The sequence below is a fragment of the Episyrphus balteatus genome, chromosome 1, assembly GCF_945859705.1.
Source record: "Episyrphus balteatus chromosome 1, idEpiBalt1.1, whole genome shotgun sequence".
In the NCBI taxonomy this organism is placed as follows: domain Eukaryota; kingdom Metazoa; phylum Arthropoda; class Insecta; order Diptera; family Syrphidae; genus Episyrphus; species Episyrphus balteatus.
The window spans coordinates 54969289-55025189 of NC_079134.1; the positions used below are offsets into that span (position 1 = coordinate 54969289).

The window sequence follows — 55901 nt, forward strand, 5'->3', positions numbered from 1 at the left end:
TGTGAAATTGGATATTAGATTTTCTTTGAGCCAAGTTAATACCTCTTTGACCTAGTTTTCGCTTGCAGTGGTAAGGGAGACGGAAGAAGAGACTAAGATTAGGTCCTTCTGAGTAAACCCCACCACCCACTTCATCATTAGTTTTTGAACCGTCTATGTAGAAATTAATTGATACACCTCTCAGAAACTCGTCATTTTCCCATGCAGTTCTGTTTAGAATGGTTAATTCGTAGTTGTTGCCAAAGACCAATTGTGAGGTGATGTAGTCAGATTCACAACTACGCTGGAGCTGGAGTAATCGTACTGTTTCATTTTTTCCTGATCCATTTCCCTGATTGCTAAGCTAAACAACAAGTTTAAAGTCTTGGTTTCACATGAATAACCAAGTTGAATGTAAATGTATGACAAGTTCAATGTAAACTGCCTCTAAATGCATTAAATAAACAGTTATATTTTTCTCATTTCTCTGAAAAAAAAAAATCATGTGTACATATGTATGTACGTAGATATGTATATGAACAAAAAAAAGTCAACAAGAAGAAAAAAAATATTTCTTTGAGATAAGATTTGTTTTTCATGCGTGTCGCGCCACTGTTATCATTAGAAATGACCAGCGTTCACGTACATATTTAAACTCATGTGCGTAATGCAATATTAAAAGTTATAATATAATATCAGTTTTATATAAACTCACACACATGAGATTTCATTCTAATTTTTTTGTTATAATATTCGTACATAAGTATAAGTTAGGGTTATTTAGTTTTCAAGGTCTTGTTTGCTTTTTTCGGTTGTTCGAGAACCAAGACAATTAAAGTTTATTCTAACTTAGGGTAGATAAAACCTGAATTGAAGTTCAGAAGGAGAATAGTTGTGGAGATAATGATAACAAATTAAACGACCAAAGTGCAGATATCATGAAGATGCCCTGATGTTCAGCAGTTTAATAAACATTACCATGACGACGAACTGCACGAAATATGTAAGCGCAGTAGCAGCGTGCGTCGTGGTCATGGCGATGAAGACGAACTTAAGTATAATAGAGTGGTTAGGTATCAGAACTGAGAACGCATTTGAAGTTGAAGGACTTTTATTAAACTTATATTATAAACTGCTTTCCTTTTTTTTTTGTTATTATGTTATAAAATAAATAGATCACCCTGAATGAATTATGAATATAAAAATTTGTTTACGTTTTTAACACGATATCTGGGCTTTATCGCACCGACACACAGTGCGTTGACCAGTGGACAAAAAAAAACATCAAGTCCATTATAACGATGACAACGGCGTAAACATGGTATCATGATATATTTTTAGCGAATGCTATCCTGTATTAGGATTGATAGACACCAAGTTGAGTCCTGGGGTCGAACTAAGGCATATCAGCCATTCCATTTGCATTTTTAGGACATTTTCACTCTTATTATCCAGTGTATCTCGTTGAAGAATCAATATTTTTTCTTGAAACTTGGTAGGTCATTATAAAGTTGAAGTTCTAGAAGTTTCAAGAAAAACTAATTTAAAATAGCTGAATTATTAACAGACAAAGACGGTAACGGAGAAGATTTGTTCGCATCTTCTCCGTTACCGCTTTATTTGTGAATAATTTGGCTACGTTTAATTCGTTTTTCGTGAAACTTCTAGAACATCAACTTTATCATAAGCCCTTAAGACCTACCAAGTTTCAATAAAAAAGATTGCTTTTTCAACGAGATAAACTGGAAACAAGGTCAATATGTCTTCTCCGTTACTTTGGAATGGCCGATATGTTCGTTAACGTTTCGTCGCTATGTGTCTCTATCTTTTTCTACAAATTAAATAGAGAAAGAAATAGTCAAAACGTTAACGTATGATCGTAATCGTATGCCGTGATTCGACCTGCTCTAGAGTTTTGGATAGAGTTAAAATTCGAACAAGTATATTCAAACTTTTAAAAAGAAATTGAATTGAGTAGGTAAAAAAATATTCATTAAGGCAACTCTTTCCAATAAAAATAAACGAATTAATTGGGTCGCTGAATCCAGATTCGAAGTTAATTTTGCCCTATCACGTCAGGTTTCCGAGAATCCTCAAAAAAATGTCAAAACCAAAAAAAACAAAAGTTCTTATCTGGGGGTGCGAGTATGTTAGTCGTATGTTTTTTGGGTCGCTAAAACCGAATCCAAAGTCTATTTTGCCGTATCACGTCAGATTTTTGAAATATTCTCAAAAAATGTCTAAACCAAAAAAAAAGTTCTTATCTGACATTTTTTGAGGATATATCAAAAACCTGACGAGATACGGCAAAATAGACTTCGAATTCGGTTTTAGCGACCCAAAAAAACATGCGATTAACATATTCACACCCTTAGATAAGAACTTTTGTTTTTTTTTGGTTTTGATATTTTTTTGAGGATATCTGAGAAACCTGCCGTTATAAGGCAAAATTTCGTGACATTTTTTGAGGTTATCTCGATGAGGCAAAACAGAACAGACTTCGGATTCGGTTTCAGAGACCCAAAAACTATATGAACAAAACATAGTCGCAACCCCAGGTCAGAACTTTTAAGCTATTGCATAGATTTTAACGCAGGCCTGGGATGGGGAGCTAACCAAGAAAAAACGTAACGAAAAGTTATTACATTTATGATGGTATGTGTGTATGCATATGATACGATTGGATTGTACGAAGCTTGCATGGATGTGTGAATGGTTTTGGTTCAGACAGAGAGGGTTATATAAATTGTGTTAGAAAACAAAGAGAAGAGTAAGGAAGAAGACCGTAAATGCTGTGTCTGCACGATAAATCAGGAGCAAAAAAAATTATCTGTATTTTCTTTTCTTTTGTTTTGTCTTCCCATTCTTCTGTTTCTTGTTCAACTTTTTGTGATTTGTGAACGAGTAAAGCGTTTCATTGCGCTTGTGATATTAAATCAGAAGAGAAAAAGTATTCTTGTGTTTTCATATTTTTTTATCTGTAGAAGTTTATGGCATGAGATTGTGTGTATGCATGTTTTCAAATGTGACCTTGTTCTTGTATATGAATTGATAGGTACTCGTAGATACAAAACATAATCATTGGTTTTGTGTAGTGTAGGTAAACAAATTATAATTGCATAAGTTGATAAAAAATGCAATGCAATAGCTTAACCGCGGCAGTCCTCGAGTGGCACAAGTCTTTTTTTTTTTTTTTGTGTGGCTGTGTTATAATACCAACAAAATTACTGTCACCCTAATAGTTCAAGCATACGTGATACCAAAAATATAATTTATCAAAGTTTGAACGATAAACTCACTTAAACCAATTTTTTGGTTTCAGGGAATGATAAACTGTTGTAAAGCTAAACTTTTTTTTTGGTTCGATATCATTTAAAAAACTAGCACTTTTTCTCAGAATCGGTCGAAACAAAAAATCCACCAAGAAAAAGTTGTCGTAAATCCACGGTCGAAAGCGAAAACAATAATAAAAAACTTCAAATTTGCCTCCCAAATCGATTGATAACTAGGCCACAGTTTTTAACGGGCTGAAATTCCGTGTGTAGCCTAACAATACTATTTCCCAGTGAAGTACGTAGGATTTTTTTTAACGATTTTGTGGTCTTTTTTTCACCGAATTCTGTTTTTGGAATAAATGATTTTTTTTAAATAACCAATAAATCAAAAACAATCCTACGTACTTCACTGGGGAATAGTATTGTTTAGCTACACACGAAATTTCAGCCCGTTCGGTTAAAAACTGTAGGAGTAAGTTGGTCGTTAGTATTGTTAATCATCAAAAAAAGTTTCAGCCCGATCGGTTAAAAACTGTTGGAGTTAGTTGGTCGCCTGGTGAAAAACAGCAGTTTACAATCATCCTGAACTAGGCCGCCATTTAATCATTGAAAAATTTCACATTAGCCTATTCTGTTACGTGTTAGGTGATACCTATTGATATACTTATGGCGTTTTCGATCGGCTCTCCGGAAGCGTCCGGAATCAATTATAAGCCTTCTGAAAATGTTTTATTCGCCCGAGTTTGACAGGCAGAACGATTCTCAGAATAAAAATTCTCTTCTTGATTTCAAAACAGAATTCAAATCAGAATTCACTCAAATGTCAAAATAAAAACACTCAATCAGTGTTTTTTATTTATTGTTTTCTGAAATTTAAATTATTGCGTTTGCGTTTCTGATTTGGATTAAAAAAGCAACATATTACGAAAAAACATATACATAGTAGGTATATTTTGGATTAAACATCAAAAAAGAATTTCATTCAAAATTAGTTTTGAGACTTTCACGTTCTGCATTTCACTTTTTGCGTATTCACTTGCCGAAAGTGAAATTAGGTGTTCTGCATTTTTTCACTCATTTAGGTTTTCTGATCGAATTCAATTCACTATGTTTCTGTTCGTGAATTTGGGGCATTTTTCAATGAATCTGCAATTAAAAAAGCAGCAATAATTTTACTTTAGAAACAAAATAAAAATAGAAGATCCTTCAGTTTTGATAGTTCGAAACAATTTCGAAATTTTTGAAATCGATCGAAATGAAGAATATATTGATATTTCATTTCTCGTGAAATTGAAAAGTAAATTGAATTCACTTTTTGTCGAATTGCAGAACATGGGCGTATATATCGCGAAAATAGTGATAAGTACCTATAGCTCAAAAACTATAGGCGTAATAAATCTGTAAACAGTTTTGGATTCAGCACATGACAAAGTTCGAACAAAATAAAGTGTTTTTTTAAGGATGACTCAACTCCTTGCTTTTTGTGTAAAATGTTTGCGACACAAGAACTTCGAAAAAACACTAGGTACTCTGAATGTGAAAGGAGGAGACAGTAGTACGAAGCAGTTAAAAGCTACTATACCACTTTCAGTACCGCAGCACAGCGCTTCCCTCTCGATCAAATTTGAATAAAAAATAATAGAAACATTTTTCGTTCTCTTAATTTTTGAGAAATGATCCAGTCCCCTCCAAATTATTTCAGTGTTAACAGTTAAGTCAAGTTTGTTGTAAGCTACGCATTAGCAATAAAATAAGGTAGAAACTACACTGTGATAATTTATGTTTGTCTTTTTAATTTATTAGTCTCTTGTTTTTAATGTTCATTTATTAAATAGTTTAAATATTTTTCTTCACTTTTTCTTTTTTAAAACTAAATAAAAACAAAACAATATAAAATACAAAAAAAAAAAACAACATATCAATAAAAAAAAAAAACCCTGAAGAAGTTGTGAATAGCGACGAAACGTTGGGTAAAAGATGGAATAATAGCCCGGGAGCCAGCGTTACTCATTTTTGAAAGATTTGATAATGGATGAATTTATTTTTTTCGGGCAGTTTTTACATTAGAAAAACATAAAATCGATGCCTGCAGGCGCACCCGTGGTGCATTAATTTACAGTTAATTTTCAAAGTTGTAAAAGAACCGAGGTCACATGTCTAACATGATAAGACTTGAAACCGGTCTAGAACGTTAGTTGGCACTGCCTTGAGAAAGAAAAACCATGCCTGCCACCTGGACAGTGGGGCGAAGTTATCCTGCCGCTGACCTAAAGTTGTAAAAAAAAACCGTCAAATTGTTATATGTGATAAGGGCTGAAGTATGTTTAGAAAGTTAGTTTGACATTTAAAATAGAGGAAAAACCATGCCTGCCGCTTGCGTCCCGGGGAGAAGTCGCCGGCAGGATCGAAAATAGTCGCACTGTCGCATACTGTATACAATCCAAAAATATTTTGTTTTTGGGTAGAAATCTGGGAGAGAAACAATGTTTTGATGAATTTTGTAGACCGTTTAATAAAGAACACCGAACAAATAATATCAGCTCTAAAAGTCTTTTATAACTCCAAAGCAAAGGGGTAAAAGGGGGGGAAATACCCATTTTAATCTATTTTATCAAAACGTCTAAAAAAGTAAAAGTATATTAAAATATACCTATACTTTGCATTAATATATACCTCATAACAATTATACCAGAAAAAGGGTAAGGAGGGGGGGGGGAATCACCTTTTGCTGTTACCTGGCATAAGATCTTTACAAAACAAATAAGTTTAAAAAAAAAAACATTTTTGTGTGTGCTTTTAGTTTTGGTTTTAATTTGTTTTCAAAACTTTATAAGATTATAATTTAGTCAAAAATGCTGGACAGCACATCTTCGCCACTTCTGAATGACTCCTTTAAACATGAAATATCTTCTTCATCAGAATCTTCGCTAATGCTGACTTGGTTGTGGGTAGGTTCTTCATCATCTTCTTCGTTGTCAATTTGGATATTTGCGTCTGTTTAAAGGAACATAGATTAAAAACTGTATGAATTGTCAAAGGAAGATGGAAAGTTGATGTATTTACCTGAATCATTAATGTTTGAATGATCCTTAATCAAAACTTCGCTGACCGAAGTTGGTAATTGGTCACCTTCAAACCACCTAAACTCCAGTTTGTCCCTTATTTCTTGCAAAAAAATACACATTACGTTGCGTTATGAAACAAAAAAAAAAATTAAGGGTGTTTTAGACCCATAACCACCCCCACTGCACCACTCTCAAATTTTTATGGTTTGATTTATATTAGTGCCAGAAATAAAACTAATTATTCTAAAAGAATTTCGTTTTGAATATATGGGTATCAAGAAACCATATAAAAATGTGTTTGTATCCCATTTGCCCTTCTTTGTGCCCCTTTTTCTTATATTATTGTTATAATATATAAAATTATGCAAAAAATATGCATATTTCTTGTATACATTTAGTTTCATAGCTGTTTAGATAAAATTAAATAATAAATAGATTAAAAAGGATGTTTTTCCCCTCTTTGCCCCCTTTTTTTGAGTGATATTAGACTTTTAGAGCTGATATTATTTTGTCAGTGTTCTTTATTAAACGGTCTACAAAATTCATCAAAACATTGTTTCTCGCCCAGATTTCTACCCAAAAACAAAATATTTTTGGATTGTATACAGTATGCGACAGTGCGACTATTTTCGATCCTGCCGGCGACTTCTCCCCGGGACGCAAGCGGCAGGCATGGTTTTTCCTCTATTTTAAATGTCAAACTAACTATCTAAACATACTTCAGCCCTTATCACATATAACAATTTGACGGTTTGTTTTTACAACTTTAGGTCAGCGGCAGGATAACTTCGCCCCACTGTCCAGGTGGCAGGCATGGTTTTTTTTTGTCAAGGCAGTGCCAACTAACGTTCTAGACCGGTTTCAAGTCTTATCATGTTAGACATGTGACCTCGTTTTTTTTACAACTTTGAAAATTTTTTGCCACTTATTGCCCCACTGTTGAGGTGGCAGGCATCGATTTTGTTGATTACATTTGCCTAAACTACAGATAAAAAAATAATTTAAGCGTTATCATCATTAACATTGAATAATGACGCTGGCTCCCGGGCTATAAAGTTTTTTTATTTGCATTTAAAATCAACTGACCATTTTAGTTAGTAAAATCAGTTTACTTTTAAACTTTCTATTTAGAACTTATGTAAGTAAGATTGTAAAATGCTCACTTCTGTAGTGCATCACAAAAAGTAGCACAATTAGTTTTCAACTCCTTCAAACTTTTTTTCATAAATATTTTAAAATGGCGCGGCGTTTTAAAAATTCGGCGCTTCAAAAATTGGGCTTTTAAGAAATACGGCAATTTGCCAATACACTTATAGCGACATCTCAAATTTTTGAATTCGCTGAATTTTAAATTTATTTGAAATTACTTTAAACCATCACTCATTCTTTTAAATTTCATTCATTTCTTTTAATTTCTTTTATTTCCTTTTTCTATCAAAATGTAAAATGTATAAATAGAAGGCTTAATCCAAAATCTTTCTTGTTGATAATCATTTACGCCTCGTGGCTACAATCGAAATTTGTATACTTATTAAGTAAGTTTAAATTTTATTAAATTGGATTATTTTGAAATGAAAGTTCCAATCTTTTTATTTAATTAAACGACTCCATACGCTTAAAAAATACGACTCTTTTCAAATTTTAATAACGTGTACCTATGTTAAATTTTAATAAAGTTGATAAATTAGGCAGTCAAAATTGGTTTTAGGGTTTTTTTTCTGACATGATAACGTCTAATAAATCGATGAAACTCGGCTGCATACACAAAAAATATGACGCATTCTCCCGTTTCATTACCCGTTAGCAGTGTGGTTTAGATTATAATTTCATCTTTAAAGCCAAGTTACATGAAGTCAAGGATCATTAGAAAAGACCTATAGCCCACAAAACAGAAGAATATACTATAGTTTATATATACAAGGATAAAACAAAGTTAGGGCTGTGTATAGTGTACTTACTTTTGTGACTGAATTTTAAAGTATCTTTGTGGAATTTATTTGTTTTTAAGTTGCCGAACAATGGGGAATATATATTTCATCTGTCTTTGTCTGTTCCTTCCTTTTTATGTTTCCATTTGGACGTTTTAAACTTGTCGAAGACCAATTTTTAGTTATTTGAATATTATTTTCTTCCCGTTAAAACGACCACGGAAAAAAATTGTTTAAAAAAACATATTCTATTACCTTTTATGGTCTTTTTTATGATTTTTTAATTTTATCGGAACAAGAACTCAAATTACACATGATTCAAAGAGTTTTCTCCGGAAACAATATAGAAAGATGTCACAAGTAATCAATTCGAAAAACATAAAGCTTTTAAAAAATCAGTTGTGAAAGTCTGATAATTCTATTCAAGCTGATTTAAGCATTTAAAGGTGATCTCTATTGTTTTTAAATAAATTATTATATTATATCTATGAAAAGAAAACAGTTGTATTTCGCTAAAAATTTATTATTATAAAAAAAAGCATTATTCTGTTTATGCTGGATAGAAAAAAAAAACACCTTTAGAAGACATTTTATATTAAATTTGAGTATACATAAATACTATTTTTTTTAAATTATAAAAAAAAAAAAAAACAAAAAATACATTTTGAGTTTGATAAAACTTTTACATTTATAATGATTTATATTTTATATACTTATTTATTTATTATATATTTTTACAACTTAATCAGATTAGAGGTTGAGTTTGCAAAAACGCCCCACCAATACAAACAAAATTGAAGGTTTATGAACTCTAACTCTATACATTTACACTTACTTTCACAAAAATTTACTTTAAAATAAAATTAATCTATAAAAATACTAGTTTTGATAAATAAACACAAATGCACCTTACTCATTTCGCTTTTTTTTTTGCGTGAAGAGGAGTAGTAAGAAAGATTTAATCTAAATGCTTGCACTGATCTTCGTCGATTGGAACAGATTTATATATAAAAGTTCGGCCAAAACGTTCTCAGTCTGGAACGAAGGAACAAAAAAAATTCAATTTGGAAATGTTTTCAAAAGCAGAAGATTACGAAACAAAACACAAAAACAAATCAAAAGAGTCAACAATTACACACTATTATTGATTTTTAATACTAGATTTCGTGAAATGGAAACTCAATTACAATGATCTTTAATCCCTTTTGTAGTAAAACATCAAACAACTTCATATGAAATACCTTTGTCATAAAACTTTAACTTTCTTCATTTTATTAATAAATGTAGTATAATATAAAAACTTTTGGAAAAAAATGTGTAAAATAAAAAAAAATGGTTTCTCTAATGTATGTAGTGTTTGACCACCAGAAAAGGTTTAAAAAAAATGGGAAAACTACGACAAAATTTTTTAGTAGTCATTCAATGAAAAGAATATATCGTAGTTTTCAAAACCAGTAGACAGACTTGAAACGTTTTGAAATATCTTACCAAATCGAGGAAATTTGTTGTTACATATCGACATTGATGTCACGCTATGCTAGGGCATACATCACTTTTCTTTTTATAACTTGCGTATTTTAAGAAAACAATTACGGCTGTTTCCCGAAGAAAATGACGCAAAGTTAAGTTTAACAATATTGCATTGTATATTATTATGTATCTTTTTAAGATAAGTTCTTATATAGGATTTCTATTTATTTTCAAATTTAGTAAAAAAATGTTCGTTCAGTTGAAATAATTCACTTGGACTCGATCGATTACCCATTCAAAAAGATAAGTTATAAGTACAAGTATTGTATCCTTATCTTATCGCGTTAAATTTAAGCTCCCATACAAAATTCTTTCCAAAATTTTGGCCGAGCTTAAATTAAGCTCAAAGGCCCAACCCATAGAATCCGTTGAGTGCGTTGCCACAATGGTTGACGAATGGGACGGAGAGGTGTGAATCATAGAATACGTTGCATGACAGACTGTTTTTTGATAGCTCCCTTCAAATTCCTAGGTTTGTTCGATTTTTTTCGCTGTGTGTGAACTAAGGAAGTTATTTTATTGAATTCAAAAATGTCATAAGGACTTAAGTGTTACTTTTATAACAATTTCTCTACTTATGAACAATGAAAGTACACAATTCAAATCGGATGAATTTCCGCTCCAACAGATTTCTCGCTATGGACGATTTAGAGTAGCAAAATGGAAAATGGGTAAATTAGCTAAATTCAAAACTCGCAAGTTGGGGTTTACAGCTTTCTTTTCTCAATGAAACTCTCAATAAACACACCTATGGGCAACAATAATCACTAGTATCGCCAGGCGGTAGAAATGCAGCCGTCAATTATTATAGATAGCCTTATCAACAAAATATTAACAAAAAAAAAACTGAAATAAAGAATTGCTATATGTACCTATAGTTGAAAAACTCGAGACATTGAGTGAGTGCAGTGCATTTGTCATATTTTTAAAATTATAACAATATGAGAAACATTTTTGATTATGACAGTTTGTATCAGTCTAGGACACGAACACAACATTTTTAATTTGTTTGCTTATTCTAAACACACATAGTAGGACTTGCTAACATTCTAATATTTACTTAAGACATTAATGTATGTAAATTTCCATTCTTAAAGAATTTGAAAGTCTTATTATGAAATTTTTAATAAAAATGAAGTGCAATGCCAAATTGTTTTTAATTGTTTAAAAATAATATTTTACTGTAGCTCAAGCTATTGCGCGTAGACTGATTTAGTTATAGTTATTTATATTTAGCTGTTTTACATTAAAGCTCATCACTGATTTGATCTATTTGTTGATTAAATTTTTCGTTCCTATATATGGTCTGACAAACAACGCTCACCTTCTTTAAAAGCTCGATGGCAGTTTGTAGCACCGTATGCCATTTTTTCAATTCGGTATCATGAAGTTGTTCTTGCTGTTTTAAAAGATCAATCCAGTCCTCATGATTGTTTGGAAGATTTCTAAGGATGATCGAAAAATGTTTTAAGCATAATGTTTTTTAATAGAATTCAAATTTGAAACAAAATCAAAACACATAATATCTTACTTAATCTGAGATAGATTAGGCACGAGGCGAGTACTGAGATCGCTTTGGATGCGGTCTTCTAGTCGCCATAACTTAAGTAGTAATATCACATTGATTAAAATCAGTAAAAATAGCAGAATAATAACAGATATTGACATCCATTTGTAATTGATGGTGGGTTCGCTTACAACTTGTACTGGAATTGGAATAATTGGTTCGATAACCTCTGGTATAAATACGACAGGAGGAATTTCTTCCACAGACGGTCGAACAGATGCAGTCGTTCCTAGAAATATAAATTTCGTTATATTTGAATACAACAAAAAAAAATGCAATTAAAAAGAATAAACCTTTTCTAGGTCGACGTCCTTTGCCTTTAGCTGGTGGTATGCATGTCTCACTCTGAAGAGCACGCAAAAGAGCACTGTAAAAATCTTCCAAGCCTGCCCAAGCATTCTTTTCAATGAAGCCTTTAACAACTCCCCAAATGGATTTTTTATATTTAATTTGCGCATGTACGGACAACATTGTGTTATCATCAATAGTTCTAAATAAATAATTTCATTTTAGTTTATTTTATTCTAAAATAAAAATTTGGCTTACTTGACTAAACAGTAATGCAAAAGAACTCCAAAACTATCAGCATACGGGATTCCGGCGTTTGTACTATCGATATCAATGGAATACAGTTCGCCGGGTTTACTACAATCGCGCATAACCTGCGATTCAGTTACCTACAATTAAAGGATTTTACTTTTTTAAGTAGGATTTCATTTATAAAATGATGTAATATATAATATATAGATATATTTTTACAAATTCTTCCTTATTTCGTGACCTTTCTTTATTAAAATATTTTGTTCTTTTTCGTCGGCTACAGGTCTGATTTGAATATATATTTTTTACCTAGTTTTCGATCGACGTTTCGATTGTGGTTACAATCTTCTTCAGGATCTAAGAAAAATATTTCTAAAAATTGCTATTATAAATAAAATTTATACTTATCTTAAACCTTTTATATTAATGGATTTCTTTTTATTTTTGTTTGATTTCTTGGTTATGTTGAAATATTTCAAAACTCGAAAAAGGAAAATGTCTTGAAAAAGACGTTTTCAATCATGTTTTGAAATTTCGATGATTGAAAACGTCTTTTTCAAGACATTTTCCTTTTTCGAGTTTTGAAATATTTCAACATAACCAAGAAATCAAACAAGAATAAAAAGAAATCCATTAATATAAAAGGTTTAAGATAAGTATAAATTTTATTTATAATAGCAATTTTTAGAAATATTTTTCTTAGATCCTGAAGAAGATTGTAACCACAATCGAAACGTCGATCGAAAACTAGGTAAAAAATATATATTCAAATCAGACCTGTAGCCGACGAAAAAGAACAAGATACATATATTTTTACTGTTTTAATGAATTTGGAGAGGGTTTGGGGTTAAAGACTATACAAATTTGAAAACATTTGGAACAATATGCAGGAAAGGCCAAATTTTTGAAACAATAAAAAAAAGTGTGCGCTTTTTAACATTTTTCGGAACCTCTTACTCTTTGCAGAGTTTTTAAAAATAATCGACTCGCCTAATATTGGAACTACGGAATAATAATTTCTAGCAAAACTCAGCTGCCGAGATGTGTTCGTAAACCTATTTATTAATTATTACTGAATTGTATGCTATTTCTATGCGTATACATTTTCTTAACCAATAACCAAACACATGATCAAACCGCATAAAAGACAAATGTAAATTACAGTGTACGGAAAAATCCAATAGTTAAAAAAAAATAATTTTTTCAAATCGCTTTCATTTCTGAACGGAGTAATAATCAGATTTAACTAAATGGAGGGCGTTCGTTGATACTGAAACTAACATTAGTTTTACTGTAGCAGTTTGGTGAATGATTCAAACATGAAAATTCACACGAAGCAAACAAGTTTTTGTTTATTGTTTTTTTTTTTTTAATTTGCTTATGGAACCAAAATTTGATATACATTTTTTTTCAGTAAAATTTTAATAAATGTATCTTATAACAAAAACTATAAATATATTATGAATCTATCTCATATAAACTACATATATTCCAACAACTAGCGCTCCTAGAAAAAAAAATGTGATTTGTAGGTTTACTGAACCCAAATTCATTGGTCCATAGTAATAGACCCGAATTTAACGAAAGCTCAATTCAAACAAAAAATTTTAAAAAGTACTAAAGCATATCACAAAACTTGGAAGAGAATATAGTTGTGTTATTTTCTTTGGAAATGCTTCAATTAAATAGCATAAATAGATTGATTTTGATTATTAACACAATTATTGTATCTATAAAAGCTAAGCTTCATATACTCGTACATTAAACAAACTAACTTACCTTAGAACTTTTCGGTCCTACCGATTGTGCTAGCATAACTGTTAAATTGACAGTTCTTGTTTTAACACCAGTTGAACTTGTTACCCAGTCACCAAGAAAAAGGTCAGTAGATTTTCTCAACTCATGAAATTCCAACAAAAATTTTGATTTTGAAAAGAGTAAGTTAAATAACGTATCAATATTGATTGGAAGGATTGTGTGCACTAATTGACGTCCTTCGTGTGTTGATGTGCATTCCACAGTACTCACAAAGCTAAAAAAAATAATATAAATATATTGATTTATTGATTTATGATAATATTTACGGAATATTATTCTCTTCAGAATCACTTGAATCCGACATATCTGTTGGCAAAGTTTCAGAATTCTTGTTTAAGCTTTCGTCTCTTTGTCGGGAATTTTTAGAAACTTTTCTTTTAGTACTTTCACCGACGCCATTGACAGTTTCGGCACTTAAACTCTCATCGAATTTGGTTACCTCTTTGACACTCATTTTATCTTTCTCGCTACCTGTTCCCCCTCCGCTATTAGTATCACTAGTTGTTTTATCGGAGCTACTTGTGGTATTAGGAGTGACTTTTTGCGGATCGTTGCTATTGTGCTCACCTACGCTGCTATCTATTTCTTTCGGTAAATCCTCGATTGTAAGTGGATCGATATAATCTTCGTCGTCTGTAGTTAGTCCTAATTCATCACCATAGCAATTATGCACCCATTGCCACATTTCCTGCGGCAACATAGGTTTGTTCATTAGTGTATTCTGCCATACTCGAAAGAGCATCAAAAACGCTTTATCCCGAGTTGTAAATGATGCAAAGAAATGTTTATCTTTTTCGGTACACACAGAAATTGCATTCGGTATAACTAAAGCTGTTTTCTCTTTAGTTATGGATGTGACATCTTTCCATTTGATTGTTAGATAGGTTTCCCATCGGAAAATGTTCGCATAAAAGCAGAGATAATTTTGTGAAACATACAGTCGTCCGTGAACAAGAATGTCCCGTTGAAGAGCACACGAATAATCTGCCGGGACAAAATACGAAGGTTTTTACAAAAATAAAGTACAAATTTTAGTTCTTAACTCAGAAAAATCATAAAGGGCCAATTTAAACTTCATTTAATTTAAAGCCTCGATTAAAAACGGTAAATTTTAAAATTTGTATGTGATTTGACAGATTTGTTTATATTAAATGGGAACTTTAAATATAATGCAGAGTGAATAAATTGAACATACAAATAAATATTAAGGCTGATCAAAGATAAAAGAGCTGGAAATGCGTACACAGTTTTTTTGCTTAAACGTATTAAATTATTTTACGAAATTGCTAGCTTAGAATGATAAAAGATGCAAGTCCATGGTAAAGATCGCCTTTAGGGCCATATTCTTCACTATTCCTCAACTTGAAGTAAACTCAAATGTTGGCGAACTTGAGAGTTGACATCAAATCGAAAGTTGAAACACAAGTTGAACAATAGTTTTCTTCACTTCACAAAAAATTAAAAAAATACTAAAAATATCCATTTTTGTGCGGACACGCAATTAGCACATTTCAATAAAATTGCTTATTTATGATACTTACTAAAATATGATACTTAAAACTATATTTTTTTAATATAATTTGTTGGAAATCCGTTATTCTTTAAAACTGAGTTGAGACTTCTTGGCAAGCTCTCGACTTAGGCCTCACTGCGTTGCTTAGGTATTGAATAACAAGCATTCTGTATCTCTTGCCACAAATCTGTTAAAATTTTCGGTTTTTGTTTTTCAATGCGTTCCTCAGCGTCATCCCATAAATTTTCTATCGGATTTAGACTGGGTGATTGGGCAGGCCACTTTGAAACATTTACTATATTGACCTCTAAGGCACTTTTCGCTAATTTTGAAGTGTGCTTAGGGTCATTTTCGTGCATGAGAGCTGCGAATTTTCTTCGGCATGTGTAACGCTCTCGTGTGAAGGTTCAGGATAATATCTTTGTACAAGTTCTGATCCATTTTAGGGTTTATCTTCACTATTGGACCAGCACCGTGCCAAGAAAAGGCAGCCCACACCATCGCGTTTCCACCACCTTGCTTAACTTCTTTAATGGTGTACTTTAGAACGATGAATCCAAGTTCTGTCGAATTGGATCGGACGGTAAAACACATTTGTGGCGTCCACAAAACAAGGAACATGATCTACGCGGAACCAATACTTGCCCTATAGAGCAAGTAAAAATGTTCGAAACAAAAATTATATGAACAAATATGACATTTTGATAGAAAATCTAAAGTTTGCTTTCTCAACTTTAAAGAGTTCAGAATAAAAAGTTAAAACTGTAAACTTTGAGTGAAGAAAAACACACATCAAAAGCTGAGAAAAAAAATCCTCAAGTTGAATTCAACATTTAGTGAAGAAAATAGCTCTAAGAATATTATAAATAATAAATTAAGTACAAATTAAATATGAGTACCACAATTTATTAAGTTCATGTTTAATGGTCGATGAAAATAGCTACGAAAAAAAAGTAATATTTTTCCGGAGCACTTAATCAACTCTACTTTGGTTTTGGTTTAAGGACTATTATTTACATTGAACAATAATAAACAATTACGATAGTGAAAGTAATATTTGCATTATGGACTATCGTGTATGGAGGCCAAAGTGAGTTGTGGCGGTCGAGCAGATGACCATATAATGTTGGTAGGATTTCCCAGCGAAGAAATTCCTAAAAAATGGTTAGAGAAGCGCAACTCTCTTTATTGCTAGAAAAGGCAATATTAACGCTTAAACGGAGTTGTAAATAAACAGAATTGTCGAATATGGATTGACTCTTAAAGATATTCTTCATGAGACAGTAGTTCTTCCAGTGCGAGTCACAGTAATGTGGTGAAATTTTCTCAAGTTTTTTTGTTATAATAATATAATAATAGAGTTTCCGCATACCATCCTGGCTAAAGCCAAGAGTACCCATCTTATAAATAAGATTGGGCTCTATTAGTCCCTAGCACTAGAAGAGGTAATTAAAAACGAGATTAGTTAAAAAACTTTTAAATATACTATAAATTGTTAATATTTCATATACTTATGATCTTATGTGTATTATTTGTATTAGTTTATATCAATTTTAATAAATTCACACAATTTTTTTTTTAATGCATTTAAATTATTTTCACTCTTCACTCCACTTGGTAAGTTATTATGCACCAACTGTTGGCCCATATATTTTCAAAGAAAACCTTCACACTTAAGCAGTCACTGCACAGGTGGCCATTTTTTTTAAAGGTTTTCTTCTACAATTACACCGTTAGAGAACTTGTCTCATTTGTATGTGCTTGCAACGAGTTAAGGCATATTACACCATTCAAAGTCAACGATGAAAGCCAACCTGGCCGGAGAGAAGGAAGTCATATCCAAGCTCATTTACAATAAATTTACTGACGGCTCGGCAGAGCTATGTATATAAAGTAGCAGGATAGGAACTGGTTGGGAGTATGCACCAACTGATCTGCCGAATATGATCGCAAGAAAGCATGGCCGCAGAATAGAACCTCAGCATTGTCTATCCGATCCTCTGATCTGCGCCAGCTAATAAATCAAAACAAAAACAGTATAAACAATTTAAAAAACAAAACTTAGGTTAGGGTTAGGTACTTAAAGTACTAGTTTTTCGAAATTAAAAAAAAAAAAACGGAATATAAGCGAAAACAGTAAAGATTCGGTATGAACAATTCAAAAATTGTGAGAGCCCAAAAAATGGGTTTTGAGATACCCTGGTGTATATTTGATTGGAGTTATGTGCGTTAATTATTTTTTGTGTCTATGTTTGGATGTATCTATGTAAATCAGAAGCAAAGAATTGTAATGTAAATCTTTTTATTTTTTTTCAGATTTTTTAATTCATTCCTTGAATAAATTTTTCTTATCATAAAATATCACAAAAACTTTAATACAAATCTGTAGAAATAAGGGAATTATTCTGTTCGTTATTTTGAACTGATTTAAGCCAAAAAAAAACTCCTGGTACAAGGAAATGCAAAAACACGAACCTCAGAAATGGAACAATTAGTTAGTTCAGTCAATGGGGAAATCTGAAAAACGTTTTGACGTCAGCAAAATTTGGATACAGTATTGAAAAGACGCTTATCCAGTTATCTCAGTTTGCGTACAGTTTGGTCTTGTGGGGCGTATATGTTTCAATATCTCGAGAACGAATTGTCACACAGAATATTTGCAAGGACCTTTCTCATTGAAAATATAATTATCTTTAATTCTCAAGTACTTAATTTTCCTATAGAAGCTATACATATAGATTTACAGCACTTCAAATTGTCTATTTTTTGATGATTTTTATAACCGTAAGAGTTAAATAAAATACTTTGAGTTGGTCTTACTCTGAAAGTATAAAGCCTATAGAAAAACGATGTACTAGAAATTAGAGAATGAAAGATATGTAATTATATTTCCAATCAGAAAGGTCCTTACAAATTTTCTGTGCGACAAGTCGTTTATGTTCATCACTCATATTAGATCAAAAATATCTATCAACGTTTAATCACATCTTTAGCTACCGTAAGAAGAAGCGCACCCTGCAGCTTGGCGCTCGAGGTGTCCGCCTTCACAACTGCTTGAACTCACACCTCTAGGTTAGCAATCACCTCATCATCATTTCCGAATAAAACAAAAGCCCTAATTAAACAGAAACAATTTTTTTTTTCCATTAGAACAAAGTATGACTTTTTATTTAGGTTGCAACTTAGGGATAAAATATGTGCCCTTTGAGGTTTTTTTATTAAAACTCACCAACTATTAATCGCTCATCATTGGGAACTTCTTTGAAGAGTTTCTTAAAAACTTTCGATCTTGATTTGTAGGATGGATAAATGACGTTATACCAGGATTTCTTTTTGGCTCGTTCAGATATTTTTGACGCACTTTTAGGTTTTTCGATTTGTTCAGATGGGGAAGTAGTTTTAAGAGCTTCTCCAGAAACGTTTAATGATGAACTGTCACTTGATTTGCTTGTAGAATCCTAAAAATAAAAGTTAACACAATGCTCGGAAATTAAAAAAAAGCGCAAATAAAAGACAACACACGTACAACAATTACAAACTGTAAAAGCTTTAATCAAAGATTGTAAACGATATAGATTCGTATAAATTTATTTTTAAAAAATTCTTGGAGTTATAAAGTAAAGAAAACTTGTCAAATTATATAATACATACATATCGTCGGTGAAACCAGAAAAGTGTGTAACTTCAGACTTGAAGGTTATATTTAAATATAAACATATGATTATTTTTATGATTACAAAGGTTTTGGAAATACCTTGAAAAACTAGAACATATCACTCAAAGTCACCACAAAATTTCTATTTCTAATTTCAACTGAAATTCCATCAACATTACACATTTTAAATGAAATGATACCAACCAATTTGTTACTAATTAATCTTATCAGTTACTCGTGTAAGGCTTTTATGACTTTTAATTTATATTTACGTACAAAATAGAAATGACTTTCATTTTAACAATTAATAAAGTTTATGCCTGCTGCTTAACATTTTAAAAAAATTAATTCAAAAACTTTATCCACACAATATTAAAAGAAGGTTTGATTTATGTAAAGCAATTTATAAAAGTTGACCATTTTCTATGCAAACACTTTATTTAGCATATTCCATATTACTAAAATTTCTTTTTCTGGAAATCAGTATACAAAATAAAGTAACAATACATTGCATTATCAGTGTTTGATTCCTAAATAAAAGTGAAAAAGCATTTAGATAAGATAAACAGTCATGAAAAATCGATTACATATTTAACCGATTTACTTCGTTTTCTACTTAGAAGAAACTACTTTTCAAACTATTTGCGCACAAAAATATGTTTAAACAATTTTAGGTAATTCTTCTTGTATTTTCTCCTTCGTAAAAGTACCTACAGATGACAACACAATATTTTTGGCCCGGGCCTAGGCGAGAGGAATTGGGAGTCGAAACACCCCAAATCAAATCAATGCCTATATGGACTAAAACGCGAAAATCGAAACTATGAAGACAAACATTTTATTTAAAATTGGTCGGGCTTACAGAAACCAAGATATGAGACGTTCAGAATAATAACGGGTCAAGTGTCAAGTCCATTCGTAATTTGTGCATTATTGTGAACTTTGAGAAGCTTTTTCTCAGGAACTAAGGGAACTTTAGAAATAAATGTTTCATAGGTCAATAGATCTATACCTCCAAATTTTCTTTCTTTCATTCTATTTGATTTAAAACAAAACCCCTAATTTTTAATACCTTAAAACATCCAACCTATAGAGAAGTGGACTTGACCCATTATTATTCTGAAAGCTTCATTATACTTTTCTATATGTTTTTTGTGTGCTGAGCTCGAATCCTAAGTTAGAAAAATTTTATCACAATTAATGAAAAATTGAATAGCTATGATGGATGTATTCAGAACTGGAAAATGTTTTTGCGAAGAAAACATATTGCTCCAAATAAAAATAAACTATGGAGGCTCATAAAAGGGGGACATTGCGTTCCCCTTTCACATTTTCTGTTATGGGGGACAAATAAGTTGTTGAGATGTAAATGGGGGATAGTCTCCCCAAAAGGGGGACGAATGGTAACCCTAATGCCTCTCCCCTAAATCCGGACCACCAAAATATTGCGTTGTCAACATATATATATGTACAATATGTACATATATATGTACAAAATTAGAATTCGATATAGTTCGATCGCTCTCCCTGTGCGGACGTGTTATTTGCCTTCTCTCTAAAATGTCTAACAACAAGTGCTTTAAATGCGGAAATCCTTTCCTAAAAGATGCTAAATTGATAAAGTGTAGTTTGTTTTGTGGAAAATTGTTTCATAGACTATGCTTGAATTTGCATGATGAAGTTTTAAATGCAATTGTTAATGACAATCCAAATGTTTCTTATCGGTGCAATGACTGTGTTAAATTTCCAATTATCACCGATCTTATAACAAAAGTCAATGACCTATTACCTATCGTTAGTGCTGTATGTAAGAAAGTTGAAAAAATGGACAAAAAATTACAAGGCATGAGTGATAGTATAGAGAATTTTACTGCTAAAAACAAAAACAATGAAACTCTGCATGCCCAAACCCAAACTGATGCTCTCAATTCTTTTGCTACTGGTAATGCAAATCATGTGCATGATGTTGATACACAACTTGTGCATGATGATGGTGTTTCTGGATCAATATCGACGAATGAAGAGAGTGTGATGGGAAATAGAAATATTAATTCTCCTTCCACCTCTACTTCTGCTCCCAAAGTTAAAGTCACTGTCAACGAAAGTCATATAAAGGTGATTGATGGTACATCAGAGGTTAAGATGTTGAATGCTGGTCTTGCTGCTGCTGCTGTTGTTGGTGCTACTCCTACACCTATTGTTGTTGTTGATAATGAGGGTAATATAAATCAAAATATCGTGAGTAAAAATTCTATGCGTGTTGTTGGTATGGATAACACAAACAATTCTAATGATGAAATTGGTGTTATTGCGCGCTATAAATGGTTACATCTATCAAAATTTACAACATCTACGACTGAGGACTCAATAAAAAAATATGTTGCGTCCAAATTAAAATGTAAAAATGAAGATATTTTATGCTTTAAGCTGATTAAAAAAGATGCTGACATTACGAATCTTAAATACGTAAATTTTAAAATTGGGTTTTCTTCGGAATTGTATGATCTTGCTCTAAATCCGTTAAACTGGCCTAAGAATGTGCTGGTGAGAAAATTCAAAGAAACTCCAAAAAACGATCAGATGTAAATGCAATAAATTCTAAACCAAATGATCCATCAAAAATTTGTCAACAACCTTCAAATAATGTATCTGCAATAAAAATTTATTACCAAAATGCTGGTGGGGTTCGAACCAAAACAAATCAATTATTTATTTCAAGTTCTATGCATGAATATGATGTTATTATATTTACTGAAACATGGTTAAATTCAACTTTTAATTCTTCTGAGATGTTTGATTGTTCATATAATGTGTATCGTTTAGATAGAATATATAATGATTATTTAAAACGAGGAGGAGGAATTTTAGTTGCAGTAAGATCTATTTATAATAGTAAATATATTTCATTGCCTATTATAGAAGATTGTATAGAACAAATGTGCGTAAAAGCTGAATTTTATAAGCAAGAAATTTTATTTGTAGTTAGTTATATACCACCAAAAAGCTCAATTCAAATATATGATAAACATATTTCTAATATTGAACATATCGTAAGTAATTTAATCGAAAACCAATATCCCTTTATTGTTGGTGATTATAATTTGGGTGATGTAACATGGACATACTCCCATGAAGATAAATGTATATTTCCCTATAATATGAGTAAAGATATTGAATATAGTTTTATTGATTCCATGCTTTCTATGGATGTTTTTCAAATTAATCATGTGCATAATTCTTTAAACAGACTTCTTGATTTAGTTTTTATAAATAATATGTTTTTTGAAGTTTTGGAAATACCATTTCCTATGTTAAATAATTCTGTACATCATGTTGCTATATGTTGTATTCTTAAATTCGAAAGTTGTATTGCAAATTCGCTATTAGTATCAAATGAAATTAATTTAAATTTTTGTAAGGGAGATTTCATTACACTTGACAATTACTTTCAAACAATTGATTGGCTGCATGTTCTTTCTGGATTATCTTTGCAAAGTGCGTATAAAAAGTTTATTGATGTGTTACAAATTGGTTTTCATGAAAATATTCCAAAAAGACAAAAATGTAAATTATTCAAAGTTCCTTGGTCGAATAAACGATTAGTTAATTTGAAAAATGTAAAGAATAAAGCTTTTAAAAATTTCAGAAAATCAAATTCCGAGGTGGACAGAAAATATTTTTTTCAAATTCGTAAGGAATATGATTTTCTGAATAAATATCTACATAAGCAATATGTATTGAACATTCAATCGCGAATTTGTAATGAACCTAAGGCTTTTTGGACTTTTTTGAATAATAAAAAAAAAATGTAGTACATTGCAGCAAAATATGGAATATAACGGTGAGTCATCCAACGATTTACAAGGTTCATGTGAGCTTTTTGCGAAATTCTTTGAAACTACTTATGTGGATCATTCATCTTCAAATACTAATCAATTTACTTGCCATTTAAAAGGAAATTTAAATTTATCGAATTTATATCTATCTGAGTACGATATTTTGGATGGATTATCTAAACTTAAGTCAAGTTTAACTCCAGGTCCTGATGGCATTCCTTCGTTTGTTCTTAAAAAATGTCAGTATTCGTTAGCATTTCCGTTACAGATAATTTTCAACCTTTCTTTATCAACTGGAGTTTTTCTAGATGAATGGAAGTTCTCGTACATTAACCCAGTTTATAAAGCTGGCAAAAAGAATTTGGTAGAAAATTATAGAGCGATTTCTAAAATATCTGCAATTCCAAAGCTGTTTGAACTAATTGTTAGAGATAATTTATATTTTAACATCAAAGAATATATTTGTGATGAACAACATGGATTTATGCCTGGAAAGTCTACTGTAACTAATCTTATGCTTTATAGTAAATTTGTTACAGATGCTTTTGAGTCAAAATATCAGGTTGACACTATCTATACTGATTTTATTAAAGCTTTTGATAGTATATGTCACTCAATTTTGATAGTAAAACTAGAATCTATCGGTATAAATGGCATGATTTTGAGGTGGCTACGTAGCTATCTTAATGATAGAAAACAATGTGTTCAAATTGGTAATACTACTTCTAAGATGATTAAAGTTCTTTCGGGTGTACCACAAGGTAGTCACCTAGGTCCGCTTCTTTTTAATATATATGTAAATGAAATTCCATTTTTACTTAAAAATGCATCCTGCTTAATCTATGCAGATGATATCAAGCTATATATGTGTATTAAAAATGCAGCTGATTACTATAATCTTCAAAGTGATTTAAATACACTTGCTATTTGGTGCAAGCAAAATTTACTACCGCTCAATATAAAAAAATGTAATGTTTTCACAGCTCATCGTATTTTGGCCCCAATGTTGCACAACTACCATATTTTCAATGAGATTCTTGATCGCAAGTCTGAGATTCGCGATCTTGGAGTCATTTTTGATTCAAAGTTGACATTTTCATTACACTATGATTTTATTATTGCAAAGGCCAACTCTATGCTTGGTTTCGTAAAGCGAAACTGCAATGAGTTTACAAACCCTTATGCTCTAAAATCAGTTTATATGTCTTTAGTTCGTCCGATTCTAGAGTACTGTTCAATTGTTTGGTGTCCTTCGACTTTGATTGGTATCAATCGGATCGAAAGAGTTCAAAAAGCATTCACTAGATTTGTAGTTAAGCAATTAAAATGGAGAATTGATACTCCTTCTTACAATTCAAGATGTTCCTTAATTGGCTTGGATTCTCTCGAAAAAAGACGTTCTGTTCAATGCTTGTTGTTTGTTCATGATGTTTTTTCTTATCGAATTAAAAGTTTGAATATTTTGCAAATTTTTGAAATATATATTCCAGAAAGAAGAATGCGTCAACGTGATTTTCTTAATATCCCTAGACATAGATTTAACTATGGTTGTAATGAATCTTTCACTAGATGCATTAAGCTTTATAATAACTACTGTAATGAAATAGACTTGGCAATGAATAGAAACGATTATAAAGCAAAAATATTGTATTTATTGAATTAATTAAGCTTTTAATGAAATTTGTAAGTAGTCTGTAAGATTTATAAATCCGTAGATGAATAAAGAATAAATAAATAAATAATTGAAACCGGGTCCAAATGGACTTCCAAGATTTATATTGCTAGTTTTTTAGTTAGTTTGCCAGTTAAAAACAAAGCCAATAAAAGCGTATTAATAATAAAAGAATTGCATTATTTTGCTAATGTTTTGTGTTTTGTTTGCTTACTTTTTTTTGTTTGCATATATTCATACAAATTTCCCTAAACACTCGAATTCAAAATCAAAAAAGTTGATTAAGGGAGTGAATAATGGCAAATAATCCAACTGTAAATCAATCCAATGAACGCAACAAACACGAACAATAACCTTTTTATTCAATATAATGCATTTTTTTTAAATCGCAACAAAATCTACATATTCGAACGTGTACCTAATTTCTTTATAGGTATGCAAAAAGGATCAAAAACTCAAGTTATTTGTATGTGAAAGTTTGTCTTGGCAAGTAGAGCCTGCTAAAATTTCTCCATCGAACCCGTCAAGTGGGTGTCGGGCCAAGTTTATGCCTTGTACGATGTCAAAACGAAGTCAGCCAACCAACGTTTGGTTGGATAGCTGAAAGCTTCTAATTTCTTAATACGTACACTCCTATTCAAATTTAACGCACATCATATTTATATTACAGAAAAGCCCAAGGTATGGAAAATATTCCTGGGGAAGACTTGAAGAGATTTCCTGAAGTCTGTCTGTCAACCCGCGAATCTTTTAGAGGTGAGTCATAAACATTCATGGAGTAAAATCTGCTTTACAACACGTACGGAGTTGGTGAGCTCTCTTAGACCTACGTTAAGTACACAGAGATACTTGACTGATATCCTCAAACACCATGCGGTTCCAATCACCCCTAGATTTGGTCCACAGTTTAGTCTGATGCACGATAATGCATGCTAGAGTGGTTTCAGACGTTGAATTGTTAAATTTGGTTTATCTTTTTTTGTTGATAATACTGTTGCAGTTTAGCATTTTTGCGAATAACTTAACAATAAGCAAACATAAAAAAAAAATACACAAACAAATTTTAAAGCCATTTCAAATAAGATACAGGGGTATGACTACGGTAAAAGCGTGCGTTTATTTTGAGCAGGAGTGTAGTACAATTCTCAGAAATTCAATTTCCCCACAGATCCGGGGTCCCTACAATGTTATAAGCTTTTAAAACGTGCCGAAGAATGCAAGGTGGACAAATCATTCGCTAACGAGTTGACAAGGTTCAAAATAGTAACAAAATATGGGAGGTACGATTTGGTTTTAATAGATGAGGTGTTCAAAAGACCTCGAAATCAGGGGCCCAATTCCGCAAGAGTGAGTTTTTCTCTGCCTTGTTCTTAAGTCAATTTACACGTTTTTTCATGTACACAGAGGGATTCACTCTTTCGGAATTGGGCCCCTGGTATCACGTTAGTAAAAATATTCAATTGGGTGTATTTATAAATATAACAAAAATCTGCAACACTCAAAAACGTATGTGACTTCCTGATGGAATCCAAAGTGGCCCAATATCTCAAAATAACTTGTATTTTTACCACTACTAACTATGCAAATTTAATTCTCTTATCACAAAGGACTCTATTGAATTCTTGTTTAATTGTTTAGCCACCTCGTAATTACGATATATTAATTCAATTTACTAACTCACCTCAGTAAAATCAGCCTTTGAATTATTCCCTTCTGCTGGTGGTGTTTGTTGTTGCGTTTGACTAGAACCAAGATTCCGCTTGTATTCAGGTGACAGCGTATATTTTTTAGAGAAAATGTTTTTTGTTTCTGATATTACAGCATCGTCTAAATCATAAGTTTTAACAATATTTGACGATCTTTTTGGTGATGATTGCACAGCGTTTTTAATTGTTGAAAACGAAATATTTCCAAGGGCTTCCTGCGTGTTACTTAGTAAGCCCTCCGCAGTTTCTTGCCTTTAATTAAAAATAAATAGCAATTATAAAATGTTTGAAACTATTCAAACTGTGCCGTATAATTATGTAAATAAATATTGTCTTTTTTTATTACTAAAATAATGTAATAGACGAAGTCGAATAAAGCAAAATTTATCATTTTTCACTTGTCAATATTGACAATGTAAAGACATTTGTTTTTTAATTCAATTGTTTTTTTTTTGCGAATGAAGCGTGGATGATGTTAGAGAGTGTCTCTTTAAATCTGTTAACATTAAAAATTGGGTCTCACACATATGGTAAGACTTAAATAATACGATAGCTTTTTTTTTTAATTTATTGTTTCAATTGAGGCTTTTGATTGATATTTGAATAATTTTTGCATAAAGTTCTTTACTTCTTATAAAAAATTAATGATTATAATAACTGTAAATCATTTTTACTTTTTTTAAAGTTTTTGACCGAATGCTGTTTTATTACGGATAGCTACACCACCACTAATACTAATATCTATCTTAAAAGAAACAAATTTGACAACAGCAGGAAAATAATAGATAATTATAAAAGCTATTTTTTGTACCGCTTTGTATTTTTGATCCAGCCGTGTTTAAAAGCTTACTTGAAAGGTGTCTTCAATATTACATTCAACAAATTTGAAGTTTAATTTTACTTTAAAAAAAATATTATAACTCAATAAAAGGAGAACTCGGGCTAATTAATTTTGATATTATCGACCACATCTATAACATAAATAAAGTATACAATATAAAAATATAGAATGAATTAAAGAGCAATTCAACTACTCAGGCAAACAAACAATTAATAACTACGAATACTTCATATACTTTACCAATAAATCTACCTACCTTTCGGAGTAAAGATTGTCCCCTCCTTCAGGACATATGGAGCTTTCAACTTGGTTTTTAATCCTACATAACCAAAAAAAGCAAAAAGAATAAAATATCGAAACAACATTTAAAATGTACATCATGCTTAGCAATAATGAGCGAGCAATAAATAATATATAATACGTTTTCAATAAAAATAAGTATTGATACAAAAAAAACTTATGACCTCTTAGAATATGGTAACTTGGCAACACTAAACTATTACGGTTTTCAATCAGTTTTAGTTCTTATGAAATTTCGAAAAAAAAAGTTATTTGCTTCCCACTTCCGTAATTGATTATTATTTTTTTTTTAATAATTTTTTCACTTAAACTTTGGTTAATAGTTGAGTAAATTTTACTTTATGTAAAAATTAAATGTTAAAAGAAGTACTTTTTAAAATTAAATTTATATCATCTCTTATGTTAACTTAACTTATAAAATTATGAGCTTGGAATTCTATATCAAATAAAGTCTCTATTTTTCCAAATCGTCAAAATGAAAATACTTGATTAACATTTATACCTAATATTATTCTATCAACTTACAGGGTGTCCCAAAAGTAATGGATCAAACGAAATATGCTGATTGGCCTACTTAAGGGCTCTCAGAATTTGCTAAATTGTTCATCCCAAATTGAATTCAACAAAACAGGGATTTTCAGAGCAAAAATTCAAACAAAAATAGAGGCTTTTGTTCAAAGAAAAATAAACAAATAATAGTTCGAGAAAATTTGTTTGTTTTTGGTTGTTTTTTACTTTAAAGAACCCTGTTTTGTTGAATTCAAATTGTAATATTTTGCGATATAACTGCAACTTTGGAAACTTTTATACATTTTTGAAAACTACAACAACAGGGCAACTTTTTAAAATAATAAACCATTCTCACACCATACAAATTTTTTTTGCGGTGTTGCTCTCAAATAAAAGTTAGAAATTGATTTTTTATAAATCTTGAAACTGTTAGTTAATTTGCAGCGAAATAATAAAACATTTTTTGGTTAATTAATTGTTCCTAATTATTTGGCAATATTTTTGTAAAAGAATTTTAAAAAACAAAAATCAATAATGGGCGCAGGAAGAAAAATACTGTTGCAAAGTAGGGATTTTTCGAAATTTCACATGAATTGCATTAAATCAAAAACCGTAAGGATTTGGGATGTACAAGTTAGCAAATTCTGAGAGCCCTTAAGTAGGCCAATCAGCATATTTCGTTTGATCCATTACTTTTGGGACACCCTGTATTAGACAATGGGTCCAGTTTATTATTAATATTAAATATGTAGAAAAATTATTCGATAAGATTTCAGTTGGCGGCCGCAAGCCATAAATGATGCTAATTAAAAAAAAAAAAAAACTTAGTGCCACAAATGTGTTCGTATGTTTTTTAATAAATTTTGAAATCTTGGATTTATCTTTGATACTTTATAAAGTATTAGTTTTACAGACGGTAGAGGAGCAATTCAGCAGAATTTACAAATAAAAAGGATTTGAAATCCTTCTTAGTTCCATTTTCAATTTCACAATCCATTTCTGGAAAGTAACGGAATAGTTTCATCTCCAAATTAAATAAACTCTGTACCATGAGAGGAATATGGGAGCTAACAATTATTGATTCTTCCAATGAATTTTTTTCAAGAATCTTTTTGTCAAATTTGTTTGCTGACTGAATGACTATAGTCTAGGTTTTTCGAGACATCCTCTGATTCTTTCTTTTGAAGTTACAATTCTTCTCTAGGAAGCTTTTATTTAGGATGTTTAAGTGGTTAAAAAGATTAGAGAGAAATAATAGTTTTAATAGCCACGGAGGGTGAGAAAAATGGTTCGAATTTTCAGATTTGTAAAAACACCAATATTTCAGCTCTTAATTCCAAAACTCGTGTCAATACTTTTCCCTTTAAAATTTGCAATTAGTGCACTTTTGCTGCCGGCCGAAGCTTTGGCTCCATTGCTAAAAAACCTATTGTGCAATACAATTCGAAGTCACGACAGCTTTCTAAAAACATGTACAAACAGGAAAAGCTTTACAAAATAAAATGTTTTCTTCAATGTTTTCTTATGCTTCATGATATGATTATATAACCTCAAAAATATTTTTTTTTAATGCCAAAATACGATTTTTTGTTTTTATCTTTTACAAAAATGGTTGGATTTTTACAAAACTTGGTTAAAAATTACTCTGTTATGTTCTCTATCTATTTTAAATGTGTTTTGAGCAAAAAGTTAATTTTGGATTTTTGACGAATTTAATTTAAAAAAATAGCCTCTTTTTCAATCAACAAAGTTACCGAAAAAATTTTTGATTTTTAAAATGTTTAGAATGCAGTTATTTAGTTTAAAACCATTTATTTAAGATTGTGTGTAATACCTATACTTTTGTGTTAGAAAATATTGAGAAAAATTGAAAAAAAAAAACGTTATTAAAGATCGATTTTTCCGTAAATGACTGTAATATTGGCGAGAAATAATTTTCCATAAAACCAATTTATACTTTTCTCATGGCCTTTGACCTTTTTAATTTGAATCTAGCATTAAAATAGCTCTAACGTAACAAGTTTTTGAGATATTGAATTTTGAACGTCCAAAACACTATTTTTGTAATGTTTTGGCATTGTAATATCTCAAAAACATGATGTGATAGGGCTTTGGATTCGAGCTCAACGACTTTCAAAAAAAAAAAAACATTTAAACTAGCATAAAACTAACTTTAATCTACGGGTTAAACTTCATTTCAAACCAAAATTGCATTACAAAGACTTGTTTGTAACTTCTTCAATTGTCTTAAATGAAAAATACAATTAAATCAATCCTTTAAATAAAATTATTAAATTAGTTTTTCTTGAAACAATGCAAAAAGTAATTTTTTTATGATATGAATATGAATTCTTTTTGATATGGATAGGAAAGAATGGATAGAGCAATAATGCCTTAAAAAAGAAAGGGGGGAAATTAAAATAATTATGTTATTGTTTTTGAATTGTGTAGGTAACTCATTGCCTTTGTCATTATCATGACCTTTTAATGTGGCGCACGTGAGCCTCCTCCAAGCGAGGGGCTGTGTATGGAAGCATATCCCTTCCATCGCCTTAACATCAATTTGAGTTCACACGACAGCATTCTTTAAAGGATATTTTTTAACTGACTTAAAATAGGAAGAGCTTCACAATTCATCTGCTTCTTTTTCGTAACCTCAGAACTTTCGATTAGGTGAATCGATTTTGATTATTTTTATTTAAAAGCTGGTGTATCATTTCAATTTGATTTTTTCCTGACTATGGCATCATAGAGAAATTAATCGTTTTTTTTTTAACTACATATACAGTGCCGCTCACTTGAATAGCACACTTTTTTTTTTAGTTATAAGTGCATAAAATTCCTGTCTCTTAATACCAAAATGATCAATATTTTACTATTTGGTATGTTCCCTTATGCACTCTCTCTGTGAGCGAAATCATTCATTTTCAATGACCCGTTAGTTAAATTTTGCAATTTTTGCGGAACAACTCTAAAAAAAGTGCTCCTATTCTGGCTCACTTGAATAGCACACCCGCGTTTTTTTAAGTTTTCGTGTGCAAATCAAAGAAAGTAGAAATGCAGAAATGTTCTCCGATGTCTTTTAGTTATTTAAAGCTGATTTCAGTTTAAGTGGGTCCCACGAAATAATTGGTAGAGGAAGAAAAAGCGAAAATTATGAGTGTCCCTCGTTTATTCGCCAAAAAGGTAAAAAAAATGCAACAAACCCGGAAATTTCTTTTCAATTTTTTTGCTCAATGAGTCCAATTGTGAATAAAGTATGAAAAGGTGAACAGTTAGTGCTGTTACTGCAGCTGACAGAAGAGCGATTCTACGACTCGCGTAAAATTCACATGACTCTTCCGCCAAAATAGAGGAAAAAGTGGTGTAAAAGCAAGTGCTTCAATATTGAAACGACTGATTTCGACGGCTAAACACTTGAAGCCATTAAAGCTAAAGACAAAACCATCGGTAAACACCTCCCGTAAAGTGCAATGCCTAAATTTCTGTCGATCTTATGACATGAAATAAAGCATGTTTTCTCCGATAAGAGAAAAATTAGTTTAGAGGCCCTCGTTGGCTTTAACTATTATTGTCATGATATGCAAAAGAAGGGTCATGTATTGAATCATAAAAATAACAGTTTAAGCCAACGGGGGCCTCTAAACAAATTTTTTTTCTTATCGGAGAAAACATGCTTTATTTCATGTCATAAGATCGACAGAAACTTAGGCATTGCACTTTACGGGAGGTGTTTACCGATGGTTTTGTCTTTAGTTTTAATGGCTTCAAGTGTTTAGCCGTCGAAATCAGTCGTTTCAATATTGAAGCACTTGCTTTTACACCACTTTTTCCTCTATTTTGGCGGAAGAGTCATGTGAATTTTACGCGAGTCGTAGAATCGCTCTTCTGTCAGCTGCAGTAACAGCACTAACTGTTCACCTTTTCATACTTTATTCACAATTGGACTCATTGAGCAAAAAAATTGAAAAGAAATTTCCGGGTTTGTTGCATTTTTTTTACCTTTTTGGCGAATAAACGGGGGACACTCATAATTTTCGCTTTTTTTTCCTCTACCAATTATTTCGTGGGACCCACTTAAACTGAAATCAGCTTTAAATAACTAAAAGACATCGGAGAACATTTCTGCATTTCTACTTTCTTTGATTTGCACACGAAAACTTAAAAAAACGCGGGTGTGCTATTCAAGTGAGCCAGAATAGGAGCACTTTTTTCAGAGTTGTTCCGCAAAAATTGCAAAATTTAACTAACGGGTCATTGAAAATGAATGATTTCGAGTGCATAAGGGAACATACCAAATAGTAAAATATTGATCATTTTGGTATTAAGAGACAGGAATTTTATGCACTTATAACTAAAAAAAAAAGTGTGCTATTCAAGTGAGCGGCACTGTATTATAGCAAACATACATTTTTTATTAATTTATTTAAAAAAAAAAAAATTAACTATTGAGAACATAGTCTAAGAGCCGGGAGCAGATTTTTTGCGTGAGAGGTAACCGATTCATATTAAAATTAGAATAAGTCCCAGCCATGGTGATGACGAAAACGAACGTCTGCCAGCATGTGTCTGCGCCTTTGCTGAGAAAAAGTGCATCAAAAGTACATTTTTTCTGAAAATTGATTTAGTAAAAGTAACCACCTGGAAACAATTGGAACCTGACGCCCTCGTCGCCCTAATTACAAAAACACCCATGACAGACGTTTTAACCGCGCCCAAACACCCGACAGACGGGTCCGAAAACGCGTTTTTTTACGCGTTTTTAGGGATTGGGGTAACCACCTAAAAACAATTGGAACCTGACGCCCTCGTCGCCCTGATTACAAAAATACCCATGACAGACGTTTTAACCGCGCCCAAACACCCGACAGACGAGCCCAAAAACACGCATTTTTTCGCGTTTTTAGGGATTAGGGTAACCACCTACAAACAATTGGATCCTGTAGCCCTTGACTCCCTGATTGCAAAAATACCCATGACAGACATTTTATCCGCGCCCAAACACCCGACAGACGAACCCGAAAACGCGATCTTTTACGCGAACGCAAGGGCTTGGGATAACCACTTGAAATTAGTCTCATTCTGTTGGTCTTGACTCTCTGATAACAAAAATACCCATGACAGACGTTTTAGCTGCGCCCAAACCCCCAACAGACGAGTCCTAGATCGCGATCTCTTTCGCGAAATAAAAAACCAAGGACTTGAAGTCACCACTTGAAATTAATCATATCCTGTTGTCCTTGACTCCCTGATTGCAAAAATACCCATGACAGACGTTTTACCTGCGCCCAAACTCCCAACAGACGAGTCCTAAATCGCGATTTTTTTCGCGAAATAAAAATCCAAGGAATTGAGGTCACCATTTGAAATTAGTCTCTTCCTGTAGCCCTTGACTCCCTGATTTTAAAAATACCCATGACAGACGTTTTATCCGCGCCCAAACACCCGAAAGACGAACCCAAAAACGCGATTAAATTTAATTGAAGATTTTTGTGAACAAAAATTTTTTTTTTCAAAAATTTTGCTTAAATTTCATATATTTACTAATGCCAAAAGATTGGCTAGGCAATTAAAGGAAAACAACTATATGAGAGTAAAGGACAATCTTCCATCGTTTAGGCAATAAATGCAATTTTCTCACAAATTGACTTCAAACACAAAAAAAAATATTTTGAACACAACGGCCAGCACCTACAATATTTGCAACACGTTTTTAAAAAGCCAGAATCTCATTTGTACATATTGCATTTATCGCCTAAGCGATGGAAGATTGTCCTTTACTCTCCTATAGTTGTTTCCTTTAATTGCCTAGCCAATCTTTTGGCATTAGTAAATATATAAATATATGAAATTTAAACAAAATTTTTGAAAACAAAAATTTTTTGTTCACAAAAATCTTCAATTAAATTTAATCGCGTTTTTGGGTTCGTCTGTCGGGTGTTTGGGCGCGGATAAAACGTCTGTCATGGGTATTTTTAAAATCATGGAGTCAAGGGCTACAGGAAGAGACTAATTTCAAATGGTGACCTCAATTCCTTGGATTTTTATTTCGCGAAAAAAATCGCGATTTAGGACTCGTCTGTTGGGAGTTTGGGCGCAGGTAAAACGTCTGTCATGGGTATTTTTGCAATCAGGGAGTCAAGGACAACAGGATGTGATTAATTTCAAGTGGTGACCTCAAGTCCTTGGTTTTTTATTTCGCGAAAGAGATCGCGATTTAGGACTCGTCTGTTGGGGGTTTGGGCGCAGCTAAAACGTCTGTCATGGGTATTTTTGTAATCAGAGAGTCAAGACCAACAGAATGAGACTAATTTCAAGTGGTTATCCCAAGCCCTTGCGTTCGCGTAAAAGATCGCGTTTTCGGGTTCGTCTGTCGGGTGTTTGGGCGCGGATAAAATGTCTGTCTTGGGTATTTTTGCAATCAGGGAGTCAAGGGCTACAGGATCCAATTGTTTGTAGGTGGTTACCCTAATCCCTAAAAACGCGAAAAAATGCGCGTTTTTGGGCTCGTCTGTCGGGTGTTTGGGCGCGGTTAAAACGTCTGTCATGGGTGTTTTTGTAATCAGGGCGACGAGGGCGTCAGGTTCCAATTGTTTCCAGGTGGTTACCCTTACTAAATCAATTTTCAGAAAAAATGTACTTTTGATGCACTTTTTCTCAGCAAAGGCGCAGACACATGCTGGCAGACGTTCGTTTTCGTCATCACCATGGCTGGGACTTATTCTAATTTTAATATGAATCGGTTACCTCTCACGCAAAAAATCTGCTCCCGGCTCTCGGTCTAGTAGGTTAGGTATTCTACATTTTTAATATAAATATAGGTATATTTTATTATTGCAATTCACTTTCACTAATTATGTTTTTGTTTTTGCAAAAACATAAAAACTTCGGTGGAAATTTCTTATCACAAAAAAATGTTTGTAGGAATGAAACATAAGTCCAATTTTTTTTTTCTTTAACCCAGTATCAACTCATTTTATGATTTTATTCGCAAAACAAATAATTGCTTCTGTATCTATGAATTTAAAATGAGTACCTAGGTACTAGGTTGTAGCAAATTAGAAAAAACTTCTTCTTAAATAAATGTAATTATTTATAGCCTGGGGCGACTTCTAGAGGTGGCCGACCTTGTATAGGTGCATAGGGTGATTGTTTTCAAGGTCGAAACATCCAAATATAAATTCACACAACAATCCGTATTCAACATAAAACCAATCTGAGTTTCTGTGATGTTACTTTTTTGTTTTATTTTTATACAAGTTACAAACTAATTTTTGTTTTCTGATAACTCAATTTACTTTTTATTCGATTTAAGAATAATTGTATTTGTATATATGGAGTTTGTAATATTGAACAGGTATTTTGGTGTTGTAGATAAAAAAATAAAAAAAAAAGATGTTTTTTCATACATATGTACATCCAGCAAAAATTAAAAAAAATTAAGCACTGAAACAAAAAAAGAAACTTCTAACTATGCAGAAAAATGAGTACGAAAAATCGATACCGAATAATGGTGCAATTTTTTGCAAACCAATGTTGAAGAGGGACTGTTTTTAGATTAGCTGATATGAAACTTTTTCCTTTCATCAAAGTTAATTGAGAGAGTATTTAAATGACGTACTTATTCAACGTAAACGTCTAAGTCGAAATAAAATTAATAATATTTTAAACTAAAGATCAATAGATACATTCCTTTACTTTTATTGACTTTAATAAAAAACAATAATAAATGTCGGAGAATTAAAAAACCTTTGGCTTATATATGCAAAAATACATAAAAATGAAAAAAAAAAAGATATAAAAGTATACACACATATAATTTTTATTTTATCTAGCTTACATTAGCGTTGTTGTTGATGGCGAAGTTGAAGAAGAAATTAGACTTTTTGTGGTGGTGGACGATGTTGGAATAAAACTCATGACAAAAAAGTCCTCTTCAAACCAAATAGGTTTTGCAACAATTGCAATCTTCCAATTGTGTGCACCATTTATTTAACCAAAAATTATTTAAATGTTCAATTTTAAATCAACTTTTTAGTTTTTTTTTTGTAATTATTTTTGCTTAATTATTATATTGTTTAACTATAGAGCTTATAAAACAAGAATGAAATAATGGACAGCCTTGCTTTCTTGTTCACCGAAAAAATAAAAGTAAACAGACTGACGTTTGCGAAACATAATTTGCAAACCGTTTCGTGTTGCGCAAGGCGCAACACGCAACAGTCAAAAATTCTTCTTCTCTTTCGTTCCTCAAACGGTACAAAATGTTCAGAAAACCTAAGGCTCCCTACACATGAGCACCATCCCTTCAAGCAAAAAAGTCCAACCTCGGTCCGAATCCGCTCCGCCTCCGGCGGATCTGAGTCCGACTTCGGCTCAGAAACTGGTCCGAAGACGGCTCAAATTAGTATGGAAATTAGAATCACAGCGGCGCCGATTTTATATGTATTGGTTTTTTCACCACGATTTCTCCTTCGACTTTGTGTTCATAGACAAAAAGTTGCAAGTGTGTGAGTGCAACCCCGTTTTTCTCGGTCGGAGGTCGGAGTGTCTTTTCTGAACTCCGTTTTCTTGCTTGAAGGGATCGGAGGCTGAAGTTGTCTCTTACACAGCGTCTTCACCATAAACAAAAAATACCAAGACTTGAAACTGAGCGGTCGAATGACGTTTGCCTACAAGCTGCGAGGTGTGGTCATAAACAAAAAATACCAAGACTGGAAACTTTCGTACGTCTTTCCCCCAAAAACCCTTTTGTGTACAGTGTTGTCTGTGAATATATGTGAAAGCCACCACGTTGGTAAATGACGTTAACACGCACACACTCTTCAAGAAGAAAACTGAGTTCAACAAAGACACTCCGACCTCAGAACGCGAAAAATGGGGTTGCACTCACACACTTGCAACTTTTTGTGTATGAACACAAAGTCGAAGGAGAAATCGTGGTGAAAAAACCAATACATATAAAATCGGCTTCGCGGTGATTATAATTTCCATACTAATTTGAGCCGCCTTCGGACCCGTTTCTGAGCCGAAGTTGGACTCAGCTCCGCCTGAGGTGGAACGGATTCGGACCGAGGTCCTCTGCTGTTTTCGGAACATTCAATATACAGTGCTGCCGAGATTTCAGGTTAAGCCCCGAGGCGTTGTTTTTGTCCAGTTAAGACCGGTGGTAATAAAAAACACACCTAATATTAGGAATTGTCATATTTTTCGCTTTCGTCATTTTTTTGTATTTTTCATGTATGTTTTACAAAGAGATACAAAAATGTATGCTAGCAAAACTATTTTAATACATTTTGTCCTTCCAAACGTGAGTTTTCACGTAACATGTAATTTGCTTAGCCCAGACTTCGTTTTTTTTGTCTAGCTAAGACCGGTTGTAATAAAAAACACACCTATTGTTGAGATTATTCCGTAGAACAATTTTTATTCGTCTCTGAAAGAAGCAGATAGTTTTATTCTTAAGAATAAGCTATATCTGCCTGTTGAAAAATTGATTTTTTCTCTATTCTTAGGAATAAGTACTAACTAACTGTTTAACTGACTATTGAAAAATTGGCCCTAAATAAATAACACTGGTCAACAAAATTTGACTTTTTTTTTGCCACAAGAACCAAAATATACTTTTCTAGTATTTTTCGGGGTGCTGAATCCGAATCTGAAGTCAGAAAAATTTGATTGGCCTCCGTTTTCGAAATATTACCGTTATAAAATGCTAAAAAACGTCATTTTGGCTGTTTTCGAGGTTCTGTTTTTATGTGGGGTAATTCATTAGAAACAAATTTGTAACGGTTATTATAAGAACTGATATTCTACTTTCAAAAACTGTTTAAATTTTCCCGATATCTCTTTTATTGCTCGAGATATCTTAAATTTCAGTTAATAAGCCAAAGAGAAACTAAACTTAATTTAAAGATTAAGTCTCTGATCACAGAATTTTTGCCACAAGAACCAAAATATACTTTTCTGAAGGTTTTTGGGTTGCTGAGCACGAATCCGCAATCAGAAAAATTCTATTAGCCTCCGCTCTTGAAATATAACCGTTATAAAAAAAACCTTTTTTTTGCACTTTATAACGGTAATATTTCAAGAACTAAGGCTAATAAAATTTTTCTGATTGCGGATTCGAGCTCATCAACCCAAAAACCTTCAGAAAAGTATATTTTGGTTCTTGTGGCAAAAAAAGTTTAATTTGGTTGGCCAGTGTTGTTTCTGATTCAAAGACCGCTGCTTATATTTTAAATATCTCGGGCAGTAAAACAGATATAGGAAAGATTTAAACATTTTTTGAAAGAATAAAATCAGTTCTTATAGCCACCGTTACAAATTTACTCACAATGTATTACCCCACAAAAAAACATAACCTCGAAAGCAGCCAAAATTACGTTTTTTTACATTTTCTAACGGTAATATTTAAAAAACGGAGGCCAATAACAATTTTCTGACTTAAGATTCGAGTTCAGCACATCAAAAACTACTAGAAAAAGATATTTTGATTGTTGTGGCAAAAACCTTGTTGACCAGTGTAATTTGGCAGCATATTATTTTTTAATTTTAAATATAAATATAAGTACATTCATGATTGTTCTCTGATTTATTTTAAGCCATTAGGTGTGTTTTTTTTGTTTATCTATATAGATTTTGTGCAAAAAAACGACATCGGGATTTTTGAAATCCATGCAAACATTTGGCACCACTGTATATACACTTTGGCAGCTGTCTGTCAAAAATGTTGCTTTTGTTTTTTTTTTTATTTTAACTTCGAAGTGGGAAGGCCACTACATCCATGTTGGATGCAAAAAAAAAATTTCACAAAAAAACAAAAACCATTTGTATGGCCATGGCCCATGGCATCCATGTTGGATTCAAAAAATTGTTTTTCTCACAAAAAACTAAAAATCATCTGTATATTCTTAGCTACATTTTAAGACCATGACCATTAACATTTAGTTGCGTCGTTCTCGCGTTATAAGCCTTTAAAGGTAGCCATATTGATTTTTTTTCGAATTTTTAAAAATCAAACGTGGAAACTTTTTTATTTTTATTTGTAACTTTTCGAAAAAACTTTGGTAATTGTATGTATATATTTGTTTAACAATCTAATCAAGATCCATTTAAGACTTTTAGCTGAAAAGTGCATTGCGTATATACCGAAGTATTCACATTTCAATGCATCCATGTCAAACAAATTTTTGAATATTTTTTTCTATGACAGCTTTTTTCAAACCTCATTTTCTCCACTTTTTTTTGTTAATAGGTGTGTTTTTTATTACAACCGGTCTAAACTAGACAAAAAAAACGCAGTCTGGGCTAAGCAATTTACATGTTAAATACAACAACACCTTAGCCCCTTGGGCTTAGTTGCTTAGCCCGGAGATTTATCTGGGCTTAACTTTTTGAAGAGTTTTAAATCTGTGATACCAAACTAATTTTTTCATAAATTGTTTAGAATTTGTTTAAAACCGTGAAAACTCACGTTTGGAAGGACAAAATGTATTAAAATAGTTTTGCTAGCATACATTTTTGTATCTCTTTGTAAAACATAAAATTTAATAAAATTTAGAGTTGTCATATTTTTCGCTTTCGTCATTTTCTTGTATTTTGCATGTATGTTTTACAAAGAGATACAAAAATGTATGCTAGCAAAAGGTGTGTTTTTTATTACAACCGGTCTTAACTAGACAAAAAAAACGCAGTCTGGGCTAAGCAATTTACATGTTAAATACAACAACACCTTAGCCCCTTGGGCTTAGTTGTTTAGCCCGGAGATTTCTCTAGGCTTAACTTTTTGAAGAGTTTTAAATCTGTGCTACCAAACAAATTTTTCATAAATTGTTTAGAATTTGTTTAAAAACGTGAAAACTCACGTTTGGAAGGACAAAATGTATTAAAATAGTTTTGCTAGCATACATTTTTGTATCTCTTTGTAAAACATACATGAAAAATACAAGAAAATGACGAAAGCGAAAAATATGACAGCTCTAAATTTTTGTTGTGTCTGCTGTTTTCGGAACATTCAATATACAGTGCTGCCAAGATTTCAGGTTAAGCCCCGAGGCGTTTTTTTTGTCCAGTTAAGACCGGTGGTAATAAAAAACACACCTAAAACTATTTTAATACATTTTGTCCTTCCAAACGTGAGTTTTCACGTTTTAAAACAAATGCTAAACAATTTATGAAAAAATTAGTTTGGTAGCACAGATTTAAAACTCTTCAAAAAGTTAAGCCAGAACTATAATTGGCGGATGGAGTCGGAAGCTACTGTCAATTGTTGTTGTTTTCCATAAGTTTTCATCCGACGAGTGCTCTCGCAACCGCACTCGACGGATGAAAACTTATGGAAAACAACAACAATTGACAGTAGCACACCTAATGATTGTTTTTGTGAATAACAAAAGAATTTGAAAGAAACACTTTCGCATTTTTCACTTTTCAAACAAATAGGTGTAAATCTGACTAAAAATGTAAATTCGGAGTACTCAGTAGTACTAAATTTACTTCGGAACAATTTTTTTTTACACTTTTGTGGCGTGAAGGAACACAAAAATAAATACTAAGAGGGTCGGACTCTTAAAACTCGTATCCGATTATTGTAACATGAGTTACCAACAGAACTTTTTTTTAGCAAATGCTAAAATTAAAGAAAAATGTTTTATTTAATAATGAAAGTAATAGTTCATTGACAGTATTTTCGAATCAATTATTATTAAAATTGACAAAAAAAAATCTATTTATATATTGGAAATTTTTGTCAATGTACCGTGAGTTACCATGGAATTGCCTATAATCATCATAATCCATCGAATTTTTGTTTGTCCAAATGAACCTTTTTGGTTCTCATTGGACTCTTCAGTTTTAATTTCATATGAGTCACACAACTTAATGAAATCTTGGCAAGAGAATTTTGGTCTAAAAATATTGCAGAAATGTCTCGCTAATCCGAATAAATTATTACAAGGCTGAAGTTTGGATTTATGGGTATATGACGAAATAAGAAAAGGGGTTGGTTGTTTATCAAAAACTAGTAGTATTGTACCAGCGAAATAATATTAATCAAAACTTGTACCATATTTTAAAAGTCATTATTTTTATTTAATCAAAAAAACATCATAAAATTATTAAGATTGACAAAAGAAATATGGAAATATTCAAAAGAAAACGTAATGAACCAAACTTGTGTTTGCTCACCTAATACTTTGTCTGAAGACACTTTGCTTAGCTTTGCTGGCTACAGAGGTTAATTTTTTAGCTTGATGTGGATCTGCTGCGAAGCAGTTCCATAATCTTAGCGTTTCATCGGCTCCAGCACTTATAACAGTACTTCCATCTGGCGACATTGCCAACTGTAAAACTCGCGAAGTGTGTCCAGTCAACTCGGCCTGCTTCTGCATTGAAGGGTACTTCCAGATGCTCAACTGATTTTTAGCAAACCCATGAGCTGAAATTAGTTCCTTGTATGTCTTAGACCATAACAGTGCGCAAACTTGAGATTTCGAGTCAACAGAGTTTATAAGTGAGCCATTATTCACGTTCCAGAACTTAATGCATCTATCGGCTGTACCACCACCAGTAGCTAGCACATTAGGCAACCAAGGGCACCACGCTAGTGCCCGAACAGCAGCTTGATGTTGATTGAGTATGTGTATTGGTTCAGTACCAGTTGAACTCGATGCAGTAGCCGCTGGCCAAACATTAACTAAATTGTCATTGCCCCCGCTTGCTAAATACTTGAAATCCGTTGACCACTTTAAACCACAGACCTCCTGAGTATGACCCAAGAGTGTTGTAACCCTGTGATCCCTTTGGCGAACATCATGATGAATAATTGACCCATCTCTGCTGCCAGAAGACACAAGGAAAGAATTCCATGCTAAAGATCCAACACGTGCCGTTTGTCCATCCATTACACGTAATCTCTTTGATTTGACGCAATCCCAAAGCTCAACAGCACCACTACTGATACCGATCGCCAAAATATGTCCCTCCTGGATCCATGCCAATGAGCAAGCGCTATCACCCTCTTCAAATTCAACCAATTGCTCAATACTTCCAGTGCTAGCGTTCCAAAGATAAACTGCATTTCCTAGTGCAACACAAACCACGTTATCAACACTCCAGTCCAATAGATTAAGATCTGAAATAGTTTGGAATAAGCGATTAATAAACTAAACTAGATAATAAAAGTAAAAAAAAAAAAAAACATCTGTTGACGCCCTAGTTCGTTTTGCGTGTATTTTGGGTTAAATTTTGATATGTAATGTAAGCCATTTTTTATAAATATGGAAAGCAAATCATGTCTATTATACTTGATGGAGAAGGAATACGAAAATAAATTCCACAAAAGCTGTAATCCCATTCCATTTTTTAACCATCATACATTCCATATGTACCAGTGATTGATGTTATAAACACATTTTTGTTTAGCTCTGATTCAAAATTATCTCCAATCACACTTAATTTTGCAGTAGGATGGGAATAGATTCCATATTTGTTTTTGAAATATATTTATACTTTGCAAGATAGTGTAGAGGCATTTTTATTTAAATTGGAAGGGTTCGGAGGAAAAACTGGACAAGTCCATTTTTAGCCAAAAATAAACTAATAATGAGGTTTTGTAGTATTTACTAGGCACTATCTGATAGCATCCCTACTGTAAATAACCAATTTTAAACCTTGCTCCAAAAATTAATAAATGATGTGCCTTTAGTACTAAATTGCATAGAGTACAAAGTTTTAAATTTCTCGGAATGAGTTGTAATGGACTCCAAAGATTAATCTAACGGACTAAAAATACTGGCAACCGAGACCGTTACCTGATTTAACGCAAAACATTAATAGAACACAGAAAGTGTTCAAAATGTTAACAATTAAAAACAATTTAAACGGTCTTAATACAAAATTTGTATTATGGTGTTTTCGTTTGGTAACAAAATCAGGTTTTTTTTTGACAGATTTAGATCAAAAACAAATTGATTTTTTTACCAAACGATAACACCATTAGACTAAAAGTACGAAGTCTTCCCAGTACTAAAAAGTACTCAGCCTTATCACAAATTGCATTGTAGGTGAAAATATTCACATAAAAATTTCTTAATATCCATCGTAGTAAACTCGGAATGAAAAAAATTCTACGATTTTCGAAATTCGAACGGAATTGAAATCTTTTTTCTACGATAAAATATTTGTGTCGGAGCCTGAATGAAAACAGTTTTATTTATGTAAAATGAAAGTTATTTACATTTATGTACTCCCCTCTTACATAAAAATAAAATTGAGATAAAAGAAAAAAGATGTAATTTCGAAGAGAATGTATCTATTTAATAGACCGGAGCTCCAGAGCAAAAATAGAACAAATTCGTTCAAGAGTTTTTATTGCTGATTATGATTCCTTGGCATAAAAGAATGCTCCAACCAAAAGTGCTACTAAATCCATTGGTGCATTTCTGAGAAAACTGCAACATTTGTCGGTTTTTTACAATAATCTTCCATATAATTTAAAATAAAAATTAAAGGAGAATGCCCAGAAGAGAAAAGGTGCGGGGTACGCTAATTCCTAAATAAAGTGCACATGATAGAACTTCCTTAGCTTTTACCTAAATGTCTGGTTAATTAATATTTTTGTAGATCTATTTAGCCACAGTATGCATTTACAGTATGTATTTTCAAGTTTCAGAAAGCAACATTTAAACCGTTTTAAACTTAATAATCTTTTTCGTATCGTGGATGAAAATTCAATCATATGATGTCGTTTTATTCTACGTATCATCCTTATTTAAAAAAATGCCTTGTTAGTGGACTTTATTTTGCAATAAGCTTTATAGGCTCTCGAAGGATTTCACATTTTATACACACCAATCTTTGACCCACCCAAGAAAGCAATTATTGTATGTTACCACCCTGATTGTATGGGTCCCTAGTCCACCATGTGCGTTTTTCATAAAAACCAGCAAACAGCGGCATTTAACAAAAAATCTATGGTTTTTGCATATCATCCCAGGATAATTTTCGATGCTGAATCTCATGGAACTAAAACCAATACAATCAAATATTTTTACATGAAAAAACAATGAAATTTGAGACGATAATTTAATATTTGTTGTTAACGTTTGATGCCCTTTCAAACCAAATAGGTCTTATTTTAATCGGTGGTGTTTTTTTTGCATTTTTCTTTATTAAGATTTAAACGCTGTATTAAACATTTTGTTAAAAATAATTATTGATATTTACTAAACAGTTTCAAATAGCAAGAATGCTTAATAAATTATATTAAATCCTAAACCTTAGAGTATTTTGCTCATCCAGAGGGGTAATATGGTACAACCTTGTGATGCGTATTGATGATAATACGTCAAAACCGCGATGACGCTAGCATCGAAATCTAAGTTCTCACCTTGTTTATTATAGTTTTATGATTTTAAGACACATTTGGCTTACAACTTTTTTCATGTATATTAGGGCTCTGTTATAGCTATCAGTAAAAATTTTGTTTAGCTTTTTTGAATACTTTAAACTTTTATTTTGAGCAAAACATTGTTGAAATAAGTAGAAAGCTTATTTTAACTAATTTTTTCAAAAAGAAGCAATGCAATTGGTGTCAAATTTTATTTACAAATCCATTTTATAATTTCAGTAAAATGAAATTTTATCAGTAAAATTTATAAAATGAATTTGTGACTAAAAAATAACACCAAATGCATTGCTTCTTTTTTAAAAAGTTAGTTAAAATGTGTTTTTAATTTATTTCATCAATATTTTGCATAAATTGGATTCTTAAAGTATTCAAAATAGCAAAACAGAATTTTTACTGATGGATTTTACTGATAGTTATAACTCATTAATTATATCATTAAAGTTTTTTTAATCTCGTTTTCCTTCACACTCCTTCCACAGTAAATTTTGGGAATGGAGGTATAACCATAATGTTAGTATGCAGTTTTATAACCTAATGTGTTCTAATAACAAATTCAAACTTATGGCAGATTTAAATCGCGGCTTTATATGGTTTTCGGTGGGTTAAAGAACGCGACATTTCCTATTAATGTGAATAGGCTAAATTAACACAAATTCACATTCTGCCATTTTCCCTAAACCTGAAGGCATCAATCTTGCTATAAGATAATTTAAGTCTTAATGTGTAAGCATTTAATCGAAATAAAAACTAAACTAAACTAAACAATCTTGACAATGCGATCAATAGAACTACTAATTTTAGTAATGGATGGAATGGAAACCTACATAAGATTGTACAAATACATATCGTCGGCGTAAAGCAAAATTGTTCTAAATCCACTTTTTACAGAAAATGAGTTAATGATGCAGTTTTACTAATTTGAGGGTGCTCTTTCCGAATTTGAAAACCGTTTTTGTCAAAAAAATTTCATTCCGCTGATAATATAATTTAAGGGGACAGAACAATAAAAACAGGGAAGCAGCCTTTTGAAAATGAGCCCGAGTATTCTTGATTGTTCTAATTCTCATCATATTTTGTTCCAAGTCCACTTTTTATTTAAGGAAAAAACGTAGGTACTTGTATAGGAATTGTTCTATGTACAATTTTGGGTTATTAGTTTTAAAAAATATTTAAAAATAGTATGCACCTACAAATGACGTAAACTTCTATATTTTATTCAAGAGAAAAGAACAAACTATATAAAAAACATAACTTGAATGGCAAACGAGCAGAAAATTGTCACTTTAAACCAATTTGAAACTTAAAAATCGTCCCCTGTAAAATTTGCTTTTTGTAACTTAGAACGATTTTAATTTTAACTGTCCAATTTATCCGCTGACTCAACAAAACACAAACTACCTTACTTTGTAATTTGATTTATACAAAGACAGGAATAATTTAATTTTATCTATACTTACAGTAGTCGTTGATTATATCAGGAGCGTCAAGAATCCGGTCTGAAGTTGAAGGAATGTATCTGGAACCACTCTTTGTAGAAATTGGTGTTTTAATTGAATACACCACTTTATTTGGATTCTGATGGGATTCAGGCGCAGGAGGGGCTTTGTTTTGATAAGAAAGAATCCTTGTCCCATTTGTGTCGCCAACTTGCATTGATTCTGAAATCAATTTCTTATGATCGCTTTTGGATGGGGTCATTTTATTGTTTTTTTCATTCTCTTCGTCAGATATTTTTTCTTGCTCTTGTTTTATCTATGAAAAAAAAGAAGTTGCAAGTACATGCGAGAAAGATGAACAAACAAAATTTTACCAAGTAGTGCCCGAGTCCGAAATTTGTGGTACTTCTGTTTGGTATAAAACGATCTCCTCCAGATGGTGTTTTCGAACCTTTATTTGGAGTTTTGCTAGGTGTTTTTCTTGCTAAAATAAATCGCCATCATTCCTTGAAACAAAAAAAAAAAATTAAAATGCTTTTACCTTTGCCATCTGCACCGCTAGAACTTTTGCCAGGAGTCTTTGTCACAACTGGCGCCATAGAATAACTGGTGTTATATGACTTTGATAAAACCGATCGGGACGTATTCATGCTTGTACTAAGATTACTTGAGGAACATTCCAGCTTTTTTTGCCATCTTGGCGCTGGTCCTCGCGTCAGTTCTCCGTCCATAGAAAGGACACTGTTTATTTCATTTAAATAATTGAATTGTGCCATTTCGAGATTTAATTCAGCCACATGCAAATGAAAATAACAGTTAAATTTTAGAATCACAATTACAATGATTCTCTTATAAAATTAAAATGGAATAAAATAAAAGGACGAAGTCAAAGTTTGAAAAAAAAGAAAACTCAGAAATGAAAATTTTAAAATTAGCGGACTTTTTTACACAGCATAGCCAACATACAGAATCTAAATCTAAATGAAATAAATGAATGCATCCAGACTAATTTGGGTGTGTTCAATTACCTATCGGATAGGCTATTTGGGATCCCGGTATCTAGAATATTTTCTGAAAGCGATTTAATATCTTATTATTCAGATAACCACAAATGGCTATTAGTGCCTGGCTACACAGTAATTTTTCAATCGATTGAAAAATCACATGTGGTGGCTACACACTAGGTGTGTTTTTTATTACCACCGGTCTTAACTGGACAATAAAACGCCTCGGGGCTTAACCTGAAATCTTGGCAGCACTGTATATTGAATGTTCCGAAAACGGCAGAGACAACAAACATTAAGAGTTGTCATATTTTTCGCTTTCGTCATTTTCTTGTATTTTTCATGTATGTTTTACAAAGAGATTCAAAAATGTATGCTAGCAAAACTATTTTAACACATTTTGGGCCAGTTGTACAAACGTGGTTCATCCTCGGATCAACGTTTGAACTCGGTTCAACTCATTTGCAGTGTTGTACAATCGAGGTTCAGGTCTTAACCCACTGCTGAACCACGATCAGAAGTTACCCACCGATATTGGCGGGTTAGCAGTGGTTCAGCCATGGACCAGATGATTTTTAGTGGAAAAAATGTTTCTTTCTCACTTTAATCTGAATTTTTTGACAGTTCGGCTAATAGGTGGTGGAAATGAATGTGGTTCTCCCAAATGATTGAGGTGTTTTTTTTATTTGTTTTTCCGTGTTTTTGTGATGCTAAATAATAAATAAAATAATAACACAGCTTTTACCACCCTAATTTAATTTTTAAGTTTTTTTTCTTATAAATATATACAATTTTCTGCCCAAAAAAAAAAACAAAAATAAATAAACAATAGGGGTATTCACGATCCGATGCAACTGGTCTAGTATAGGCTTAACTACATTCACCACTTTTTGAAAAAGTACAAAAGTGAAAATATTTTTTTTCTCGCTACCGGAATTTTTTTGTAAAAAAAAGTTTATAAATTGATTTTTGGACGAAAAAATAAGCTTTCTGCATCATTTGTTTTAATTTTCTAGCCCGAAAAAACATACAAAAATGCGTTTGAAAATTTTCACTTTTGTACTTTTTCACTTTTTGAGCCAATGTAGTTAAGCCTTAAGGCTTAACTACATACACCACTTTTTGAAAAAGTACAAAAGTGAAAATATTTTTTTTCTCGCTAGCGCAATTGTTTTGTGAATAAGAGTATACAAATAGTTTTTTAGACCAAAAAATAAGCTTTCTGCATCATTAGTTTTAATTTTCCAGCCCGAAAAACTACACAAAAATGCATTTGAAAATTTTCACTTTTGTACTTTTTCACTTTTTGAGCCAATGTAGTTATACCTTTATCATTGCAAAAGTGTAAAATCTTACAACACTACAACAACAAATATATGGATTGAAATTTTACAGTGGTTTTGTACTTTTGCTATACCCTAACCCTATTGCAAAAAAATACAATGGAGTGAAATTATTTTTGACAGATGGCAGAGCTCACCGTCACGTCGCCCATGATAAACAGTTTGTGTAAAAAGTGTCCAAATAATTAGATAAAATAAAACACAACTTTTAAGTGGCAATCAGTTAAGTTCACCGGCGTCCAAATATATGTAGTTTTATTTTCATCTTTTAACATCTTTTTTCTTTTTCTCATTCTTACTTAGCTATGTTCCACATTAAACAATCATCTTTTTAGTTGGTCGTGTTCAATATAAATTCTTCAATTAAGGCGTGTTTACATTTATTACAGTTTGTCTTTTTTATTCTGTTTAAAATGGTTGTCGCTACTCATGTCCCGTAATTTAGTTTCTTTTGATGTAAAATAATAAGTAAAAATTAATTAACCCGAATAAAACAAAGAATTAAATTTTAAAAAATGGAAAAAAGAAGAAGGAACGGTGCGGTGGAGGAAAAAAAAACATCATTCATGCTTCAATATTTACTATAGATAAGAATAGGGGCGTTCACGATCTATTGTAAAAAAAATTAAATTTTACATTTTTACTAGGCCTGTTGCACCAGATCGTGAATACCCCTAATATACACAGGCACCCAAGAATCCTCATCCTCCTAATTAGTCCACTAATGAATGCATAATCCGGCCGCCATTAGATTAGAAGGGGCAAAACAACTAGTTTCACTAATATTATGCTTTATTTTTGTGTATTTTATTGCCAATTACAATTAATAGATGAGGTTTTAGTTAAATTAAAAAGACGAAACATTTTCACGCACATTGTGCTTTATAAAATAAGGACAACTGACTTATTTTTTTTTTTTTTTTTTTTTTTTTAGATTAAGGTTTGTTTTTATTTTGCTTAAGTTTTATATATACAATTGACTTAAAACTAGGCTTATAATTAACTATTACTAGATTGTTGGCTCAGAAGGGGCCTAACTTATTTCTACTGGCTAAAAGGATGGTTTTATAAAATATAAATACATATTTTTGTCGACTTAGAGCCAATTTTTCAATCTTCTAATAAACAGTCAGTTAACTGTTCGACGAATAAAGTTATTAGGCTCATAAACAATCAGATAAAAACATTGATTTTTCAATCAATAATAATTTATTCTACAGAATAACAAAAAAAATTGTCAAATTCAAAAATATTTAAAATTAAACGTCATTTTTATTTATGATTGTTTTTGTTTTCTTGTGTTCCACTGTATTTTTTTCAAAATTCTTTCAAAACAGCTTTGACAACTGACACAATATTTTTGTTGAGATTATAACTTAGAATAATTTTTATTCGTCTCTGAAAGAAGCAGGTAGTTTTATTCTAAGGAATAAGCTATATCTGCTTGTTGAAAAATTGATTTTTTCTCTATCCTTAGGAATAAGTACTAAATGACTGTTTAACTGACTATTGAAAAATTGGCTCTTAATCTAATACATGAAATTTTAAATTGAAAAAAAAGTGTCTTGTTAAATAAAATAAGAAAATTAATTATAACTCAAGGTTTTTATCCTCTGTCGAGTCCGCTGTCCGCTCTTTCGTAGAATGGTCTTCCTTCGTTGAAGAGTACCTCCTGGAATTTGGCATCGATTTATCGCTCTTGGGTGTAGGTACCTTTGGCTGGTGAGAATTTCATCCTGTAGCATTTGTTGTACTTCCGGGTTTGGATGTCCTTCGAGGTTCCTCAAAATTCGGCTGGATAGTTCCATCATATCGTCGGTGAAACCAGAAAAGTGTGAAACTCCATTTTAGCAAATTTTAAAGGAGAGCAAAAAAACAAAATCGTTTTGAAGGCATTTGTATGAGTTTTCATTTTCTAATTTGCTTATAAAATAAAAACTATGAACTTTAAAAGGATTCTGAGTTTAAGGAACGGTAGATATTAGGTTTGTCTAACAGATGGCATTCAAATCTAATTTTCAGAAAATTTGGAGTTACACACTTTTCTGGTTTCACCGATGATATGCTGGTCGATTGGGATGATGTCAGCTGCCTCGTACAGCTTCTTGTTTGGCCAGTACTTCCTCGTTAGGGGGTTCCGATATAGTCCAGTGCAAACTCTGAGTATTTTCCTCTCGAAGAGTTTGATCTTCTTCATGGCTGATGGTGAAATTGTGAACCAGACCGGGCAGGCATAGGTGATGACGGGCCTGATGAGCTGCTTGTAAAGGAGTAGTTTTGTCTTCTTTGAGAGTCCAAGGACAACTGACAGTGACATTAGGTATATATATACTAAAATTTTCTTGTATATAAACCTGAACTGGGGTTCAGCTGACTCTCACTTGATCCACAACTGTACAACCCACTCAAAGTTGAACCTGGTCAGGGGCGTATACAGGTTTGCTTCTTGGGGGGGGGGGTCATGCCAATTTTTTTTTTTTTTTTTTTTTTCAAAAGTTTTGATAGCAGGCATATACCTGAAAATGGGCTTTTTGAATTATTAAACATTAAAATTTGTGCGTCTTGCTTTCGAATCGAAAAGTTCCGAATGTAGTTCTAAAAATAACCAAACAAAAACGGTATGAGATTCGTTTAAGTTTAGCGTTAAGCCTTAAAGCCTAGAACGCTGCTGATGTGAAACGAAATTTTTCGTCGGTCTCCACGAGGACAACGAAATGCTTGCGAAATCTGAACCGAAAATACTCAAAAATTGAAAACATAAATGAAAAAAAAGCAAACACGCATCGCAGAAAGACATGCAATGACAAAATGAACAACAAAAACAAACAAAAAAACTCAAAATGTCATTTTTCCACACACAATGAATGTCCCCGGCAATTGTTTGTGTGCGAAAAAAAGTTTAGACTTTCAATTTCGTTGTGCCGAACAGCGTACTACAGAACGAAAAGTTGAACGAAATTTTTGGTTTACCATTTCGTTATTTCATTTTTGTATGGGATTTTTCGTTTCTTATCAGCAGCGTACTAGGCTTTAATTTTGACCAATTGAGGCTATCCTCTCCTAAAAATAAAATGTACTGTACGAGTACTTCGATTGAATAATTTGCCTTAAAACAACTGTTCATTGTTTTCCGCTAGCCCAGAAAGTTAAAATAAAAATCGTTTTTACTTAATAACAGTTTTAACTTTTGAATTAAAAGTCTTCCTAACCTCAGGCAAACGAATCGCAAAGTTTTGTAAAAAAAATTGCATTTGAAAATATAATTTTTTTTAAATTTTGTTTTAAAATTGTATGGGAATTTAAAATACCTCTATTAAAATAGTAAAGACAAAAAATTTTTGGCGGTATTTTGGAATTCGTACGTTTTCAGGTATTAATCAGCGGTTTACAATATAAAAAACATTCAGTTGTATTTATTAGATTAAGCCCTGCTTTTTCAATCGTCAGATAGACTATCAAAAGAATAAATGTCACTATAAAAAAAAACTTTTATTCCTAGGAATAAGCTCTAACTTAGGTTTATCTAACTATTCAAAAAATTAGCCCTTAGTGATATTTAATAATAATATTTAAATTGCCTTAGATAAGGTTGCTTAAATTGCTTCTATAATTGGCTGGCCATTGATATTTAACAAATCGATAGTTGTTTCAAAAAATGCAACAGATCTAGCAAATTTAGTATGTACAAAATACTGTTATATTCTGTAAGCAAACAAAATTCACCAAATTTTATCAGAAGAATGTATTAAACTGGAACATTGCAAAAAACTAAAAAGATTTGAGAAATGATATCCTTCTTTAACATTTTGCCGATGACGAATTTTATCAACAGAATTGACCTCCACACAGCAAGGCCACAGAAAGCTTCCTTATTAAAAACATATTTTATTCACTTCTTCATATAAAAAAATAGAAGATATGGCTGCTTCTTTTATTTGCTGGTAAGGAGTGTCTTGCCCTTAAGATATTATTTTTGTGTACCTTCCAGATTCAATTTCTTTTAAAAAGCTTTGAATATAATACTAATATAATACTTTAAACTAATATTATCGAACGAATCAAAATAATCCTAATCCAGCATAGCGTTCGCTTAAAATATGACCACATCCCCAAAATATGGTAAAATAGTTTGTTTGAATACCAAAAATTTTTTTTACTTTTAATTTTCGTTCATGTTCTAAAACTTCAACATTTTGAAAATAATCTTACTCAAGAGATTTCAGTATCACATAACAAATTCTTTTTTAAGTTCTGAGTTCTTGGGGGGGGTCATGACCCCGTGACCCCCCCCCCCTTGTATACGCCGTTGAACCTGGTTCAAGAGTTAACTCGAGTTCAGCTGATCCGTGGGTTAACCCTCAATTTGTACAACTAGCCCTTTGTCCTTCCAAACGTGAGTTTTCACGTTTTTAAACAAATTCTAAACAATTTATGAAAAAATTAGTTTGGTAGCACAGATTTAAAACTCTTCAAAAAGTTAAGCCCAGAGAAATCTCCGGGCTAAACAAATAAGCCCAAGGGGCTAAGGTGTTGTTGTATTTAACATGTGAATTGCTAAGCCCAGACTGCGTTTTTTTGTCTAGTTAAGACCGGTTGTAGTAAAAAACACACCTACTGTTGTGCCCAATCACGTTCCATTTTTACATTTTCTAGGAACGCTGCTGATGCGAAATAAAAAATGTTCAAGTCTCCAAAGTCGACAAAGAAAATTCTAACTAGTATTCTGTCAAAGTCAAAATAAAAAAATTCAAAATTAATTTAAAATCAAGAAAAATCAACAGAAAATAATTTTTGAAGCAAGAAATAAATGAATTAAAAGTAAAACAACCGTCAACACTGCTCTTGGAGTCAATAAAAATGCACAGGACAGTAAAATGTAAGTGACAAATGAGTGAAAACTCTCCAATTTTTCGCTAGAGCTGCGTACTGAAAAACGAAAAGCAAAACGAAATTTGTTTGTTTTTTTGTTTATCTATATAGATTTTGTGCAAAAAAACGACATGGAGATTTTTGAAATCGAAACAATTTACGTGTTAAAAACAACAAAAACTTTATCTGTATAGATTTTTGAAAAATCCAGATAATTATCCAGATTTTACTTTCTCTCGATAAAAACAGTAGTGCCAAGGTAGTTTAATTGTTGTGTTCATACAGAAATATCTGAAAATATTAACAAAAAAAAAAGCGGAGAAAATGAGGTTTGAAAAAAGCTCACATATAAAAAAATAATCAAAATTTTGTTTGACATGAGGTGTGTTTTTTATTACCACCGGTCTTAACTGGACAAAAAAACGCCTCGGGGCTTAACCTGAAATCTTGGCAGCACTGTATATTGAATGTTCCGAAAACAGCTGACACAACAAAAATTTAGAGTTGTCATATTTTTCGCTTTCGTCCTTTTCTTGTAATTTTCATGTATGTTTTACAAAGAGATACAATAATGTATGCTAGCAAAACTATTTTAATACATTTTGTCCTTCCAAACGTGAGTTTTCACGTTTTTAAACAAATTCTAAACAATTTATAAAAAAATTAGTTTGGTAGCACATATTAAAACTCTTCAAAAAGTTAAACCCAGAGAAATCCCCGGGCTAAACAACTAAGCCCAAGGGGCTAAGGTGTTGTTGTATTTAACATGTAAATTGCTTAGCTCAGACTGCGTTTTTTTGTCTAGTTAAGACCGGTTGTAATAAAAAACACACCTATGGTTACATTGAAATGTTAATATTTCGAGATATACGCAATGCACTTTTCAGATAAAAGTCTTAAATGGATCCTGATAAGATTGTTGAACAAATATATATATAAAACTACCAAAGTTTTTTCGAAAAATTAGAAATAAAAATAAAAAAGTTTCCACATTTGATTTTAAAAAAATCGAAAAAATATTCAATATGACTACCTTCAAACGCTTATAACACAAGAACGCCGCAACTAATTTTAATGGTTATGGTCTTAAAATGTAGCTAAGAATATATCAATGATTTTTGGTTTTATGTGAAAAAAATTTTTTTGAATCCAACATGGATGCCATGGCCGACAAATGGTTTTTGTTTTTTTGTGAAATTTTTTTTTTGCATCCAACATGGATGTAGTGGCCTTCCCACTTCGAAGTTAAAATAAAAAAAAAACAAAAGCAACATTTTTGACAGACAGCTGCTAAAGTGTATGTACAGTGGTGCCAAATGTTTGCATGGATTTCAAAAATCCCGATGTCGTTTTTTTGCACAAAATCTATATTGATAAACAAAAAACACACCTATTAAATAATCTAGCTCGGACACTTTTTGGTTTTGACATTGAATAATTTAGCCCGGACATTTTTTTGCTATTTCAACTGATTAAGAGTAGGTAGATTGGTGGACTACCACCAAGCAGATACGAAGTCCGATTCCTGGGTGTGGTAAAAAAATTATTATGTTAAAATTTCGGCGGATTAGCTGCGAGTCAACTTCGGTTCAAACATGAATGTGGCTGTTTCTACATATATGAACCTTGAACCAGTGCTAAACTTTAGCCTTGCTACCGATTTCAGAAGATATAAGTTGCTGATCTACGGATTAAATATTTGTACAACTGGCTCTTATTGTTTTTACTAGGGGTATATTCACGATCCGGTGCAACAAAAAGGTGTAAAATTGCTAAATTTTGTTTTTGGACACGACTACAACTACAACAGACAGGGTTTGCACCATTGTATTTTATTTTTGCAATAGGGTAGCGTATAGAAAAAGAGTAAAAATTTTAAACAAAATTGTAGTCTGTGTATTTGGTTGATTTATTTTAAGAAAATGTTGCACTTTTGCACCTTTACAACGATACAAGACCATTTGCATCGAATCCAGTGCCACCATTTCGAAATTTGAAAAAACATGATACAAAACATGATTTCAGTTCAAAAAAACATGATTTATAAAAAAAAGAAAAAAAAACTGATAGAAAATGAACAACCACATCGCACAGTGACCCATTTAGGCAAAAGTGCTTGCAATATTCATTTTTCGGGTGGGTCTATAATGAAAAACTTTTAAGATCAGTGCATTCACAAATGTTCGGAGCTCGAGTATTCGAAACAAAATTTCAATTTGGGTTATTGGTGTGCCTTATAGAGCAGGCCGAAGTTAATAATTTTTTATTATGAAAAAAAAAATCTGTTTTTTTATTTTTTTTCTTAACTTTGAGTGTTAAAACTAGGAAGAGGACTTCTAAAACGTTTTGATTTTTATTTTTTTTCATATGCTGTTTAATTATTTAAACCAACTATTGAAAAAAAAAATAAAAAATTTATTTTTTAATTGTTTAATTTAATGTTTTTTGAAACACCGTTGATTGCACACTTTTTCGACTTCAAATTGCATAGCAAAAAAAAGGTTCCTTTGTAATCAAACCAAGCTTAGCTGATTCAAAATCCTTATATATTTCTTAATATAAATCCAAGAGCTCAGCTGCGTCATTTTGCATCCAACTGAGCTAGAGCGATTTGATTTGATAAAGTCAGTCATTTTTTCGACTTTTTTTTCTCATGTGTAAAAATAAAATCTTGGAAAATTAGAGTTCTTTGTTTTGTATGTGATGGATTCCAATAATATGACTTTTATTTAAAAGGAAAAACATATTTTATGTATATTTACTACCTAATTTCTTAAGGGTTTTATAGCTTATTTCTTTTAAACCTCTAATAAAACTTTTAATTAATATCATTAAATTCCATTCAGGTACTTTAATTTGATAAGTGCTTTTTACCGGATTAACGAATTTTCTGATATTTAAATATAAAGGCAGACAGTTTTCATGGGATGTCATAAAATTATAAGTAATAAAAGGATTAGAATATTTTTTGGTGCTGGTATTTATTTTTAAGGTATAAAAAGATTTTTTTTTTTTTTGACGGGAGAAAATCTTCAAAAGACACTTGGCAGTATTCGACACCAAGTAGTATGGGACTCTTAACCACTAAAACCACCTCTTTATC

At 31.9% G+C, this 55901-nt stretch overlaps 2 protein-coding genes across 4 annotated transcripts; both read right to left on the reverse strand.

Annotated features, from left to right (window-relative positions):
- Positions 1 to 9069: 9069 nt before the first annotated feature.
- Positions 9070 to 35888, reverse strand: LOC129920961 (protein Aster-B). Of its 3 annotated transcripts, XM_056002545.1 has the most exons (11): positions 35576 to 35888; positions 27182 to 27244; positions 26060 to 26336; positions 18445 to 18673; positions 13969 to 14686; positions 13664 to 13916; positions 11891 to 12021; positions 11638 to 11834; positions 11309 to 11573; positions 11102 to 11222; positions 9070 to 9282 (listed from the first exon to the last, which is right to left on the reverse strand). In XM_056002545.1, the coding sequence occupies exons 1-11, from the start codon at positions 35653 to 35655 to the stop codon at positions 9211 to 9213; spliced, it is 2406 nt and encodes an 801-aa protein (XP_055858520.1). In that variant the 5' UTR covers positions 35656 to 35888; the 3' UTR covers positions 9070 to 9210. The 3 variants fall into 3 exon arrangements, with proteins under 3 accessions (XP_055858520.1, XP_055858519.1, XP_055858521.1); XM_056002544.1 differs by having other exon boundaries at positions 9070 to 11222; XM_056002546.1 differs by lacking the exon at positions 27182 to 27244 and having other exon boundaries at positions 9070 to 11222.
- Positions 35889 to 40803: 4915 nt separating this feature from the next.
- On the reverse strand, positions 40804 to 46528 carry LOC129920963 (cell division cycle protein 20 homolog). Its single transcript, XM_056002547.1, has 4 exons — positions 46124 to 46528; positions 45957 to 46066; positions 45604 to 45898; positions 40804 to 41869 (listed from the first exon to the last, which is right to left on the reverse strand). Exons 1-4 carry the CDS (start codon positions 46356 to 46358, stop codon positions 40920 to 40922), a joined length of 1590 nt encoding a protein of 529 aa, XP_055858522.1. The 5' UTR covers positions 46359 to 46528; the 3' UTR covers positions 40804 to 40919.
- Between the last annotated feature and the right edge of the window lie 9373 nt (positions 46529 to 55901).

Excerpts from the sequence above, each read along its gene's own strand:
- LOC129920961 (XM_056002544.1), bottom strand. The coding sequence starts at position 35,655 with ATGAGTTTTATTCCAACATCGTCCACCACCACAAAAAGTCTAATTTCT. Across the intron at positions 26,337-27,181 it reads GACAATCTTTACTCCGAAAG|GCAAGAAACTGCGGAGGGCT; the intron begins GTAGGTAGATTT and ends TTTTAATTAAAG. Across the intron at positions 11,835-11,890 it reads TTGCATTACTGTTTAGTCAA|AACTATTGATGATAACACAA; the intron begins GTAAGCCAAATT and ends TTATTTATTTAG.
- LOC129920963 (XM_056002547.1), bottom strand. The coding sequence starts at position 46,358 with ATGGCACAATTCAATTATTTAAATGAAATAAACAGTGTCCTTTCTATG. Across the intron at positions 45,899-45,956 it reads TCGGACTCGGGCACTACTTG|ATAAAACAAGAGCAAGAAAA; the intron begins GTAAAATTTTGT and ends TTTTTTTCATAG. Across the intron at positions 41,870-45,603 it reads TGATATAATCAACGACTACT|ATCTTAATCTATTGGACTGG; the intron begins GTAAGTATAGAT and ends AAACTATTTCAG.